This window comes from Procambarus clarkii, chromosome 51 (genome assembly GCF_040958095.1).
Source record: "Procambarus clarkii isolate CNS0578487 chromosome 51, FALCON_Pclarkii_2.0, whole genome shotgun sequence".
NCBI lineage: Eukaryota > Metazoa > Arthropoda > Malacostraca > Decapoda > Cambaridae > Procambarus > Procambarus clarkii.
In genome coordinates, this window is record NC_091200.1 from 22,614,784 (window position 1) to 22,686,872 (window position 72,089).

Below are 72,089 nucleotides of genomic sequence, written 5' to 3' on the forward strand. Positions count from 1 at the left end.
TTCAATACTTCATTTTCAATCAACTATTTGTTTCTCGTCAAAATACTGAGTAAGATATTTAAAAGGGGAGAAGTTCTGTTTTTATTGCATATATCGACGTTTCAGCCGGAATAGAGCGGATTTACGTGTACATCTTCCATCGGTAATATAAACGGAAAATCAGGAACATTTTAGTTAATTCTAATGAAAACACATTGATTTTTATCATTTGTAATGGAAACAACATTGTCATATGTCTTTTCTTGGATCTAAATAATACGAAACCTTGCTCTATGATTTGAAGGTAAAATCCTCAAATATGGTAAAATAGTGACTTTTTCACGTTAATCATGTAGTTTGATAGTAGGCAAATATATTCATTTTTACCAATATTCCGATACTATTTCATGTAGTATCACGATATGTGATTTGGCCTTCAAATCTCAAAATTTCGCATAATATTGCATTTTAAGCAAGTTTTCTTGCATTTTGTTTCGTACGAAAAATCATCGAATTTAGCAATATTTTGACGTTTATCATCTCCTTTTCCTTCATGTGATTTAAGCAAAATATCATCGAATTAGGCAATATTTTGCCGTTTTCCACGTTTTTGTGAATTTTCCGTCCATTGGTATTAATTCATATATATACGATAAAAATGATGCAAACACATAATTGATTAGATAATAACCTTAAATACTTCATTTTCAATCATCTATTTGTTTCTCGTTAAAATACTGACTAAGATATTGAAAAGGGGAGAAGTTCGGTTTTTATTGCATATATCGACGTTTCAGCCGGATTAGAGCGGTTTTACGTGTACATCTTCCCTCGTTAATATAAACGGAAAATCAAGAACATTATAGTTAATTCTAATGCAAACACATTGTTTTTTATCATTTGTATTGGAAACAACATTGTCATATGTCTTTTCCTGGAACTAAATAATACGAAACCTCGCTCTATGATTTGAAGGTAAAATCCTCAAATATGGTAAAATAGTGACATTTTCACGTTAATCATGTAGTTTGATATTACGCAAATATATTCATTTTTACCAATATTTCGATACTATTTCATGTAGTATCACGATATGTGATTTGGCCTTCAAATCACAGAATTTCGCATAATATTGCATTTTAAGCAAGTTTTCTTGCATTTTGTTTCGTACGAAAAATCATCGAATTTAGCAATATTTTGACGTTTATCATCCCCTTTTCCTTTATTTGAACAAAATATCATCGAATTAGGCAATAATTTGCCGTTTTTCCACGTTTTTGTGAATTTTCAGTCTATGGGTATCAATTCATTATATATACGATAAAAATTATACAAACACATAATTGATTAAATAATAACCTTCAATACTTCATTTTCAATCAACTATTTGTTTCTCGTTAAAATACTGAGTAAGATATTGAAAAGGGGAGAAGTTCTGTTTTTATTGCATATATCGACGTTTCAGCCGGAATAGAGCGGTTTTACGTGTACATCTTCCATCGGTAATATAAACGGAAAATCAGGAACATTTTAGTTAATTCTAATGAAAACACATTGATTTTTATCATTTGTAATGGAAACAACATTGTCATATGTCTTTTCTTGGATCTAAATAATACGAAACCTCGCTCTATGATTTGAAGTTAAAATCGTCAAATATGGTTAAATAGTGACTTTTTTCACGTTTTTCATGTAGTTTGATATTACGTAAATATATTCATTTTTACCAATATTTCGATACTATTTCATGTAGTATCACGATATGTGATTAGGCCTTCAAATCTCAGAATTTCGCATAATATTGCATTTTAAGCAAGTTTTCTTGCATTTTGTTTCGTACGAAAAATCATCGAATTTAGCAATATTTTGACGTTTATCATCTCTTTTTCCTTCATGTGATATAAACAAAATATCATCGAATTAGGCAATATTTTGCCGTTTTCCACGTTTTTGTGAATTTTCCGTCCATGGGTATTAATTCATATATATACGATAAAAATGATACAAACACATAATTGATTAGATAATAACCTTCAATACTTCATTTTCAATCAACTATTTGTTTCTCGTTAAAATACTGAGTAAGATATTGAAAAGGGGAGAAGTTCTGTTTTTATTGCATATATCGACGTTTCAGCCGGAATAGAGCGGTTTTACGTGTACATCTTCCATCGGTAATATAAACGGAAAATCAGGAACATTTTAGTTAATTCTAATGAAAACACATTGTTTTTTATCATTTGTATTGGAAACAACATTGTCATATGTCTTTTCTTGGATCTAAATAATACGAAACCTCGCTCTATGATTTGAAGTTAAAATCCTCAAATATGGTTAAATAGTGACTTTTTTCACGTTTTTCATGTAGTTTGATATTACGTAAATATATTCATTTATACCAATATTTCGATACTATTTCATGTAGTATCACGATATGTGATTTGGCCTTCAAATCTCAGAATTTCGCATAATATTGCATTTTAAGCAAGTTTTCTTGCATTTTGTTTCGTACGAAAAATCATCGAATTTAGCTATATTTTGACGTTTATCATCTCCTTTTCCTTCATGTGATTTAAACAAAATATCATCGAATTACGCAATATTTTGCCGTTTTCCACGTTTTTGTGAATTTTCCATCCATGGGTATTAATTCATATATATACGATAAAAATGATGCAAACACATAATTGATTAAATAATAACCTTAAATACTTCATTTTCAATCATCTATTTGTTTCTCGTTAAAATACTGAGTAAGATATTGAAAAGGGGAGAAGTTCGGTTTTTATTGCATATATCGACGTTTCAGCCGGAATAGAGCGGTTTTCGTGTACATCTTCCATCGGTAATATAAACGGAAAATCAGGAACATTTTAGATAATTCTAATGAAAACACATTGATTTTTATCATTTGTATTGGAAAAAACATTGTCATATGTGTTTTCTTGGATCTAAATAATATGAAACCTCGCTCTATGATTTGAAGGTAAAATCCTCAAATATGGTAAAATAGTGACTTTTTCACGTTAATCATGTAGTTTGATAGTAGGCAAATATATTCATTTTTACCAATATTCCGATACTATTTCATGTAGTATCACGATATGTGATTTGGCCTTCAAATCTCAGAATTTCGCATAATATTGCATTTTATGCAAGTTTTCTTGCATTTTGTTTCGTACGAAAAATCATCGAATTTAGCAATATTTTGACGTTTATCATCCACTTTTCCTTCATGTGATTTAAACAAAATATCATCGAATTAGGCAATATTTTACCGTTTTCCACGTTTTTGTGAATTTTCAGTCCATGGGTATTAATTCATATATATATACGATAAAAATGATGCAAACACATAATTGATTAGATAATAACCTTAAATACTTAATTTTCAATCATCTATTTGTTTCTCGTTAAAATACTGAGTAAGATATTGAAAAGGGGAGAAGTTCGGTTTTTATTGCATATATCGACGTTTCAGCCGGATTAGAGCGGTTTTACGTGTACATCTTCCCTCGTTAATATAAACGGAAAATCAAGAACATTATAGTTAATTCTAATGCAAACACGTTGTTTTTTATCATTTGTATTGGAAACAACATTGTCATATGTCTTTTCCTGGAACTAAATAATACGAAACCTCGCTCTATGATTTGAAGGTAAAATCCTCAAATATGGTAAAATAGTGACATTTTCACGTTAATCATGTAGTTTGATATTACGCAAATATATTCATTTTTACCAATATTTCGATACTATTTCATGTAGTATCACGATATGTGATTTGGCCTTCATATCACAGAATTTCGCATAATATTGCATTTTAAGCAAGTTTTCTTGCATTTTGTTTCGTACGAAAAATCATCGAATTTAGCAATATTTTGACGTTTATCATCCCCTTTTCCTTTATTTGATTTAAACAAAATATCATCGAATTAGGCAATAATTTGCCGTTTTTCCACGTTTTTGTGAATTTTCAGTCTATGGGTATCAATTCATTATATATACGATAAAAATGATACAAACACATAATTGATTAAATAATAACCTTCAATACTTCATTTTCAATCAACTATTTGTTTCTCGTTAAAATACTGAGTAAGATATTGAAAAGGGGAGAAGTTCTGTTTTTATTGCATATATCGACGTTTCAGCCGGAATAGAGCGGTTTTACGTGTACATCTTCCATCGGTAATATAAACGGAAAATCAGGAACATTTTAGTTAATTCTAATGAAAACACATTGATTTTTATCATTTGTAATGGAAACAACATTGTCATATGTCTTTTCTTGGATCTAAATAATACGAAACCTCGCTCTATGATTTGAAGTTAAAATCGTCAAATATGGTTAAATAGTGACTTTTTTCACGTTTTTCATGTAGTTTGATATTACGTAAATATATTCATTTTTACCAATATTTCGATACTATTTCATGTAGTATCACGATATGTGATTAGGCCTTCAAATCTCAGAATTTCGCATAATATTGCATTTTAAGCAAGTTTTCTTGCATTTTGTTTCGTACGAAAAATCATCGAATTTAGCAATATTATGACGTTTATCATCTCTTTTTCCTTCATGTGATATAAACAAAATATCATCGAATTAGGCAATATTTTGCCGTTTTCCACGTTTTTGTGAATTTTCCGTCCATGGGTATTAATTCATATATATACGATAAAAATGATACAAACACATAATTGATTAGATAATAACCTTCAATACTTCATTTTCAATCAACTATTTGTTTCTCGTTAAAATACTGAGTAAGATATTGAAAAGGGGAGAAGTTCTGTTTTTATTGCATATATCGACGTTTCAGCCGGAATAGAGCGGTTTTACGTGTACATCTTCCATCGGTAATATAAACGGAAAATCAGGAACATTTTAGTTAATTCTAATGAAAACACATTGTTTTTTATCATTTGTATTGGAAACAACATTGTCATATGTCTTTTCTTGGATCTAAATAATACGAAACCTCGCTCTATGATTTGAAGTTAAAATCCTCAAATATGGTTAAATAGTGACTTTTTTCACGTTTTTCATGTAGTTTGATATTACGTAAATATATTCATTTTTACCAATATTTCGATACTATTTCATGTAGTATCACGATATGTGATTTGGCCTTCAAATCTCAGAATTTCGCATAATATTGCATTTTAAGCAAGTTTTCTTGCATTTTGTTTCGTACGAAAAATCATCGAATTTAGCTATATTTTGACGTTTATCATCTCCTTTTCCTTCAAGTGATTTAAACAAAATATCATCGAATTAGGCAATATTTTGCCGTTTTCCACGTTTTTGTGAATTTTCCATCCATGGGTATTAATTCATATATATACGATAAAAATGATGCAAACACATAATTGATTAAATAATAACCTTAAATACTTCATTTTCAATCATCTATTTGTTTCTCGTTAAAATACTGAGTAAGATATTGAAAAGGGGAGAAGTTCGGTTTTTATTGCATATATCGACGTTTCAGCCGGAATAGAGCGGTTTTCGTGTACATCTTCCATCGGTAATATAAACGGAAAATCAGGAACATTTTAGATAATTCTAATGAAAACACATTGATTTTTATCATTTGTATTGGAAAAAAACATTGTCATATGTGTTTTCTTGGATCTAAATAATATGAAACCTCGCTCTATGATTTGAAGGTAAAATCCTCAAATATGGTAAAATAGTGACTTTTTCACGTTAATCATGTAGTTTGATAGTAGGCAAATATATTCATTTTTACCAATATTCCGATACTATTTCATGTAGTATCACGATATGTGATTTGGCCTTCAAATCTCAGAATTTCGCATAATATTGCATTTTATGCAAGTTTTCTTGCATTTTGTTTCGTACGAAAAATCATCGAATTTAGCAATATTTTGACGTTTATCATCCACTTTTCCTTCATGTGATTTAAACAAAATATCATCGAATTAGGCAATATTTTACCGTTTTCCACGTTTTTGTGAATTTTCAGTCCTTGGGTATTAATTCATATATATATATACGATAAAAATGATGCAAACACATAATTGATTAGATAATAACCTTAAATACTTAATTTTCAATCATCTATTTGTTTCTCGTTAAAATACAGAGTAAGATATTGAAAAGGGGAGAAGTTCGGTTTTTATTGCATATATCGACGTTTCAGCCGGATTAGTGCGGTTTTACGTGTACATCTTCCATCGGTAATATAAACGGAAAATCAGGAACATTTTAGTTAATTCTAATGAAAACACATTGTTTTTTATCATTTGTATTCGAAACAACATTGTCATATGTCTTTTCTTGGAACTAAATAATACGAAACCTCGCTCTTTGATTTGAAGGTAAAATATGGTATCCTCCTCAAATATGGTTAAATAGTGTTTTTTTCACGTTAATCATGTAGTTTGATATTACGCAAATATATTCATTTTTACCAATATTTCGATACTATTTCATGTAGTATCACGATATGTGGTTTGGCCTTCAAATCTCAGAATTTCGTATATTATTGCTTTTTAAGCAAGTTTTCTTGCATTTTGTTTCGTACGAAAAATCATCGAATTTAGCAATATTTTGACGTTTATCATCCCCTTTTCCTTTATTTGATTTAAACTAAATATCATCGAATTAGGCAATAATTTGTTGTTTTTCCACGTTTTTGTGAATTTTCAGTCTATGGGTATCAATTCATTATATATACGATAACAATGATTCAAACACATAATTGATTAGATAATAACATTCAATACTTCATTTTCAATGAACTATTTGTTTCTCGTTAAAATACTGAGTAAGATATTGAAAAGGGGAGAAGTTCTGTTTTTATTGCATATATCGACGTTTCAGCCGGAATAGAGCGGTTTTACGTGTACATCTTCCATCGGTAATATAAACGGAAAATCAGGAACATTTTAGGTAATTCTAATGAAAACACATTGATTTTTATCATTTGTATTGGAAACAACATTGTCATATGTCTTTTCTTGGATCTAAATAATACGAAACCTCGCTCTATGAGTTGAAGTTAAAATCCTCAAATATGGTTAAATAGTGACTTTAATCACTTTTTCATGTAGTTTGATATTACGTAAATATATTCATTTTTACCAATATTTCGATACTATTTCATGTAGTATCACGATATGTGATTTGGCCTTCAAATCTCAGAATTTCGCATAATAGTGCATTTTAAGCAAGTTTTCTTGCATTTTGTTTCGTACGAAAAATCATCGAATTTAGTAATATTTTGACGTTTATCATCTCTTTTTTCTTCATGGGATTTAAACAAAATATCATCGAATTAGGCAATATTTTGCCGCTTTCCACGTTTTTGTGAATTTTCCGTCCATGGGTATAAATTCATATATATACGATAAAAATGATGCAAACACATAAATGATTAGATAATAACCTTAAATACTTCGTTTTCAATCATCTATTTGTTTCTCGTTAAAATACTGAGTAAGATATTGAAAAGGGGAGAAGTTCGGTTTTTATTGCATATATCGACGTTTCAGCCGGAATAGAGCGGTTTTCGTGTACATCTTCCATCGGTAATATAAACGGAAAATCAGGAACATTTTAGTTAATTCTAATGAAAACACATTGATTTTTATCATTTGTATTGGAAACAACATTGTCATATGTCTTTTCTTGGATCTAAATAATACGAAACCTCGCTCTATGATTTGAAGGTAAAATCCTCAAATATGGTTAAATAGTGACTTTTTCACGTTAATCATGTAGTTTGATATTAGGCAAATATATTCATTTTTACCAATATTCCGATACTATTTCATGTAGTATCACGATATGTGATTTGGCCTTCAAATCTCAGAATTTCGCATAATATTGCATTTTAAGCAAGTTTTCTTGCATTTTGTTTCGTACGAAAAATCATCGAATTTAGCAATATTTTGACGTTTATCATCCACTTTTCCTTTATTTGATTTAAACAAAATATCATCGAATAAGGCAATATTTTGCCGTTTTTCCACGTTTTTGTGATTTTTCAGTCTATGGGTATTAATTCATTATATATACGATAAAAATGATGCAAACACATAATTGATTAGATAATAACCTTAAATACTTCATTTTTAATCAACTATTTGTTTCTCTTTAAAATACTGAGTAAGATATTGAAAAGGGGAGAAGTTCTGTTTTTATTGCATATATCGACGTTTCAGCCGGAATGGAGCGATTTTCGTGTACATCTTCCATCGGTAATATAAACGGAAAATTAGGAACATTTTACTTAATTCTAATGAAAACACATTGATTTTTATCACTTGTATTGGAAACAACATTGTCATATGTCTTTTCTTGGATCTAAATAATACGAATCCTCGCTCTATGATTTGAAATTAAAATCCTGAAATATTGTTAAATAGTGACTTTTTTCACGTTTTTTATGTAGTTTGATATTACGTAAATATATTCATTTTTACCAATATTTCGATACTATTTCATGTAGCATCACGATATGTGATTTGCCTTCAAATCTCAGAATTTCACATAATATTGCATTTTAAGCAAGTTTTCTTGCATTTGGTTCGTAGGAAAAATCATCGAATTTAGCAATTTTTTGACGTTTATCATCCCCTTTTTCTTCATGTGATTTAAACAAAATATCATCGAATTAGGCAATATTTTGCCGTTTTCCACGTTTTTGAGAATTTTTAGTCCATGGGTATTAATTCATATATATACGATAAAAATGATGCAAACACATAATTGATTAGATAATAACCTTAAATACTTCATTTTAAATCAACTATTTCCTTCTCGTTAAAATACTGAGTAAGATATTGAAAGGGGGAGAACTTCAGTTTTTATTGCATATATCGACGTTTCAGCCGGATTAGAGTAGTTTTACGTGTACATCTTCCCTCGTTAATATAAACGGAAAATCAAGAACATTTTAGTTATTTCTAATGAAAACACATTGTTTTTTATCATTTGTATTGGAAACAACATTGTCATGTCTTTTCTTGGAACTAAATAATACGAAACCTCGCTCTATGATTTGAAGGTAAAATTCTCAAATATGGTAAAATAGTGACTTTTTCACGTTAATCATGTAGTTTGATATTACGCAAATATATTCATCTTTACCAATATTTCGATACTATTTCATGTAGTATCACGATATGTGATTTGGCCTTCAAATCTCAGAATTTCGCATAATATTACATTTTAAGCAAGTTTTCTTGCATTTTGTTTCGTACGAAAAATCATCGAATTTAGCAATATTTTGACGTTTATCATCCCCTTTTCCTTTATTTGATTTAAACAAAATATCATCGAATTAGGCAATATTTTGCCGTTTTCCACGTTTTTGTGAATTTTCAGTCCATGGGTATTAATTCATTATATATACGATAAAAATGATGCAAACACATAATTGATTAGATAATAACCTTAAATACTTCATTGCAATCATCTATTTGTTTCTCGTTAAAATACTGAGTAAGATATTGAAAAGGGGAGAAGTTCAGTTTGTATTGCATATATCGACGTTTCAGCCGGATTAGAGCGGTTTTACGTGTACATCTTCCATCTGTAATATAAACGGAAAATCAGGAACATTTTAGTTAATTCTAATGTAAACACATTGATTTTTATCATTTGTATTGGAAACAACATTGTCATATGTCTTTTCTTGGATCTAAATAATACGAAACCTCGCTCTATGATTTGAAGGTAAAATCCTCAAATATGGTAAAATAGTGACTTTTTCACGTTAATCATGTAGTTTGGTATTACGCAAATATATTCATTTTTACCAATATTTCGATACTATTTCATGTAGTATCACGATATGTGATTTGGCCTTCAAATCTCAGAATTTCGCATAATATTGCATTTTAAGCAAGTTTTCTTGCATTTTGTTTCGTACGAAAAATCATCGAATTTAGCAATATTTTGACGTTTATCATCCCCTTTTCCTTTATTTGATTTAAACAAAATATCATCGAATTAGGCAATATTTTTCCGTTTTTCCACGTTTTTGTGAATTTTCAGTCTATGGGTATTAATTCATTATATATACGAAAAAATGATGCAAACACATAATTGATTAGATAATAACCTTAAATACTTCATTTTCAATCAACTATTTGTTTCTCGTTAAAATTCTGAGTAAGATATTGAAAAGGGGAGAAGTTCTGTTTTTATTGCATATATCGACGTTTCAGCCGGAATAGAGCGATTTTCCTGTACATCTTCCATCAGTAATATGTACGGAAAATCAGGAACATTTTAGTTAATTCTAATGGAAACACATTGATTTTTATCATTTGTATTGGAAACAACATTGTCATGTCTTTTCTTGGATCAAAATAATACGAAACCTCGCTCTATGATTTGAAGTTAAAATCCTCAAATATTGTTAAATAGTGACTTTTTTCACGTTTTTCATGTAGTTTGATATTACATATATATATTCATTTTTATCAATATTTCGATACTATTTCATGTATTATCACGATATGTGATTTGGCCTTGAAATCTCAGAATTTCGCATAATATTGCATTTTAAGCAAGTTTTCTTGCATTTTGCTTCGTACGAAAAATCATCGAATTTAGCAATATTTGGACGTTTATCATTCCCTTTTCCTTTATGTGATTTAAACAAAATATCATCGAATTAGGCAATATTTTGCCGTTTTCCACGTTTTTGTGAATTTTCAGTCCATGGGTATTAATTCATATATATGCGATAAAAATGATGCAAACACATAATTGATTAGATAATAACCTTAAATACTTCATTTTCAATCAACTATTTCTTTCTCATTAAAATACTGAGTAAGATATTAAACGGGGGAGAAGTTCTGATTTTATTGCATATATCGACGTTTCAGCCGGAATAGAGCGGTTTTCGTGTACATCTTCCATCGGTAATATAAACGGAAAATCAGGAACATTTTAGTTAATTCTAATACAACACATTGATTTTTATCATTTGCATTGGAAACAACATTGTCATATGTCTTTTCTTGGATCTAAATAATACGAAACCTCGCTCTATGATTTGAAGGTAAAATCCTCAAATATGGTAAAATACTGACTTTTTCACGTTAATCATATAGTTTGATATTACGCAAATATATTCATTTTTACCAATATTCCGATACTATTTCATGTAGTATCACGATATGTGATTTGGCCTTCAAATCTCAGAATTTCGCATAATATTGCATTTTAAGCAAGTTTTCTTGCATTTTGTTTCGTACGAAAAATCATCGAATTTACCAATATTTTGACGTTTATCATCCCCTTTTCCTTTATTTGATTTAAACAAAATATCATCGAATTAGGCAATCTTTTGCCGTTTTCCACGTTTTTGTGAATTTTCAGTCCATGGGTATTAATTCATATATATACGATAAAAATGATGCAAACACATAATTGATTAGATAATAACCTTAAATACTTCATTGCAATCATCTATTTGTTTCTCGTTAAAATACTGAGTAAGATATTGAAAAGGGGAGAAGTTCGGTTTGTATTGCATATATCGACGTTTCAGCCGGATTAGAGCGGTTTTACGTGTACATCTTTCATCGGTAATATAAACGGAAAATCAGGAACATTTTAGTTAATTCTAATGAAAACACATTGATTTTTATCATTTGTATTGGAAACAACATTGTCATATGTCTTTTCTTGGATCTAAATAATACGAAACCTCGCTGTATGATTTGAAGTTAAAATCCTCAAATATGGTTAAATAGTGATTTTTTTCACGTTTTTCATGTAGTTTGATATTACGTAAATATATTCATTTTTACCAATATTTCGATACTATTTCATGTAGTATCACGATATGTGATTTGGCTTTCAAATCTCAGAATTTCGCATAATATTGCATTTTAAACAAGTTTTCTTGCATTTTGTTTCGTACGAAAAATCATCGAAATTAGCAATATTTTGACGTTTATCATCTCCTTTTCCTTCATGTGATTTAAACAAAATATCATCGAATTAGGCAATATTTTGCCGTTTTCCACGTTTTTGTGAATTTTCCGTCCATGGGTATTAATTCATATATATACGATAAAAATGATGCAAACACATAATTGATTAGATAATAACCTTAAATACTTCATTTTCAATCATCTATTTGTTTCTCGTTAAAATACTAAGATATTGAAAGGGTAGAAGTTCGGTTTTTATTCCATATATCGACGTTTCAGCCGGATTAGAGCGGTTTTACGTGTACATCTTCCCACGTTAATATAAACGGAAAATCAAGAACATTATAGTTAATTCTAATGAAAACACATTGTTTTTTATCATTATTTATTGGAAACAACATTTTCATGTCTTTTCTTGGAACTAAATAATACGAAACCTCGCTCTATGATTTGAAGGTAAAATCCTCAAATATGGTAAAATAGTGACTTTTTCACGATAATCATGGAGTTTGATATTACGCAAATATATTCATTTTTACCAATATTTCGATACTATTTCATGTAGTATCACGATATGTGACTTGGCCTTCAAATCTCAGAATTTCGCATAATATTGCATTTTAAGCAAGTTTTCTTGCATTTTGTTTCGTACGAAAAATCATCGAATTTACCAATATTTTGACGTTTATCATCCTTTTTTCCTTTATTTGATTTAAAAAAAAATATCATCGAATTAGGCAATATTTTGCCGTTTTTCCACGTTTTTGTGAATTTTCAGTCTATGGGTATTAATTCATTATATATACGAAAAAATGATGCAAACACATAATTGATTAGATAATAACCTTAAATACTTCATTTTCAATCAACTATTTGTTTCTCGTTAAAATTCTGAGTAAGATATTGAAAAGGGGAGAAGTTCTGTTTTTATTGCATATATCGACGTTTCAGCCGGAATAGAGCGATTTTCCTGTACATCTTCCATCAGTAATATGTACGGAAAATCAGGAACATTTTAGTTAATTCTAATGGAAATACATTGATTTTTATCATTTGTATTGGAAACAACATTGTCATGTCTTTTCTTGGATCAAAATAATACGAAACCTCGCTCTATGATTTGAAGTTAAAATCCTCAAATATTGTTAAATAGTGACTTTTTTCACGTTTTTCATGTAGTTTGATATTACATATATATATTCATTTTTATCAATATTTCGATACTATTTCATGTATTATCACGATATGTGATTTGGCCTTGAAATCTCAGAATTTCGCATAATATTGCATTTTAAGCAAGTTTTCTTGCATTTTGCTTCGTACGAAAAATCATCGAATTTAGCAATATTTTGACGTTTATCATTCCCTTTTCCTTTATGTGATTTAAACAAAATATCATCGAATTAGGCAATATTTTGCCGTTTTCCACGTTTTTGTGAATTTTCAGTCCATGGGTATTAATTCATATATATGCGATAAAAATGATGCAAACACATAATTGATTAGATAATAACCTTAAATACTTCATTTTCAATCAACTATTTCTTTCTCATTAAAATACTGAGTAAGATATTAAACGGGGGAGAAGTTCTGATTTTATTGCATATATCGACGTTTCAGCCGGAATAGAGCGGTTTTCGTGTACATCTTCCATCGGTAATATAAACGGAAAATCAGGAACATTTTAGTTAATTCTAATACAACACATTGATTTTTATTATTTGCATTGGAAACAACATTGTCATATGTCTTTTCTTGGATCTAAATAATACGAAACCTCGCTCTATGATTTGAAGGTAAAATCCTCAAATATGGTAAAATACTGACTTTTTCACGTTAATCATATAGTTTGATATTACGCAAATATATTCATTTTTACCAATATTCCGATACTATTTCATGTAGTATCACGATATGTGATTTGGCCTTCAAATCTCAGAATTTCGCATAATATTGCATTTTAAGCAAGTTTTCTTGCATTTTGTTTCGTACGAAAAATCATCGAATTTACCAATATTTTGACGTTTATCATCCCCTTTTCCTTTATTTGATTTAAACAAAATATCATCGAATTAGGCAATCTTTTGCCGTTTTCCACGTTTTTGTGAATTTTCAGTCCATGGGTATTAATTCATATATATACGATAAAAATGATGCAAACACATAATTGATTAGATAATAACCTTAAATACTTCATTGCAATCATCTATTTGTTTCTCGTTAAAATACTGAGTAAGATATTGAAAAGGGGAGAAGTTCGGTTTGTATTGCATATATCGACGTTTCAGCCGGATTAGAGCGGTTTTACGTGTACATCTTCTCTCGTTAATATAAACGGAAAATCAAGAACATTATAGTTAATTCTAATGAAAATACATTGTTTTTTATCATTTGTATTGGAAACAACATTGTCATGTCTTTTCTTGGATCTAAATAATACGAAACCTCGCTCTATGATTTGAAGTTAAAATCCTCAAATATGGTAAAATAGTGACTTTTTCACGTTTAATCATGTATTTTGATATTACGCAAATATATTCATTTTTACCAATATTTCGATACTATTTCATGTAGTATCACGATATGTGATTTGGCCTTCAAATCTCAGAATTTCGCATAATATTGCATTTTAAGCAAGTTTTCTTGCATTTTGTTTCGTACGAAAAATCATCGAATAAAGCAATATTTTGACGTTTATCATCCCATTTTCCTTCATGTGATTTAAACAAAATATCATCGAATTAGGCAATATTTTGCTGTTTTCCACGTTTAAGTGAATTTTCAGTCCATAGGTATTAATTCATATATATACGATAAAAATGATGCAAACACATAATTGATTAGATAATAACCTTAAATACTTCATTTTCAATCAACTATTTGTTTCTTGTTAAAATACTGAGTAAGATATTGAAAAGGGCAGAAGTTCTGTTTTTATTGCATATTTCGACGTTTCAGCCGGAATAGAGCAGTTTTACGTGTACATCTTCCATCGGTAATATAAACGGAAAATCAGGAACATTTTAGTTAATTCTAATGAAAACACATTGATTTTTATCATTTGTATTGGAAACAACATTGTCATATGTCTTTTCTTGGATCTAAATAATACGAAACCTCGCTCTATGATTTGAAGTTAAAATCCTCAAATATGGTTAAATAGTGATTTTTTTCACGTTTTTCATGTAGTTCGATATTACGTAAATATATTCATTTTTACCAATATTTCGATACTATTTCATGTTGTATCACGATATGTGATTTGGCCTTCAAATCTCAGAATTTCGCATAATATTGCATTTTACGCAAGTTTTCTTGCATTTTGTTTCGTACGAAAAATCATCGAATTTAGCAATATTTTGACGTTTATCCTCCCCTTTTCCTTTATTTGATTTAAACAAAATATCATCGAATTAGGCAATATTTTGGCGTTTTTCAACGTTTTTGTAAATTTTCAGTCTATGGGTATTAATTCATTATGTATACGATAAAAATGATGCAAACACATAATTGATTAGATAATAACCTTAAATACTTCATTTTCAATCAACTATTTGTTTCTCGTTAAAATACTGAGTAAGATATTGAAAAGGGGAGAATTTCTGTTTTTATTGCATATATCGACGTTTCAGCCGGAATAGAGCGGTTTTACGTGTACATCTTCCATCTGTAATATAAACGGAAAATCAGGAACATTTTAGATAATTCTAATGAAAACACATTGTTTTTTATAATTTCTATTGGAAACAACATTGTCATATGTCTTTTCTTGGAACTAAATAATACGAAACCTCGCTCTATGATTTGAAGGTAAAATTCTCAAATATGGTAAAATAGTGACTTTTTCACGTTAATCATGTAATTTGATATTACGCAAATATATTCATTTTTACCAATATTTCGATACTATTTCATGTAGTATCACGATATGTGATTTGGCCTTCAAATCTCAGAATTTCGCATAATATTGCATTTTAAGCAAGTTTTCTTGCATTTTGTTTCGTACGAAAAATCATCGAATTTACCAATATTTTGACGTTTATCATCCCCTTTTCCTTTATTTGATTTAAACAAAATATCATCGAATTAGGCAATATTTTGCCGTTTTTCCACGTTTTTGTGAGTTTTCAGTCTATGGGTATTAATTCATTATATATACAATAAAAATGATGCAAACACATAATTCATTAATTAATAACCTTAAATACTTCATTTTCAATCAACTATTTGTTTCTCGTTAAAATTCTGAGTAAGATATTGAAAAGGGGAGAAGTTCTGTTTTTATTGCATATATCGACGTTTCAGCCGGAATAGAGCGGTTTTACGTGTACATCTTCCATCGGTAATATAAACGGAAAATCAGGAACATTTTAGGTAATTCTAATGAAAACACATTGATTTTTATCATTTGTATTGGAAACAACATTGTCATATGTCTTTTCTTGGATCAAAATAATACGAAACCTCGCTCTATGATTTGAAGTTAAAATCCTCAAATATGGTTATATAGTGACTTTTTTCACGTTTTTCATGTAGTTTGATATTACATAAATATATTCATTTTTACCAATATTTCGATAATATTTCATGTAGTATCACGATACGTGATTTGGCCTTGAAATCTCAGAATTTCGCATAATATTGCATTCTAAGCAAGTTTTCTTGCATTTTGTTTCGTACGAAAAATCATCGAATTTACCAATATTTTAACGTTTATCATCCCCTTTTCCTTCATGTGATTTAAATAAAATATCATCGAATTAGGCAATATTTTGCCGTTTTTCACGTTTTTGTGAATTTTCAGTCTATGGGTATTAATTCATATATATACGATAAAAATGATGCAAACACATAATTGATTAGATAATAACCTTAAATACTTCATTGCAATCATCTTTTTGTTTCTCGTTAAAATACTGAGTAAGATATTGAAAAGGGGAGAAGTTCGGTTTGTATTGCATATATCGACGTTTCAGCCGGATTAGAGCGGTTTTACGTGTACATCTTCCATCGGTAACATAAACGGAAAATCAGGAACATTTTAGTTAGTTCTAATGAAAACACATTTATTTTTATCATTTGTATTGGAAATAACATTGTCATATGTCTTTTCCTGGATCAAAATAATACGAAACATCGCTCTATGATTTAAAGTTAAAATCCTCAAATATGGTTATATAGTGACTTTTTTCACGTTTTTCATGTAGTTTGATATTACATAAATATATTCATTTTTACCAATATTTCGATACTATTTCATGTAGTATCACGATACGTGGTTTGGCCTTGAAATCTCAGAATTTCGCATAATATTGCATTTTAAGCAAGTTTTCTTGCATTTTGTTTCGTACGAAAAATCATCGAATTTAGCAATATTTTGACGTTTATCCTCCCCTTTTCGTTTATGTGATTTAAACAAAATATCATCGAATTAGGCAATATTTTGCCGTTTTCCACGTTTTTGTGAATTGGCAGTCTATGAGTTCATTATATATACGATAAAAATGATGCAAACACATAATTGATTAGATAATAACCTTAAATACTTCATTTTCAATCAACTATTTGTTTCTCGTTAAAATACTGAGTAAGATATTGAAAAGGGGAGAAGTTCTGTTTTTATTGCATATATCGACGTTTCAGCCGGAATAGAGCGGTTTTACGTGTACATCTTCCATCGGTAATATAAACGGAAAATCAGGAACATTTTAGTTAATTCTAATGAAAACACAATGATTTTTATCATTTGTATTGGAAACAACATTGTCATATGTCTTTTCTTGGAACTAAATAATACGAAACCTCGCTCTATGATTTGAAGGTAAAATTCTCAAATATGGTAAAATAGTGACTTTTTCACGTTAATCATGTAGTTTGATATTACGCAAATATATTCATTTTTACCAATATTTCGATACTATTTCATGTAGTATCACGATATGTGATTTGGCCTTCAAATCTCAGAATTTCGCATAATATTGCATTTTAAGCAAGTTTTCTTGCATTTTGTTTCGTACGAAAAATCATCGAATTTACCAATATTTTGACGTTTATCATCCCCTTTTCCTTTATTTGATTTAAACAAAATATCATCGAATTAGGCAATATTTTGCCGTTTTTCCACGTTTTTGTGAGTTTTCAGTCTATGGGTATTAATTCATTATATATACAATAAAAATGATGCAAACACATAATTCATTAATTAATAACCTTAAATACTTCATTTTCAATCAACTATTTGTTTCTCGTTAAAATTCTGAGTAAGATATTGAAAAGGGGAGAAGTTCTGTTTTTATTGCATATATCGACGTTTCAGCCGGAATAGAGCGGTTTTACGTGTACATCTTCCATCGGTAATATAAACGGAAAATCAGGAACATTTTAGTTAATTCTAATGAAAACACATTGATTTTTATCATTTGTATTGGAAACAACATTGTCATATGTCTTTTCTTGGATCAAAATAATACGAAACCTCGCTCTATGATTTGAAGTTAAAATCCTCAAATATGGTTATATAGTGACTTTTTTCACGTTTTTCATGTAGTTTGATATTACATAAATATATTCATTTTTACCAATATTTCGATAATATTTCATGTAGTATCACGATATGTGATTTGGCCTTCAAATCTCAGAATTTCGCATAATATTGCATTTTAAGCAAGTTTTCTTGCATTTTGTTTCGTACGAAAAATCATCGAATTTAGCAATATTTTGACGTTTATCATCCCCTTTTCCTTTATGTGATTTAAACAAAATATCATCGAATTAGGCAATATTTTGCCGTTTTCCACGTTTTTGTGAATTTTCAGCCTATGGGTATTAATTCATATATATGCGATAAAAATGATGCAAACACATAATTGATTAGATAATAACCTTAAATACTTCATTTTCAATCAACTATTTCTTTCTCGTTAAAATACCGAGTAAGATATTAAACGGGGGAGAAGTTCTGTTTTTATTGCATATATCGACGTTTCAGCCGGAATAGAGCGGTTTTACGTGTACATCTTCCATCGGTAATATAAACGGAAAATCAGGAACATTTTAGTTAATTCTAATGAAAACTTATTGATTTTTATCATTTGTATTGGAAACAACATTGTCATATGTCTTTTCTTGGATCTAAATAATACGAATCCTCGCTCTATGATTTGAAGTTAAAATCCTCAAATATGGTTAAATAGTGACTTTTTCACGTTAATCATGTAGTTTGATATTACGCACATATATTCATTTTTACCAATATTTCGATACTATTTCATGTAGTATCCGATATGTGATTTGGCTTTCAAATCTCAGAATTTCGCATAATATTGCATTTAAACAAGTTTTCTTGCATTTTGTTTCGTACGAAAAATCATCGAATTTACCAATATTTTGACGTTTATCATCCCATTTTCCTTCATGTGATTTAAATAAAACATCATCGAATTAGGCAATATTTTGCCGATTTTCACGTTTTTGTGAATTTTCCATCCATGGGTATTAATTCATATATATACGATAAAAATGATGCAAACACATAATTGATTAGATAATAACCTTAAATACTTCATTTTCAATCAACTATTTGTTTCTCGTTAAAATACTGAGTAAGATATTGAAAAGGGCAGAAGTTCTGTTTTTATTGCATATTTCGACGTTTCAGCCGGAATAGAGCAGTTTTACGTGTACATCTTCCATCGGTAATATAAACGGAAAATCAGGAACATTTTAGTTAATTCTAATGAAAACACATTGATTTTTATCATTTGTATTGGAAACAACATTGTCATATGTCTTTTCTTGGATCTAAATAATACGAAACCTCGCTCTATGATTTGAAGTTAAAATCCTCAAATATGGTTAAATAGTGATTTTTTTCACGTTTTTCATGTAGTTCGATATTACGTAAATATATTCATTTTTACCAATATTTCGATACTATTTCATGTTGTATCACGATATGTGATTTGGCCTTCAAATCTCAGAATTTCGCATAATATTGCATTTTACGCAAGTTTTCTTGCATTTTGTTTCGTACGAAAAATCATCGAATTTAGCAATATTTTGACGTTTATCCTCCCCTTTTCCTTTATTTGATTTAAACAAAATATCATCGAATTAGGCAATATTTTGGCGTTTTTCAACGTTTTTGTAAATTTTCAGTCTATGGGTATTAATTCATTATGTATACGATAAAAATGATGCAAACACATAATTGATTAGATAATAACCTTAAATACTTCATTTTCAATCAACTATTTGTTTCTCGTTAAAATACTGAGTAAGATATTGAAAAGGGGAGAATTTCTGTTTTTATTGCATATATCGACGTTTCAGCCGGAATAGAGCGGTTTTACGTGTACATCTTCCATCTGTAATATAAACGGAAAATCAGGAACATTTTAGATAATTCTAATGAAAACACATTGTTTTTTATAATTTCTATTGGAAACAACATTGTCATATGTCTTTTCTTGGAACTAAATAATACGAAACCTCGCTCTATGATTTGAAGGTAAAATTCTCAAATATGGTAAAATAGTGACTTTTTCACGTTAATCATGTAGTTTGATATTACGCAAATATATTCATTTTTACCAATATTTCGATACTATTTCATGTAGTATCACGATATGTGATTTGGCCTTCAAATCTCAGAATTTCGCATAATATTGCATTTTAAGCAAGTTTTCTTGCATTTTGTTTCGTACGAAAAATCATCGAATTTACCAATATTTTGACGTTTATCATCCCCTTTTCCTTTATTTGATTTAAACAAAATATCATCGAATTAGGCAATATTTTGCCGTTTTTCCACGTTTTTGTGAGTTTTCAGTCTATGGGTATTAATTCATTATATATACAATAAAAATGATGCAAACACATAATTCATTAATTAATAACCTTAAATACTTCATTTTCAATCAACTATTTGTTTCTCGTTAAAATTCTGAGTAAGATATTGAAAAGGGGAGAAGTTCTGTTTTTATTGCATATATCGACGTTTCAGCCGGAATAGAGCGGTTTTACGTGTACATCTTCCATCGGTAATATAAACGGAAAATCAGGAACATTTTAGTTAATTCTAATGAAAACACATTGATTTTTATCATTTGTATTGGAAACAACATTGTCATATGTCTTTTCTTGGATCAAAATAATACGAAACCTCGCTCTATGATTTGAAGTTAAAATCCTCAAATATGGTTATATAGTGACTTTTTTCACGTTTTTCATGTAGTTTGATATTACATAAATATATTCATTTTTACCAATATTTCGATAATATTTCATGTAGTATCACGATACGTGATTTGGCCTTGAAATCTCAGAATTTCGCATAATATTGCATTCTAAGCAAGTTTTCTTGCATTTTGTTTCGTACGAAAAATCATCGAATTTACCAATATTTTAACGTTTATCATCCCCTTTTCCTTCATGTGATTTAAATAAAATATCATCGAATTAGGCAATATTTTGCCGTTTTTCACGTTTTTGTGAATTTTCAGTCTATGGGTATTAATTCATATATATACGATAAAAATGATGCAAACACATAATTGATTAGATAATAACCTTAAATACTTCATTGCAATCATCTTTTTGTTTCTCGTTAAAATACTGAGTAAGATATTGAAAAGGGGAGAAGTTCGGTTTGTATTGCATATATCGACGTTTCAGCCGGATTAGAGCGGTTTTACGTGTACATCTTCCATCGGTAACATAAACGGAAAATCAGGAACATTTTAGTTAGTTCTAATGAAAACACATTTATTTTTATCATTTGTATTGGAAATAACATTGTCATATGTCTTTTCCTGGATCAAAATAATACGAAACATCGCTCTATGATTTAAAGTTAAAATCCTCAAATATGGTTATATAGTGACTTTTTTCACGTTTTTCATGTAGTTTGATATTACATAAATATATTCATTTTTACCAATATTTCGATACTATTTCATGTAGTATCACGATACGTGGTTTGGCCTTGAAATCTCAGAATTTCGCATAATATTGCATTTTAAGCAAGTTTTCTTGCATTTTGTTTCGTACGAAAAATCATCGAATTTAGCAATATTTTGACGTTTATCCTCCCCTTTTCGTTTATGTGATTTAAACAAAATATCATCGAATTAGGCAATATTTTGCCGTTTTCCACGTTTTTGTGAATTGGCAGTCTATGAGTTCATTATATATACGATAAAAATGATGCAAACACATAATTGATTAGATAATAACCTTAAATACTTCATTTTCAATCAACTATTTGTTTCTCGTTAAAATACTGAGTAAGATATTGAAAAGGGGAGAAGTTCTGTTTTTATTGCATATATCGACGTTTCAGCCGGAATAGAGCGGTTTTACGTGTACATCTTCCATCGGTAATATAAACGGAAAATCAGGAACATTTTAGTTAATTCTAATGAAAACACAATGATTTTTATCATTTGTATTGGAAACAACATTGTCATATGTCTTTTCTTGGAACTAAATAATACGAAACCTCGCTCTATGATTTGAAGGTAAAATTCTCAAATATGGTAAAATAGTGACTTTTTCACGTTAATCATGTAGTTTGATATTACGCAAATATATTCATTTTTACCAATATTTCGATACTATTTCATGTAGTATCACGATATGTGATTTGGCCTTCAAATCTCAGAATTTCGCATAATATTGCATTTTAAGCAAGTTTTCTTGCATTTTGTTTCGTACGAAAAATCATCGAATTTACCAATATTTTGACGTTTATCATCCCCTTTTCCTTTATTTGATTTAAACAAAATATCATCGAATTAGGCAATATTTTGCCGTTTTTCCACGTTTTTGTGAGTTTTCAGTCTATGGGTATTAATTCATTATATATACAATAAAAATGATGCAAACACATAATTCATTAATTAATAACCTTAAATACTTCATTTTCAATCAACTATTTGTTTCTCGTTAAAATTCTGAGTAAGATATTGAAAAGGGGAGAAGTTCTGTTTTTATTGCATATATCGACGTTTCAGCCGGAATAGAGCGGTTTTACGTGTACATCTTCCATCGGTAATATAAACGAAAAATCAGGAACATTTTAGTTAATTCTAATGAAAACACATTGATTTTTATCATTTGTATTGGAAACAACATTGTCATATGTCTTTTCTTGGATCAAAATAATACGAAACCTCGCTCTATGATTTGAAGTTAAAATCCTCAAATATGGTTATATAGTGACTTTTTTCACGTTTTTCATGTAGTTTGATATTACATAAATATATTCATTTTTACCAATATTTCGATAATATTTCATGTAGTATCACGATATGTGATTTGGCCTTCAAATCTCAGAATTTCGCATAATATTGCATTTTAAGCAAGTTTTCTTGCATTTTGTTTCGTACGAAAAATCATCGAATTTAGCAATATTTTGACGTTTATCATCCCCTTTTCCTTTATGTGATTTAAACAAAATATCATCGAATTAGGCAATATTTTGCCGTTTTCCACGTTTTTGTGAATTTTCAGCCTATGGGTATTAATTCATATATATGCGATAAAAATGATGCAAACACATAATTGATTAGATAATAACCTTAAATACTTCATTTTCAATCAACTATTTCTTTCTCGTTAAAATACCGAGTAAGATGTTAAACGGGGGAGAAGTTCTGTTTTTATTGCATATATCGACGTTTCAGCCGGAATAGAGCGGTTTTACGTGTACATCTTCCATCGGTAATATAAACGGAAAATCAGGAACATTTTAGTTAATTCTAATGAAAACTTATTGATTTTTATCATTTGTATTGGAAACAACATTGTCATATGTCTTTTCTTGGATCTAAATAATACGAATCCTCGCTCTATGATTTGAAGTTAAAATCCTCAAATATGGTTAAATAGTGACTTTTTCACGTTAATCATGTAGTTTGATATTACGCACATATATTCATTTTTACCAATATTTCGATACTATTTCATGTAGTATCCGATATGTGATTTGGCTTTCAAATCTCAGAATTTCGCATAATATTGCATTTTAAGCAAGTTTTCTTGCATTTTGTTTCGTACGAAAAATCATCGAATTTACCCATATTTTGACGTTTATCATCCCATTTTCCTTCATGTGATTTAAATAAAACATCATCGAATTAGGCAATATTTTGCCGATTTTCACGTTTTTGTGAATTTTCAGTCCATGGGTATTAATTCATATATATACGATAAAAATTATGCAAACACATAATTGATTAGATAATAACCTTAAATACTTCATTGCAATCATCTATTTGTTTCTCGTTAAAATACTGAGTAAGATATTGAAAAGGGGAGAAGTTCGGTTTGTATTGCATATATCGACGTTTCTGCCGGATTAGAGCGGTTTTACGTGTACATCTTCCATCGGTAATATTAACGGAAAATCAGGAACATTTTAGTTAATTCTAATGAAAACACATTGATTTTTATCATTTGTATTGGAAACAACATTGTCATATTCTTTTCTTGGATCTAAATAATACGAAACCTCGCTCTATGATTTGAAGTTAAAATCCTCAAATATGGTTAAATAGTGACTTTTTCACGTTTTTCATGTAGTTTGATATTACGTAAATATATTCATTTTTACCAATATTTCGATACTATTTCATGTATTATCACGATATGTGATTTGGCCTTGAAATATCAGAATTTCGCATAATATTGCATTTAAGCAAGTTTTCTTGCATTTTGTTTCGTACGAAAAATCATCGAATTTAGCAATATTTTGACGTTTATCATCCCCTTTTCCTTTATTTGATTTAAACAAAATATCATCGAATTAGGCAATATTTTGCCGTTTTTCCACGTTTTTGTGAATTTTTAGTCTACGGGTATTAATTCATTATATATACGATAAAAATGATGCAAACACATAATTGATTAGATAATAACCTTAAATACTTCATTTTCAATCAAATATTTGTTTCTCGTTAAAATACTGAGTAAGATATTGAAAAGGGGAGAAGTTCTGTTTTTATTGCATATATCGACGTTTCAGCCGGAATAGAGCGGTTTTACGTGTACATCTTCCATCGGTAATATAAACGGAAAATCAGGAACATTTTAGTTAATTCTAATGAAAACACATTGATTTTTATCATTTGTATTGGAAACAACATTGTCATATGTCTTTTCTTGGAACTAAATAATACGAAACCTCGCTCTATGATTTGAAGGTAAAATTCTCAAATATGGTAAAATAGTGACTTTTTCACGTTAATCATGTAGTTTGATATTACGCAAATATATTCATTTTTACCAATATTTCGATACTATTTCATGTAGTATCACGATATGTGATTTGGCCTTCAAATCTCAGAATTTCGCATAATATTGCATTTTAAGCAAGTTTTCTTGCATTTTGTTTCGTACGAAAAATCATCGAATTTACCAATATTTTGACGTTTATCATCCCGTTTTCCTTTATTTGATTTAAACAAAATATCATCGAATTAGGCAATATTTTGCCGTTTTTCCACGTTTTTGTGAGTTTTCAGTCTATGGGTATTAATTCATTATATATACAATAAAAATGATGCAAACACATAATTCATTAATTAATAACCTTAAATACTTCATTTTCAATCAACTATTTGTTTCTCGTTAAAATTCTGAGTAAGATATTGAAAAGGGGAGAAGTTCTGTTTTTATTGCATATATCGACGTTTCAGCCGGAATAGAGCGGTTTTACGTGTACATCTTCCATCGGTAATATAAACGGAAAATCAGGAACATTTTAGTTAATTCTAATGAAAACACATTGATTTTTATCATTTGTATTGGAAACAACATTGTCATATGTCTTTTCTTGGATCAAAATAATACGAAACCTCGCTCTATGATTTGAAGTTAAAATCCTCAAATATGGTTATATAGTGACTTTTTTCACGTTTTTCATGTAGTTTGATATTACATAAATATATTCATTTTTACCAATATTTCGATACTATTTCATGTAGTATCACGATACGTGATTTGGCCTTGAAATCTCAGAATTTCGCATAATATTGCATTTTAAGCAAGTTTTCTTGCATTTTGTTTCGTACGAAAAATCATCGAATTTAGCAATATTTTGACGTTTATCATCCCCTTTTCCTTTATGTGATTTAAACAAAATATCATCGAATTAGGCAATATTTTGCCGTTTTCCACGCTTTTGTGAATTTTCAGCCTATGGGTATTAATTCATATATATGCGATAAAAATGATGCAAACACATAATTGATTAGATAATAACCTTAAATACTTCATTTTCAATCAACTATTTCTTTCTCGTTAAAATACCGAGTAAGATATTAAACGGGGGAGAAGTTCTGTTTTTATTGCATATATCGACGTTTCAGCTGGTATAGAGCGGTTTTACGTGTACATCTTCCATCGGTAATATAAACGGAAATTCAGGAACATTTTAGTTAATTCTAATGAAAACTTATTGATTTTTATCATTTGTATTGGAAACAACATTGTCATATGTCTTTTCTTGGATCTAAATAATACGAATCCTCGCTCTATGATTTGAAGTTAAAATCCTCAAATATGGTTAAATATGACTTTTTCACGTTAATCATGTAGTTTGATATTACGCACATATATTCATTTTTACCAATATTTCGATACTATTTCATGTAGTATCCGATATGTGATTTGGCTTTCAAATCTCAGAATTTCGCATAATATTGCATTTTAAGCAAGTTTTCATGCATTTTGTTTCGTACGAAAAATCATCGAATTTACCCATATTTTGACGTTTATCATCCCATTTTCCTTCATGTGATTTAAATAAAACATCATCGAATTAGGCAATATTTTGCCGTTTTTCACGTTTTTGTGAATTTTCAGTCCATGTGTATTATTTCATATATATACGATAAAAATTATGCAAACACATAATTGATTAGATAATAACCTTAAATACTTCATTGCAATCATCTATTTGTTTCTCGTTAAAATACTGAGTAAGATATTGAAAAGGGGAGAAGTTCGGTTTGTATTGCATATATCGACGTTTCTGCCGGATTAGAGCGGTTTTACGTGTACATCTTCCATCGGTAATATTAACGGAACATCAGGAACATTTTAGTTAATTCTAATGAAAACACATTGATTTTTATCATTTGTATTGGAAACAACATTGTCATATGTCTTTTCTTGGAACTAAATAATACGAAACCTCGCTCTATGATTTGAAGGTAAAATTCTCAAATATGGTAAAATAGTGACTTTTTCACGTTAATCATGTAGTTTGATATTACGCAAATATATTCATTTTTACCAATATTTCGATACTATTTCATGTAGTATCACGATATGTGATTTGGCCTTCAAATCTCAGAATTTCGCATAATATTGCATTTTAAGCAAGTTTTCTTGCATTTTGTTTCGTACGAAAAATCATCGAATTTACCAATATTTTGACGTTTATCATCCCGTTTTCCTTTATTTGATTTAAACAAAATATCATCGAATTAGGCAATATTTTGCCGTTTTTCCACGTTTTTGTGAGTTTTCAGTCTATGGGTATTAATTCATTATATATACAATAAAAATGATGCAAACACATAATTCATTAATTAATAACCTTAAATACTTCATTTTCAATCAACTATTTGTTTCTCGTTAAAATTCTGAGTAAGATATTGAAAAGGGGAGAAGTTCTGTTTTTATTGCATATATCGACGTTTCAGCCGGAATAGAGCGGTTTTACGTGTACATCTTCCATCGGTAATATAAACGGAAAATCAGGAACATTTTAGTTAATTCTAATGAAAACACATTGATTTTTATCATTTGTATTGGAAACAACATTGTCATATGTCTTTTCTTGGATCAAAATAATACGAAACCTCGCTCTATGATTTGAAGTTAAAATCCTCAAATATGGTTATATAGTGACTTTTTTCACGTTTTTCATGTAGTTTGATATTACATAAATATATTCATTTTTACCAATATTTCGATACTATTTCATGTAGTATCACGATACGTGATTTGGCCTTGAAATCTCAGAATTTCGCATAATATTGCATTTTAAGCAAGTTTTCTTGCATTTTGTTTCGTACGAAAAATCATCGAATTTAGCAATATTTTGACGTTTATCATCCCCTTTTCCTTTATGTGATTTAAACAAAATATCATCGAATTAGGCAATATTTTGCCGTTTTCCACGTTTTTGTGAATTTTCAGCCTATGGGTATTAATTCATATATATGCGATAAAAATGATGCAAACACATAATTGATTAGATAATAACCTTAAATACTTCATTTTCAATCAACTATTTCTTTCTCGTTAAAATACCGAGTAAGATATTAAACGGGGGAGAAGTTCTGTTTTTATTGCATATATCGACGTTTCAGCCGGTATAGAGCGGTTTTACGTGTACATCTTCCATCGGTAATATAAACGGAAAATCAGGAACATTTTAGTTAATTCTAATGAAAACTTATTGATTTTTATCATTTGTATTGGAAACAACATTGTCATATGTCTTTTCTTGGATCTAAATAATACGAAACCTCGCTCTATGATTTGAAGTTAAACTCCTCACATATGGTTAAATAGTGACTTTTTTCACGTTTTTCATGTAGTTTGATATTACATAAATATATTCATTCTTACCAATATTTCGATACTATTTCATGTAGTATCACGATACGTGATTTGGCCTTGAAATCTCAGAATTTCGCATAATATTGCATTTTAAGCAAGTTTTCTTGCATTTTGTTTCGTACGAAAAATCATCGAATTTAGCAATATTTTGACGTTTATCATCCCCTTTTCGTTTATGTGATTTAAACAAAATATCATCGAATTAGGCAATATTTTGCCGTTTTCCACGTTTTTGTGAATTGTCAGTCTATGAGTTCATTATATATACGATAAAAATGATGCAAACACATAATTGATTAGATAATAACCTTAAATACTTCATTTTCAATCAACTATTTGTTTCTCGTTAAAATACTGAGTAAGATATTGAAAAGGGGAGAAGTTCTGTTTTTATTGCATATATCGACGTTTCAGCCGGAATAGAGCGGTTTTACGTGTACATCTTCCATCGGTAATATAAACGGAAAATCAGGAACATTTTAGTTAATTCTAATGAAAACACATTGATTTTTATCATTTGTATTGGAAACAACATTGTCATATGTCTTTTCTTCGAACTAAATAATACGAAACCTCGCTCTATGATTTGAAGGTAAAATTCTCAAATATGGTAAAATAGTGACTTTTTCACGTTAATCATGTAGTTTGATATTACGCAAATATATTCATTTTTACCAATATTTCGATACTATTTCATGTAGTATCACGATATGTGATTTGGCCTTCAAATCTCAGAATTTCGCATAATATTGCATTTTAAGCAAGTTTTCTTGCATTTTGTTTCGTTCGAAAAATCATCGAATTTACCAATATTTTGACGTTTATCATCCCGTTTTCCTTTATTTGATTTAAACAAAATATCATCGAATTAGGCAATATTTTGCCGTTTTTCCACGTTTTTGTGAGTTTTCAGTCTATCGGTATTAATTCATTATATATACAATAAAAATGATGCAAACACATAATTCATTAATTAATAACCTTAAATACTTCATTTTCAATCAACTATTTGTTTCTCGTTAAAATTCTGAGTAAGTTATTGAAAAGGGGAGAAGTTCTGTTTTTATTGCATATATTGACGTTTCAGCCGGAATAGAGCGGTTTTACGTGTACATCTTCCATCGGTAATATAAACGGAAAATCAGGAACATTTTAGTTAATTCTAATGAAAACACATTGATTTTTATCATTTGTATTGGAAACAACATTGTCATATGTCTTTTCTTGGATCAAAATAATACGAAACCTCGCTCTATGATTTGAAGTTAAAATCCTCAAATATGGTTATATAGTGACTTTTTTCACGTTTTTCATGTAGTTTGATATTACATAAATATATTCATTATTACCAATATTTCGATACTATTTCATGTAGTATCACGATACGTGATTTGGCCTTGAAATCTCAGAATTTCGCATAATATTGCATTTTAAGCAAGTTTTCTTGCATTTTGTTTCGTACGAAAAATCATCGAATTTAGCAATATTTTGACGTTTATCATCCCCTTTTCCTTTATGTGATTTAAACAAAATATCATCGAATTAGGCAATATTTTGCCGTTTTCCACGTTTTTGTGAATTTTCAGCCTATGGGTATTAATTCATATATATGCGATAAAAATGATGCAAACACATAATTGATTAGATAATAACCTTAAATACTTCATTTTCAATCAACTATTTCTTTCTCGTTAAAATACCGAGTAAGATATTAAACGGGGGAGAAGTTCTGTTTTTATTGCATATATCGACGTTTCAGCCGGTATAGAGCGGTTTTACGTGTACATCTTCCATCGGTAATATAAACGGAAAATCAGGAACATTTTAGTTAATTCTAATGAAAACTTATTGATTTTTATCATTTGTATTGGAAACAACATTGTCATATGTCTTTTCTTGGATCTAAAAAAACGAATCCTCGCTCTATGATTTGAAGTTAAAATCCTCAAATATGGTTAAATAGTGACTTTTTCACGTTAATCATGTAGTTTGATATTACGCACATATATTCATTTTTACCAATATTTCGATACTATTTCATGTAGTATCCGATATATGATTTGGCCTTTCAAATCTCAGAATTTCGCATAATATTGCATTTTAAGCAAGTTTTCTTGCATTTTGTTTCGTACGAAAAATCATCGAATTTACCCATATTTTGACGTTTATCATCCCATTTTCCTTCATGTGATTTAAATAAAACATCATCGAATTAGGCAATATTTTGCCGTTTTTCACGTTTTTGTGAATTTTCAGTCCATGGGTATTATTTCATATATATACGATAAAAATGATGCAAACACATAATTGATTAGATAATAACCTTAAATACTTCATTTCAATCAATCTATTTGTTTCTCGTTAAAATACTGAGTAAGATATTGAAAAGGGGAGAAGTTCGGTTTGTATTGCATATATCGACGTTTCATGCCGGATTAGAGCGGTTTTACGTGTACATCTTCCATCGGTAATATTAACGGAAAATCAGGAACATTTTAGTTAATTCTAATGAAAACACATTGATTTTTATCATTTGTATTGGAAACAACATTGTCATATGTATTTTCTTGGAATCTAAATAATACGAAACCTCGCTCTATGATTTGAAGGTAAAATCCTCAAATATGGTAAATAGTGACTTTTTCACGTTTATCATGTAGTTTGATATTACGTAAATATATTCATTTTTACCAATATTTCGATACTATTTCATGTAGTATCACGATATGTGATTTGGCCTTCAAATCTCAGAATTTCGCATAATATTGCATTTAAGCAAGTTTTCTTGCATTTTGTTTCGTACGAAAAATCATCGAATTTAGCAATATTTTGACGTTTATCATCCCCTTTTCCTTTATTTGATTTAAACAAAATATCATCGAATTAGGCAATATTTTGCCGTTTTTCCACGTTTTTGTGAGTTTTCAGTCTATGGGTATTAATTCATTATATATACGATAAAAATGATGCAAACACATAATTGATTAGATAATAACCTTAAATACTTCATTTTCAATCAACTATTTGTTTCTCGTTAAAATACTGAGTAAGATATTGAAAAGGGGAGAAGTTCTGTTTTTATTGCATATATCGACGTTTCAGCCGGAATAGAGCGGTTTTACGTGTACATCTTCCATCGGTAATATAAACGGAAAATCAGGAACATTTTAGTTAATTCTAATGAAAACACATTGATTTTTATCATTTGTATTGGAAACAACATTGTCATATGTCTTTTCTTGGATCTAAATAATACGAAACCTCGCTCTATGATTTGAAGTTAAAATCCTCAAATATGGTTATATAGTGACTTTTTTCACGTTTTTCATGTAGTTTGATATTACATAAATATATTAATTTTTACCAATATTTCGATACTATTTCATGAAGTATCACGATACGTGATTTGGCCTTGAAATCTCAGAATTTCGCATAATATTGCATTTTAAGCAAGTTTTCTTGCATTTTGTTTCGTACGAAAAATCATCGAATTTAGCAATATTTTGACGTTTATCATCCCCTTTTCCTTTATGTGATTTAAACAAAATATCATCGAATTAGGCAATATTTTGCCGTTTTTCCACGTTTTTGTGAATTTTCAGCCTATGGGTATTAATTCATATATATGCGATAAAAATGATGCAAACACATAATTGATTAGATAATAACCTTAAATACTTCATTTTCAATCAACTATTTCTTTCTCGTTAAAATACCTGAGTAAGATATTAAACGGGGGAGAAGTTCTGTTTTTATTGCATATATCAACGTTTCAGCCGGAATAGAGCGATTGTACGTGTACATCTTCCATCAGTAATATGTAACGGAAAATCAGGAACATTTTAGTTAATTCTAATGAAAACACATTGATTTTTATCATTTCTATTGGAAACAACATTGTCATGTCTTTTCTTGGAACTAAATAATACGAAACCTCGCTCTTACCAATAGATTTGAAGGTAAAATCCTCAAATATGGTAAAATAGTGACTTTTTCACGTTAATCATGTAGTTTGAATATTACGCAAATATATTCATTTTTACCAATATTTCGATACTATTTCATGTAGTATCACGATATGTGATTTGGTCTTCAAATCTCAGAATTTCGCATAATATTGCATTTTAAGCAAGTTTTCTTGCATTTTGTTTCCGTACGAAAAATCATCGAATTTACCAATATTTTAACGTTTATCATCCCCTTTTCCTTCATGTGATTTAAATAAAATATCATCGAATTAGGCAATATTTTGCCGTTTTTCCACGTTTTTGTGAATTTTCAGTCCATGGGTATTAATTCATATATATACGATAAAAATGATGCAAACACATAATTGATTAGATAATAACCTTAAATACTTCATTGCAATCATCTATTTGTTTCTCGTTAAAATACTGAGTAAGATATTGAAAAGGGGAGAAGTTCGGTTTGTATTGCATATATCGACGTTTCAGCCGGATTAGAGCGGTTTTACGTGTACATCTTCCATCGGTAACATAAACGGAAAATCAGGAACATTTTAGTTAGTTCTAATGAAAACACATTGATTTTTATCATTTGTATTGGAAATAACATTGTCATATGTCTTTTCCTGGATCAAAATAATACGAAACCTCGCTCTATGATTTGAAGTTAAAATCCTCAAATATGGTTATATAGTGACTTTTTTCACGTTTTTTATGTAGTTTGATATTACATAAATATATTCATTTTTACCAATATTTCGATACTATTTCATGTAGTATCACGATACGTGATTTGGCCTTGAAATCTCAGAATTTCGCATAATATTGCATTTTAAGCAAGTTTTCTTGCATTTTGTTTCGTACGAAAAATCATCGAATTTAGCAATATTTTGACGTTTATCATCCCCTTTTCGTTTATGTGATTTAAACAAAATATCATCGAATTAAGCAATATTTTGCCGTTTTCCACGTTTTTGTGAATTGTCAGTCTATGGGTTCATTATATATACGATAAAAATGATGCAAACACATAATTGATTAGATAATAACCTTAAATACTTCATTTTCAATCAACTATTTGTTTCTCGTTAAAATACTGAGTAAAATATTGAAAAGGGGAGAAGTTCTGTTTTTATTGCATATATCGACGTTTCAGCCGGATTAGAGCGGTTTTACGTGTACATCTTCCATCGGTAATATAAACGGAAAATCAGGAACATTTTAGTTAATTCTAATGAAAACACATTGATTTTTATCATTTGTATTGGAAACAACATTGTCATATGTATTTTCTTGGAACTAAATAATACGAAACCTCGCTCTATGATTTGAAGGTAAAATTCTCAAATATGGTAAAATAGTGACTTTTTCACGTTAATCATGTAGTTTGATATTACGCAAATATATTCATTTTTACCAATATTTCGATACTATTTCATGTAGTACCACGATATGTGATTTGGCCTTCAAATCTCAGAATTTCGCATAATATTGCATTTTAAGCAAGTTTTCTTGCATTTTGTTTCGTACGAAAAATCATCGAATTTACCAATATTTTGACGTTTATCATCCCCTTTTCCTTTATTTGATTTAAACAAAATATCATCGAATTAGGCAATATTTTGCCGTTTTCCCACGTTTTTGTGAGTTTTCAGTCTATGGGTATTAATTCATTATATATACAATAAAAATGATGCAAACACATAATTCATTAATTAATAACCTTAAATACTTCATTTTCAATCAACTATTTGTTTCTCGTTAAAATTCTGAGTAAGATATTGAAAAGGGGAGAAGTTCTGTTTTTATTGCATATATCGACGTTTCAGCCGGAATAGAGCGGTTTTACGTGTACATCTTCCATCGGTAATATAAACGGAAAATCAGGAACATTTTAGTTAATTTTAATGAAAACACATTGATTTTTATCATTTGTATTGGAAACAACATTGTCATATGTCTTTTCTTGGATCAAAATAATACGAAACCTCGCTCTATGATTTGAAGTTAAAATCCTCAAATATGGTTATATAGTGACTTTTTTCACGTTTTTCATGTAGTTTGATATTACATAAATATATTAATTTTTACCAATATTTCGATACTATTTCATGAAGTATCACGATACGTGATTTGGCCTTGAAATCTCAGAATTTCGCATAATATTGCATTTTAAGCAAGTTTTCTTGCATTTTGTTTCGTACGAAAAATCATCGAATTTAGCAATATTTTGACGTTTATCATCCCCTTTTCCTTTATGTGATTTAAACAAAATATCATCGAATTAGGCAATATTTTGCCGTTTTTCACGTTTTTGTGAATTTTCAGCCTATGGGTATTAATTCATATATATGCGATAAAAATGATGCAAACACATAATTGATTAGATAATAACCTTAAATACTTCATTTTCAATCAACTATTTCTTTCTCGTTAAAATACCGAGTAAGATATTAAACGGGGGAGAAGTTCTGTTTTTATTGCATATATCAACGTTTCAGCCGGAATAGAGCGATTGTCGTGTACATCTTCCATCAGTAATATGTACGGAAAATCAGGAACATTTTAGTTAATTCTAATGAAAACACATTGTTTTTTATCATTTCTATTGGAAACAACATTGTCATGTCTTTTCTTGGAACTAAATAATACGAAACCTCGCTCTTACCAATAGATTTGAAGGTAAAATCCTCAAATATGGTAAAATAGTGACTTTTTCACGTTAATCATGTAGTTTAATATTACGCAAATATATTCATTTTTACCAATATTTCGATACTATTTCATGTAGTATCACGATATGTGATTTGGTCTTCAAATCTCAGAATTTCGCATAATATTGCATTTTAAGCAAGTTTTCTTGCATTTTGTTCCGTACGAAAAATCATCGAATTTACCAATATTTTAACGTTTATCATCCCCTTTTCTTTCATGTGATTTAAATAAAATATCATCGAATTAGGCAATATTTTGCCGTTTTTCCACGTTTTTGTGAATTTTCAGTCCATGGGTATTAATTCATATATATACGATAAAAATGATGCAAACACATAATTGATTAGATAATAACCTTAAATACTTCATTGCAATCATCTATTTGTTTCTCGTTAAAATACTGAGTAAGATATTGAAAAGGGGAGAAGTTCGGTTTGTATTGCATATATCGACGTTTCAGCCGGATTAGAGCGGTTTTACGTGTACATCTTCCATCGGTAACATAAACGGAAAATCAGGAACATTTTAGTTAGTTCTAATGAAAACACATTGATTTTTATCATTTGTATTGGAAATAACATTGTCATATGTCTTTTCCTGGATCAAAATAATACGAAACCTCGCTCTATGATTTGAAGTTAAAATCCTCAAATATGGTTATATTGTGACTTTTTTCACGTTTTTTATGTAGTTTGATATTACATAAATATATTAATTTTTACCAATATTTCGATACTATTTCATGTAGTATCACGATACGTGATTTGGCCTTGAAATCTCAGAATTTCGCATAATATTGCATTTTAAGCAAGTTTTCTTGCATTTTGTTTCGTACGAAAAATCATCGAATTTAGCAATATTTTGACGTTTATCATCCCCTTTTCGTTTATGTGATTTAAACAAAATATCATCGAATTAAGCAATATTTTGCCGTTTTCCACGTTTTTGTGAATTGTCAGTCTATGGGTTCATTATATATACGATAAAAATGATGCAAACACATAATTGATTAGATAATAACCTTAAATACTTCATTTTCAATCAACTATTTGTTTCTCGTTAAAATACTGAGTAAAATATTGAAAAGGGGAGAAGTTCTGTTTTTATTGCATATATCGACGTTTCAGCCGGATTAGAGCGGTTTTACGTGTACATCTTCCATCGGTAATATAAACGGAAAATCAGGAACATTTTAGTTAATTCTAATGAAAACACATTGATTTTTATCATTTGTATTGGAAACAACATTGTCATATGTATTTTCTTGGAACTAAATAATACGAAACCTCGCTCTATGATTTGAAGGTAAAATTCTCAAATATGGTAAAATAGTGACTTTTTCACGTTAATCATGTAGTTTGATATTACGCAAATATATTCATTTTTACCAATATTTCGATACTATTTCATGTAGTACCACGATATGTGATTTGGCCTTCAAATCTCAGAATTTCGCATAATATTGCATTTTAAGCAAGTTTTCTTGCATTTTGTTTCGTACGAAAAATCATCGAATTTACCAATATTTTAACGTTTATCATCCCCTTTTCCTTCATGTGATTTAAATAAAATATCATCGAATTAGGCAATATTTTGCCGTTTTTCACGTTTTTGTGAATTTTCAGTCCATGGGTATTAATTCATATATATACGATAAAAATGATGCAAACACATAATTGATTAGATAATAACCTTAAATACTTCATTGCAATCATCTATTTGTTTCTCGTTAAAATACTGAGTAAGATATTGAAAAGGGGAGAAGTTCGGTTTGTATTGCATATATCGACGTTTCAGCCGGATTAGAGCGGTTTTACGTGTACATCTTCCATCGGTAACATAAACGGAAAATCAGGAACATTTTAGTTAGTTCTAATGAAAACACATTGATTTTTATCATTTGTATTGGAAATAACATTGTCATATGTCTTTTCCTGGATCAAAATAATACGAAACCTCGCTCTATGATTTGAAGTTAAAATCCTCAAATATGGTTATATAGTGACTTTTTTCACGTTTTTCATGTAGTTTGATATTACATAAATATATTCATTTTTACCAATATTTCGATACTATTTCATGTAGTATCACGATACGTGATTTGGCCTTGAAATCTCAGAATTTCGCATAATATTGCATTTTAAGCAAGTTTTCTTGCATTTTGTTTCGTACGAAAAATCATCGAATTTAGCAATATTTTGACGTTTATCATCCCCTTTTCGTTTATGTGATTTAAACAAAATATCATCGAATTAGGCAATATTTTGCCGTTTTCCACGTTTTTGTGAATTGTCAGTCTATGGGTTCATTATATATACGATAAAAATGATGCAAACACATAATTGATTAGATAATAACCTTAAATACTTCATTTTCAATCAACTATTTGTTTCTCGTTAAAATACTGAGTAAGATATTGAAAAGGGGAGAAGTTCTGTTTTTATTGCATTTATCGACGTTTCAGCCGGAATTGAGCGGTTTTACGTGTACATCTTCCATCGGTAATATAAACGGAAAATCAGGAACATTTTAGTTAATTCTAATGAAAACACATTGATTTTTATCATTTGTATTGGAAACAACATTGTCATATGTCTTTTCTTGGAACTAAATAATACGAAACCTCGCTCTATGATTTGAAGGTAAAATTCTCAAATATGGTAAAATAGTGACTTTTTCACGTTAATCATGTAGTTTGATATTACGCAAATATATTCATTTTTACCAATATTTCGATACTATTTCATGTAGTATCACGATATGTGATTTGGCCTTCAAATCTCAGAATTTCGCATAATATTGCATTTTAAGCAAGTTTTCTTGCATTTTGTTTCGTACGAAAAATCATCGAATTTACCAATATTTTGACGTTTATCATCCCCTTTTCCTTTATTTGATTTAAACAAAATATCATCGAATTAGGCAATATTTTGCCGTTTTTCCACGTTTTTGTGAGTTTTCAGTCTATGGGTATTAATTCATTATATATACAATAAAAATGATGCAAACACATAATTCATTAATTAATAACCTTAAATACTTCATTTTCAATCAACTATTTGTTTCTCGTTAAAATTCTGAGTAAGATATTGAAAAGGGGAGAAGTTCTGTTTTTATTGCATATATCGACGTTTCAGCCGGAATAGAGCGGTTTTACGTGTACATCTTCCATCGGTAATATAAACGGAAAATCAGGAACATTTTAGTTAATTTTAATGAAAACACATTGATTTTTATCATTTGTATTGGAAACAACATTGTCATATGTCTTTTCTTGGATCAAAATAATACGAAACCTCGCTCTATGATTTGAAGTTAAAATCCTCAAATATGGTTATATAGTGACTTTTTTCACGTTTTTCATGTAGTTTGATATTACATAAATATATTCATTTTTACCAATATTTCGATACTATTTCATGAAGTATCACGATACGTGATTTGGCCTTGAAATCTCAGAATTTCGCATAATATTGCATTTTAAGCAAGTTTTCTTGCATTTTGTTTCGTACGAAAAATCATCGAATTTAGCAATATTTTGACGTTTATCATCCCCTTTTCCTTTATGTGATTTAAACAAAATATCATCGAATTAGGCAATATTTTGCCGTTTTTCACGTTTTTGTGAATTTTCAGCCTATGGGTATTAATTCATATATATGCGATAAAAATGATGCAAACACATAATTGATTAGATAATAACCTTAAATACTTCATTTTCAATCAACTATTTCTTTCTCGTTAAAATACCGAGTAAGATATTAAACGGGGGAGAAGTTCTGTTTTTATTGCATATATCAACGTTTCAGCCGGAATAGAGCGATTGTCGTGTACATCTTCCATCAGTAATATGTACGGAAAATCAGGAACATTTTAGTTAATTCTAATGAAAACACATTGTTTTTTTATCATTTCTATTGGAAACAACATTGTCATGTCTTTTCTTGGAACTAAATAATACGAAACCTCGCTCTTACCAATAGATTTGAAGGTAAAATCCTCAAATATGGTAAAATAGTGACTTTTTCACGTTAATCATGTAGTTTAATATTACGCAAATATATTCATTTTTACCAATATTTCGATACTATTTCATGTAGTATCACGATATGTGATTTGGTCTTCAAATCTCAGAATTTCGCATAATATTGCATTTTAAGCAAGTTTTCTTGCATTTTGTTTCGTACGAAAAATCATCGAATTTACCAATATTTTAACGTTTATCATCCCCTTTTCCTTCATGTGATTTAAATAAAATATCATCGAATTAGGCAATATTTTGCCGTTTTTCCACGTTTTTGTGAATTTTCAGTCCATGGGTATTAATTCATATATATACGATAAAAATGATGCAAACACATAATTGATTAGATAATAACCTTAAATACTTCATTGCAATCATCTATTTGTTTCTCGTTAAAATACTGAGTAAGATATTGAAAAGGGGAGAAGTTCGGTTTGTATTGCATATATCGACGTTTCAGCCGGATTAGAGCGGTTTTACGTGTACATCTTCCATCGGTAACATAAACGGAAAATCAGGAACATTTTAGTTAGTTCTAATGAAAACACATTGATTTTTATCATTTGTATTGGAAATAACATTGTCATATGTCTTTTCCTGGATCAAAATAATACGAAACCTCGCTCTATGATTTGAAGTTAAAATCCTCAAATATGGTTATATAGTGACTTTTTTCACGTTTTTCATGTAGTTTGATATTACATAAATATATTCATTTTTACCAATATTTCGATACTATTTCATGTAGTATCCGATATGTGATTTGGCTTTCAAATCTCAGAATTTCGCATAATATTGCATTTTAAACAAGTTTTCTTGCATTTTGTTTCGTACGAAAAATCATCGAATTTACCCATATTTTGACGTTTATCATCCCATTTTCCTTCATGTGATTTAAATAAAACATCTTCGAATTAGGCAATATTTTGCCGTTTTTCACGTTTTTGTGAATTTTCAGTCCATGGGTATTATTTCATATATATACGATAAAAATTATGCAAACACATAATTGATTAGATAATAACCTTAAATACTTCATTGCAATCATCTATTTGTTTCTCGTTAAAATACTGAGTAAGATATTGAAAAGGGGAGAAGTTCGGTTTGTATTGCATATATCGACGTTTCTGCCGGATTAGAGCGGTTTTACGTGTACATCTTCCATCGGTAATATTAACGGAAAATCAGGAACATTTTAGTTAATTCTTATGAAAACACATTGATTTTTATCATTTGTATTGGAAACAACATTGTCATATGTCTTTTCTTGGATCTAAATAATACGAAACCTCGCTCTATGATTTGAAGTTAAAATCCTCAAATATGGTTAAATAGTGACTTTTTCACGTTTTTCATGTAGTTTGATATTACGTAAATATATTCATTTTTACCAATATTTCGATACTATTTCATGTAGTATCACGATATGTGATTTGGCCTTGAAATATCAGAATTTCGCATAATATTGCATTTAAGCAAGTTTTCTTGCATTTTGTTTCGTACGAAAAATCATCGAATTTAGCAATATTTTGACGTTTATCATCCCCTTTTCCTTTATCTGATTTAAACAAAATATCATCGAATTAGGCAATATTTTTCCGTTTTTCCACGTTTTTGTGAATTGTCAGTCTATGGGTTCATTATATATACGATAAAAATGATGCAAACACATAATTGATTAGATAATAACCTTAAATACTTCATTTTCAATCAACTATTTGTTTCTTGTTAAAATACTGAGTAAGATATTGAAACGGGGAGAAGTTCTGTTTTTATTGCATATATCGACGTTTCAGCCAGAATAGAGCGGTTTTACGTGTACATCTTCCATCGGTAATATAAATGGAAAATCAGGAACATTTTAGTTAATTCTAATGAAAACACATTGATTTTTATCATTTGTATTGGAAACAACATTGTCATATGTCTTTTCTTGGAACTAAATAATACGAAACCTCGCTCTATGATATGAAGGTAAAATCCTCAAATATGGTAAAATAGTAACTTTTTCACGTTAATCATGTAGTGTGATATTACGCAAATATATTCATTTTTACCAATATTTCGATACTATTTCATGTTGTATCACGATATGTGATTTGGCCATTAAATCTCAGAATTTCGCATAATATTGCATTTAAGAAAGTTTTCTTGCATTTTGTTTCGTACGAATAATCATCGAATTTACCAATATTTTGACGTTTATCATCCCCTTTTCCTTTATCTGATTTAAACAAAATATCATCGAATTAGGCAATATTTTGCCGTTTTCCCACGTTTTTGTGAATTTTCTGTCTACGGGTATTAATTCATTATATATACGATAAAAAATGATGCAAACACATAATTGATTAGATAATAACCTTAAATACTTTATTTTCAATCAACTATTTGTTTCTCGTTAAAATACTGAGTAAGATATTGAAAAGGGGAGAAGTTCTGTTTTTATTGCATATATCGACGTTTCAGCCGGAATAGAGCGGTTTTACGTGTACATCTTCCATCGGTAATATAAACGGAAAATCAGGAACATTTTAGTTAATTCTAATGAAAACACATTGTTTTTTATCATTTGTATTGGAAACAACATTGTCATATGTCTTTTCTTGGAACTAAATAATACGAAACCTCGCTCTTACCAATAGATTTGAAGGTAAAATCCTCAAATATGGTAAAATAGTGACTTTTTCACGTTAATCATGTAGTTTGATATTACGCACATATATTCATTTTTACCAATATTTCGATACTATTTCATGTAGTATATTCACATATATTCATTTTTACCAATATTTCGATACTATTTCATGTAGTATCCGATATGTGATTTGGCCTTCAAATCTCAGAATTTCGCATAATATTGCATTTAAGCAAGTTTTCTTGCATTTTGTTTCGTACGAAAAATCATCGAATTTAGCAATATTTTGACGTTTATCATCCCCGTTTCCTTTATTTGATTTAAACAAAATATCGAATTAGGCAATATTTTGCCGTTTTTCCACGTTTTTGTGAATTGTCAGTCTATGGGTTCATTATATATACGATAAAAATGATGCAAACACATAATTGATTAGATAATAACCTTAAATACTTCATTTTCAATCAACTATTTGTTTCTCGTTAAAATACTGAGTAAGATATTGAAAAGGGGAGAAGTTCTGTTTTTATTGCATATATCGACGTTTCAGCCGGAATAGAGCGGTTTTACGTGTACATCTTCCATCGGTAATATAAACGGAAAATCAGGAACATTTTAGTTAATTCTAATGAAAACACATTGATTTTTATCATTTGTATTGGAAACAACATTGTCATATGTCTTTTCTTGGAACTAAATAATACGAAACCTCGCTCTATGATTTGAAGGTAAAATTCTCAAATATGGTAAAATAGTGACTTTTTCACGTTAATCATGTAGTTTGATATTACGCAAATATATTCATTTTTACCAATATTTCGATACTATTTCATGTAGTATCACGATATGTGATTTGGCCTTCAAATCTCAGAATTTCGCATAATATTGCATTTTAAGCAAGTTTTCTTGCATTTTGTTTCGTACGAAAAATCATCGAATTTACCAATATTTTGACGTTTATCATCCCCTTTTCCTTTATTTGATTTAAACAAAATATCATCGAATTAGGCAATATTTTGCCGTTTTTCCACGTTTTTGTGAGTTTTCAGTCTATGGGTATTAATTCATTATATATACAATAAAAATGATGCAAACACATAATTCATTAGATAATAACCTTAAATACTTAATTTTCAATCAACTATTTGTTTCTCGTTAAAATTCTGAGTAAGATATTGAAAAGGGGAGAAGTTCTGTTTTTATTGCATATATCGACGTTTCAGCCGGAATAGAGCGGTTTTACGTGTACATCTTCCATCGGTAATATAAACGGAAAATCAGGAACATTTTAGTTAATTCTAATGAAAACACATTGATTTTTATCATTTGTATTGGAAACAACATTGCCATATGTCTTTTCCTGGATCAAAATAATACGAAACCTCGCTCTATGATTTGAAGTTAAAATCCTCAAATATGGTTATATAGTGACTTTTTTCACGTTTTTCATGTAGTTTGATATTACATAAATATATTCATTTTTACCAATATTTCGATACTATTTCATGTAGTATCACGATACGTGATTTGGCCTTGAAATCTCAGAATTTCGCATAATATTGCATTTTAAGCAAGTTTTCTTGCATTTTGTTTCGTACGAAAAATCATCGAATTTAGCAATATTTTGACGTTTATCATCCCCTTTTCCTTTATGTGATTTAAACAAAATATCATCGAATTAGGCAATATTTTGCCGTTTTCCACGTTTTTGTGAATTTTCAGCCTATGGGTATTAATTCATATATATGCGATAAAAATGATGCAAACACATAATTGATTAGATAATAACCTTAAATACTTCATTTTCAATCAACTATTTCTTTCTCGTTAAAATACCGAGTAAGATATTAAACGGGGGAGAAGTTCTGTTTTTATTGCATATATCGACGTTTCAGCCGGTATAGAGCGGTTTTACGTGTACATCTTCCATCGGTAATATAAACGGAAAATCAGGAACATTTTAGTTAATTCTAATGAAAACTTATTGATTTTTATCATTTGTATTGGAAACAACATTGTCATATGTCTTTTCTTGGATCTAAATAATACGAATCCTCGCTCTATGATTTGAAGTTAAAATCCTCAAATATGGTTAAATAGTGACTTTTTCACATTAATCATGTAGTTTGATATTACGCACATATATTCATTTTTACCAATATTTCGATACTATTTCATGTAGTATCACGATATGTGATTTGGCCTTGAAATCTCAGAATTTCGCATAATATTGCATTTTAAGCAAGTTTTCTTGCATTTTGTTTCGTACGAAAAATCATCGAATATAGCAATATTTTGACGTTTATCATCCCATTTTACTTCATGTGATTTAAACAAAATATAATCGAATTAGGCAATATTTTGCCGTTTTCCACGTTTTTGTGAATTTTCAGTCCATGGGTATTAACTCATATATATACGATAAAAATGATGCAAACACATAATTGATTAGATAATAACCTTAAATACTTCATTTTCAATCAACTATTTGTTTCTCGTTAAAATACTGAGTAAGATATTGAAACAGGGAGAAGTTCGGTTTGTATTGCATATATCGACGTTTCTGCCGGATTAGAGCGGTTTTACGTGTACATCTTCCATCGGTAATATTAACGGAAAATCAGGAACATTTTAGTTAATTCTAATGAAAACACATTGATTTTTATCATTTGTATTGGAAACAACATTGTCATATGTCTTTTCTTGGATCTAAATAATACGAAACCTCGCTCTATGATTTGAAGTTAAAATCCTCAAATATGGTTAAATAGTGACTTTTTCACGTTTTTCATGTAGTTTGATATTACGTAAATATATTCATTTTTACCAATATTTCGATACTATTTCATGTAGTATCACGATATGTGATTTGGCCTTGAAATATCAGAATTTCGCATAATATTGCATTTAAGCAAGTTTTCTTGCATTTTGTTTCGTACGAAAAATCATCGAATTTAGCAATATTTTGACGTTTATCATCCCCTTTTCCTTTATTTGATTTAAACAAAATATCATCGAATTAGGCAATATTTTGCCGTTTTTCCACGTTTTTGTGAATTGTCAGTCTATGGGTTCATTATAAATACGATAAAAATGATGCAAACACATAATTGATTAGATAATAACCTTAAATACTTCATTTTCAATCAACTATTTGTTTCTCGTTAAAATACTGAGTAAGATATTGAAAAGGGGAGAAGTTCTGTTTTTTTTGCATATATCGACGTTTCAGCCGGAATAGAGCGGTTTTACGTGTACATCTTCCATCGGTAATATAAACGGTAAATCAGGAACATTTTAGTTAATTCTAATGAAAACACATTGATTTTTATCATTTGTATTGGAAACAACATTGTCATATGTCTTTTCTTGGAACTAAATAATACGAAACCTCGCTCTATGATTTGAAGGTAAAATTCTCAAATATGGTAAAATAGTGACTTTTTCACGTTAATCATGTAGTTTGATATTACGCAAATATATTCATTTTTACCAATATTTCGATACTATTTCATGTAGTATCACGATATGTGATTTGGCCTTCAAATCTCAGAATTTCGCATAATATTGCATTTTAAGCAAGTTTTCTTGCATTTTGTTTCGTACGAAAAATCATCGAATTTACCAATATTTTGACGTTTATCATCCCCTTTTCCTTTATTTGATTTAAACAAAATATCATCGAATTAGGCAATATTTTGCCGTTTTTCCACGTTTTTGTGAGTTTTCAGTCTATGGGTATTAATTCATTATATATACAATAAAAATGATGCAAACACATAATTGATTAGATAATAACCTTAAATACTTCATTTTCAATCAACTATTTCTTTCTCGTTAAAATACCGAGTAAGATATTAAACGGGGGAGAAGTTCTGTTTTTATTGCATATATCGACGTTTCAGCCGGAATAGAGCGGTTTTACGTGTACATCTTCCATCGGTAATATAAACGGAAAATCAGGAACATTTTAGTTAATTCTAATAACAACTTATTGATTTTTATCATTTGTATTGGAAACAACATTGTCATATGTCTTTTCTTGGATCTAAATAATACAAATCCTCGCTCTATGATTTGAAGTTAAAATCCTCAAATATGGTTAAATAGTGACTTTTTCACGTTAATCATGTAGTTTGATATTACGCACATATATTCATTTCTACCAATTTTTCGATACTATTTCATGTAGTATCCGATATGTGATTTGGCTTTCAAATCTCAGAATTTCGCATAATATTGCATTTTAAGCAAGTTTTCTTGCATTTTGTTTCGTACGAAAAATCATCGAATTTACCCATATTTTGACGTTTATCATCCCATTTTCCTTCATGTAATTTAAATAAAACATCATCGAATTAGGCAATATTTTGCCGTTTTTCACGTTTTTGTGAATTTTCAGTCCATGGGTATTATTTCAAATATATACGATAAAAATTATGCAAACACATAATTTATTAGATAATAACCTTAAATACTTCATTGCAATCATCTATTTGTTTCTCGTTAAAATACTGAGTAAGATATTGAAAAGGGGAGAAGTTCGGTTTGTATTGCATATATCGACGTTTCTGCCGGATTAGAGCGGTTTTACGTGTACATCTTCCATCGGTAATATTAACGGAAAATCAGGAACATTTTAGTTAATTCTAATGAAAACACATTGATTTTTATCATTTGTATTGGAAACAACATTGTCATATGTCTTTTCTTGGATCTAAATAATACGAAACCTCGCTCTATGATTTGAAGTTAAAATCCTCAAATATGGTTAAATAGTGACTTTTTCACGTTTTTCATGTAGTTTGATATTACGTAAATATATTCATTTTTACCAATATTTCGATACTATTTCATGTAGTATCACGATATGTGATTTGGCCTTGAAATATCAGAATTTCGCATAATATTGCATTTAAGCAAGTTTTCTTGCATTTTGTTTCGTACGAAAAATCATCGAATTTAGCAATATTTTGACGTTTATCATCCCCTTTTCCTTTATTTGATTTAAACAAAATATCATCGAATTAGGCAATATTTTGCGATTTTTCCACGTTTTTGTGAATTGTCAGTCTATGGGTTCATTATATATACGATAAAAATGATGCAAACACATAATTGATTTGATAATAACCTTAAATACTTCATTTTCAATCAACTATTTGTTTCTCGTTAAAATACTGAGTAAGATATTGAAAAGGGGAGAAGTTCTGTTTTTATTGCATATATCGACGTTTCAGCCGGAATAGAGCGGTTTTACGAGTACATCTTCCATCGGTAATATAAACGGAAAATCAGGAACATTTTAGTTAATTCTAATGAAAACACATTGATTTTTATCATTTGTATTGGAAACAACATTGTCATATGTCTTTTCTTGGAACTAAATAATACGAAACCTCGCTCTATGATATGAAGGTAAAATCCTCAAATATGGTAAAATAGTAACTTTTTCACGTTAATCATGTAGTTTGATATTACGCAAATATATTCATTTTTACCAATATTTCGATACTATTTCATGTCGTATCACGATATGTGATTTGGCCTTTAAATCTCAGAATTTCGCATAATATTGCATTTAAGAAAGTTTTCTTGCATTTTGTTTCGTACGAAAAATCATCGAATTTACCAATATTTTGACGTTTATCATCCCCTTTTCCTTTATCTGATTTAAACAAAATATCATCGAATTAGGCAATATTTTTCCGTTTTTCCACGTTTTTGTGAATTTTCTGTCTATGGGTATTAATTCATTATATATACGATAAAAAATGATGCAAACACATAATTGATTAGATAATAACCTTAAATACTTCATTTTCAATCAACTATTTGTTTCTCGTTAAAATACTGAGTAAGATATTGAAAAGGGGAGAAGTTCTGTTTTTATTGCATATATCGACGTTTCAGCCGGAATAGAGCGGTTTTACGAGTACATCTTCCATCGGTAATATAAACGGAAAATCAGGAACATTTTAGTTAATTCTAATGAAAACACATTGATTTTTATCATTTGTATTGGAAACAACATTGTCATATGTATTTTCTTGGAACTAAATAATACGAAACCTCGCTCTATGATTTGAAGGTAAAATTCTCAAATATGGTAAAATAGTGACTTTTTCACGTTAATCATGTAGTTTGATATTACGCAAATATATTCATTTTTACCAATATTTCGATACTATTTCATGTAGTACCACGATATGTGATTTGGCCTTCAAATCTCAGAATTTCGCATAATATTGCATTTTAAGCAAGTTTTCTTGCATTTTGTTTCGTACGAAAAATCATCGAATTTACCAATATTTTAACGTTTATCATCCCCTTTTCCTTCATGTGATTTAAATAAAATATCATCGAATTAGGCAATATTTTGCCGTTTTTCACGTTTTTGTGAATTTTCAGTCCATGGGTATTAATTCATATATATACGATAAAAATGATGCAAACACATAATTGATTAGATAATAACCTTAAATACTTCATTGCAATCATCTATTTGTTTCTCGTTAAAATACTGAGTAAGATATTGAAAAGGGGAGAAGTTCGGTTTGTATTGCATATATCGACGTTTCAGCCGGAATAGAGCGGTTTTACGTGTACATCTTCCATCGGTAATATAAACGAAAAATCAGGAACATTTTAGTTAATTCTAATGAAAACACATTGATTTTTATCATTTGTATTGGAAACAACATTGTCATATGTCTTTTCCTGGATCAAAATAATACGAAACCTCGCTCTATGATTTGAAGTTAAAATCCTCAAATATGGTTATATAGTGACTTTTTTCACGTTTTTCATGTAGTTTGATATTACATAAATATATTCATTTTTACCAATATTTCGATACTATTTCATGTAGTATCACGATACGTGATTTGGCCTTGAAATCTCAGAATTTCGCATAATATTGCATTTTAAGCAAGTTTTCTTGCATTTTGTTTCGTACGAAAAATCATCGAATTTAGCAATATTTTGACGTTTATCATCCCCTTTTCCTTTATGTGATTTAAACAAAATATCATCGAATTAGGCAATACTTTGCCGTTTTCCACGTTTTTGTGAATTTTTAGCCTATGGGTATTAATTCATATATATGCGATAAAAATGATGCAAACACATAATTGATTAGATAATAACCTTAAATACTTCTTTTTCAATCAACTATTTCTTTCTCGTTAAAATACCGAGTAAGATATTAAACGGGGGAGAAGTTCTGTTTTTATTGCATATATCGACGTTTCAGCCGGTATAGAGCGGTTTTACGTGTACATCTTCCATCGGTAATATAAACGGAAAATCAGGAACATTTTAGTTAATTCTAATGAAAACTTATTGATTTTTATCATTTGTATTGGAAACAACATTGTCATATGTCTTTTCTTGGATCTAAATAATACGAATCCTCGCTCTATGATTTGAAGTTAAAATCCTCAAATATGGTTAAATAGTGACTTTTTCACGTTAATCATGTAGTTTGATATTACGCACATATATTCATTTTTACCAATATTTCGATACTATTTCATGTAGTATCCGATATGTGATTTGGCTTTCAAATCTCAGAATTTCGCATAATATTGCATTTTAAACAAGTTTTCTTGCATTTTGTTTCGTACGAAAAATCATCGAATTTACCCATATTTTGACGTTTATCATCCCATTTTCCTTCATGTGATTTAAATAAAACATCATCGAATTAGGCAATATTTTGCCGTTTTTCACGTTTTTGTGAATTTTCAGTCCATGGGTATTATTTCATATATATACGATAAAAATTATGCAAACACATAATTGATTAGATAATAACCTGAAATACTTCATTTTCAATCAACTATTTGTTTCTCGTTAAAATACTGAGTAAGATATTGAAACGGGGAGAAGTTCTGTTTTTATTGCATATATCGACGTTTCAGCCAGAATAGAGCGGTTTTACGTGTACATCTTCCATCGGTAATATAAACGGAAAATCAGGAACATTTTAGTTAATTCTAATGAAAACACATTGATTTTTATCATTTGTATTGGAAACAACATTGTCATATGTCTTTTCTTGGAACTAAATAATACGAAACCTCGCTCTATGATATGAAGGTAAAATCCTCAAATATGGTAAAATAGTAACTTTTTCACGTTAATCATGTAGTGTGATATTACGCAAATATATTCATTTTTACCAATATTTCGATACTATTTCATGTTGTATCACGAAATGTGATTTCGCCTTTAAATCTCAGAATTTCGCATAATATTGCATTAAAGAAAGTTTTCTTGCATTTTGTTTCGTACGAATAATCATCGAATTTACCAATATTTTGACGTTTATCATCCCCTTTTCCTTTATCTGATTTAAACAAAATATCATCGAATTAGGCAATATTTTGCCGTTTTCCCACGTTTTTGTGAATTTTCTGTCTACGGGTATTAATTCATTATATATACGATAAAAAATGATGCAAACACATAATTGATTAGATAATAACCTTAAATACTTTATTTTCAATCAACTATTTGTTTCTCGTTAAAATACTGAGTAAGATATTGAAAAGGGGAGAAGTTCTGTTTTTATTGCATATATCGACGTTTCAGCCGGAATAGAGCGGTTTTACGTGTACATCTTCCATCGGTAATATAAACGGAAAATCAGGAACATTTTAGTTAATTCTAATGAAAACACATTGTTTTTTATCATTTGTATTGGAAACAACATTGTCATATGTCTTTTCTTGGAACTAAATAATACGAAACCTCGCTCTTACCAATAGATTTGAAGGTAAAATCCTCAAATATGGTAAAATAGTGACTTTTTCACGTTAATCATGTAGTTTGATATTACGCACATATATTCATTTTTACCAATATTTCGATACTATTTCATGTAGTATCCGATATGTGATTTGGCCTTCAAATCTCAGAATTTCGCATAATATTGCATTTAAGCAAGTTTTCTTGCATTTTGTTTCGTACGAAAAATCATCGAATTTAGCAATATTTTGACGTTTATCATCCCCGTTTCCTTTATTTGATTTAAACAAAATATCGAATTAGGCAATATTTTGCCGTTTTTCCACGTTTTTGTGAATTGTCAGTCTATGGGTTCATTATATATACGATAAAAATGATGCAAACACATAATTGATTAGATAATAACCTGAAATACTTCATTTTCAATCAACTATTTGTTTCTCGTTAAAATACTGAGTAAGATATTGAAACGGGGAGAAGTTCTGTTTTTATTGCATATATCGACGTTTCAGCCAGAATAGAGCGGTTTTACGTGTACATCTTCCATCGGTAATATAAACGGAAAATCAGGAACATTTTAGTTAATTCTAATGAAAACACATTGATTTTTATCATTTGTATTGGAAACAACATTGTCATATGTCTTTTCTTGGAACTAAATAATACGAAACCTCGCTCTTACCAATAGATTTGAAGGTAAAATCCTCAAATATGGTAAAATAGTGACTTTTTCACGTTAATCATGTAGTTTGATATTACGCACATATATTCATTTTTACCAATATTTCGATACTATTTCATATAGTATCCGATATGTGATTTGGCCTTCAAATCTCAGAATTTCGCATAATATTGCATTTAAGCAAGTTTTCTTGCATTTTGTTTCGTACGAAAAATCATCGAATTTACCAATATTTTAACGTTTATCATCCCCTTTTCCTTCATGTGATTTAAATAAAATATCATCGAATTAGGCAATATTTTGCCGTTTTTCACGTTTTTGTGAATTTTCAGTCCATGGGTATTAATTCATATATATACGATAAAAATGATGCAAACACATAATTGATTAGATAATAACCTTAAATACTTCATTGCAATCATCTATTTGTTTCTCGTTAAAATACTGAGTAAGATATTGAAAAGGGGAGAAGTTCTGTTTTTATTGCATATATCGACGTTTCAGCCGGAATAGAGCGGTTTTACGTGTACATCTTCCATCGGTAATATAAACGGAAAATCAGGAACATTTTAGTTAATTCTAATGAAAACACATTGTTTTTTATCATTTGTATTGGAAACAACATTGTCATATGTCTTTTCTTGGAACTAAATAATACGAAACCTCGCTCTTACCAATAGATTTGAAGGTAAAATCCTCAAATATGGTAAAATAGTGACTTTTTCACGTTAATCATGTAGTTTGATATTACGCACATATATTCATTTTTACCAATATTTCGATACTATTTCATGTAGTATCCGATATGTGATTTGGCCTTCAAATCTCAGAATTTCGCATAATATTGCATTTAAGCAAGTTTTCTTGCATTTTGTTTCGTACGAAAAATCATCGAATTTAGCAATATTTTGACGTTTATCATCCCCGTTTCCTTTATTTGATTTAAACAAAATATCGAATTAGGCAATATTTTGCCGTTTTTCCACGTTTTTGTGAATTGTCAGTCTATGGGTTCATTATATATACGATAAAAATGATGCAAACACATAATTGATTAGATAATAACCTGAAATACTTCATTTTCAATCAACTATTTGTTTCTCGTTAAAATACTGAGTAAGATATTGAAACGGGGAGAAGTCCTGTTTTTATTGCATATATCGACGTTTCAGCCAGAATAGAGCGGTTTTACGTGTACATCTTCCATCGGTAATATAAACGGAAAATCAGGAACATTTTAGTTAATTCTAATGAAAACACATTGATTTTTATCATTTGTATTGGAAACAACATTGTCATATGTCTTTTCTTGGAACTAAATAATACGAAACCTCGCTCTTACCAATAGATTTGAAGGTAAAATCCTCAAATATGGTAAAATAGTGACTTTTTCACGTTAATCATGTAGTTTGATATTACGCACATATATTCATTTTTACCAATATTTCGATACTATTTCATATAGTATCCGATATGTGATTTGGCCTTCAAATCTCAGAATTTCGCATAATATTGCATTTAAGCAAGTTTTCTTGCATTTTGTTTCGTACGAAAAATCATCGAATTTACCAATATTTTAACGTTTATCATCCCCTTTTCCTTCATGTGATTTAAATAAAATATCATCGAATTAGGCAATATTTTGCCGTTTTTCACGTTTTTGTGAATTTTCAGTCCATGGGTATTAATTCATATATATACGATAAAAATGATGCAAACACATAATTGATTAGATAATAACCTTAAATACTTCATTGCAATCATCTATTTGTTTCTCGTTAAAATACTGAGTAAGATATTGAAAAGGGGAGAAGTTCGGTTTGTATTGCATATATCGACGTTTCAGCCGGATTAGAGCGGTTTTACGTGTACATCTTCCATCGGTAACATAAACAGAAAATCAGGAACATTTTAGTTAGTTCTAATGAAAACACATTGATTTTTATCATTTGTATTGGAAATAACATTGTCATATGTCTTTTCCTGGATCAAAATAATACGAAACCTCGCTCTATGATTTGAAGTTAAAATCCTCAAATATGGTTATATAGTGACTTTTTTCACGTTTTTCATGTAGTTTGATATTACATAAATATATTCATTTTTACCAATATTTCGATACTATTTCATGTAGTATCACGATACGTGATTTGGCCTTGAAATCTCAGTATTTCGCATAATATTGCATTTTAAGCAAGTTTTCTTGCATTTTGTTTCGTACGAAAAATCATCGAATTTAGCAATATTTTGACGTTTATCATCCCCTTTTCGTTTATGTGATTTAAACAAAATATCATCGAATTAGGCAATATTTTGCCGTTTTCCACGTTTTTGTGAATTGTCAGTCTATGGGGTTCATTATATATACGATAAAAATGATGCAAACACATAATTGATTAGATAATAACCATAAATACCTCATTTTCAATCAACTATTTGTTTCTCGTTAAAATACTGAGTAAGATATTGAAAAGGGGAGAAGTTCTGTTTTTATTGCATATATCGACGTTTCAGCCGGAATAGAGCGGTTTTACGTGTACATCTTCCATCGGTAATATAAACGGAAAATCAGGAATATTTTAGTTAATTCTAATGAAAACACATTGATTTTTATCATTTGTATTGGAAACAACATTGTCATATGTCTTTTCTTGGAACTAAATAATACGAAACCTCGCTCTATGATTTGAAGGTAAAATTCTCAAATATGGTAAAATAGTGACTTTTTCACGTTAATCATGTAGTTTGATATTACGCAAATATATTCATTTTTACCAATATTTCGATACTATTTCATGTTGTATCACGATATGTGATTTGGCCTTCAAATCTCAGAATTTCGCATAATATTGCATTTTAAGCAAGTTTTCTTGCATTTTGTTTCGTACGAAAAATCATCGAATTTACCAATATTTTGACGTTTATCATCCCCTTTTCCTTTATTTGATTTAAACAAAATATCATCGAATTAGGCAATATTTTGCCGTTTTTCCACGTTTTTGTGAGTTTTCAGTCTATTAGTATTAATTCATTATATATACAATAAAAATGATGCAAACACATAATTCATTAATTAATAACCTTAAATACTTCATTTTCAATCAACTATTTGTTTCTCGTTAAAATTCTGAGTAAGATATTGAAAAGGGGAGAAGTTCTGTTTTTATTGCATATATCGACGTTTCAGCCGGAATAGAGCGGTTTTACGTGTACATCTTCCATCGGTAATATAAACGGAAAATCAGGAACATTTTAGTTAATTCTAATGAAAACACATTGATTTTTATCATTTGTATTGGAAACAACATTGTCATATGTCTTCTCCTGGATCAAAATAATACGAAACCTCGCTCTATGATTTGAAGTTAAAATCCTCAAATATGGTTATATAGTGACTTTTTTCACGTTTTTCATGTAGTTTGATATTACATAAATATATTCATTTTTACCAATATTTCGATACTATTTCATGTAGTATCACGATACGTGATTTGGCCTTGAAATCTCAGAATTTCGCATAATATTGCATTTTAAGCAAGTTTTCTTGCATTTTGTTTCGTACGAAAAATCATCGAATTTAGCAATATTTTGACGTTTATCATCCCCTTTTCCTTTATGTGATTTAAACAAAATATCATCGAATTAGGCAATACTTTGCCGTTTTCCACGTTTTTGTGAATTTTCAGCCTATGGGTATTAATTCATATATATGCGATAAAAATGATGCAAACACATAATTGATTAGATAATAACCTTAAATACTTCATTTTCAATCAACTATTTCTTTCTCGTTAAAATACCGAGTAAGATATTAAACGGGGGAGAAGTTCTGTTTTTATTGCATATATCGACGTTTCAGCCGGTATAGAGCGGTTTTACGTGTACATCTTCCATCGGTAATATAAACGGAAAATCAGGAACATTTTAGTTAATTCTAATGAAAACTTATTGATTTTTATCATTTGTATTGGAAACAACATTGTCATATGTCTTTTCTTGGATCTAAATAATACGAATCCTCGCTCTATGATTTGAAGTTAAAATCCTCAAATATGGTTAAATAGTGACTTTTTCACGTTAATCATGTAGTTTGATATTACGCACATATATTCATTTTTACCAATATTTCGATACTATTTCATGTAGTATCCGATATGTGATTTGGCTTTCAAATCTCAGAATTTCGCATAATATTGCATTTTAAGCAAGTTTTCTTGCATTTTGTTTCGTACGAAAAATCATCGAATTTACCCATATTTTGACGTTTATCATCCCATTTCCCTTCATGTGATTTAAATAAAACATCATCGAATTAGGCAATATTTTGCCGTTTTTCACGTTTTTGTGAATTTTCAGTCCATGGGTATTATTTCATATATATACGATAAAAATTATGCAAACACATAATTGATTAGATAATAACCTTAAATACTTCATTGCAATCATCTATTTGTTTCTCGTTAAAATACTGAGTAAGATATTGAAAAGGGGAGAAGTTCGGTTTGTATTGCATATATCGACGTTTCTGCCGGATTAGAGCGGTTTTACGTGTACATCTTCCATCGGTAATATTAACGGAAAATCAGGAACATTTTAGTTAATTCTTATGAAAACACATTGATTTTTATCATTTGTATTGGAAACAACATTGTCATATGTCTTTTCTTGGATCTAAATAATACGAAACCTCGCTCTATGATTTGAAGTTAAAATCCTCAAATATGGTTATATATTGACTTTTTCACGTTTTTCATGTAGTTTGATATTACGTAAATATATTCATTTTTACCAATATTTCGATACTATTTCATGTAGTATCACGATATGTGATTTGGCCTTGAAATATCAGAATTTCGCATAATATTGCATTTAAGCAAGTTTTCTTGCATTTTGTTTCGTACGAAAAATCATCGAATTTAGCAATATTTTGACGTTTATCATCCCCTTTTCCTTTATCTGATTTAAACAAAATATTATCGAAATAGGCAATATTTTGCCGTTTTTCCACGTTTTTGTGAATTGTCAGTCTATGGGTTCATTATATATACGATAAAAATGATGCAAACACATAATTGATTAGATAATAACCTTAAATACTTCATTTTCAATCAACTATTTGTTTCTCGTTAAAATACTGAGTAAGATATTGAAACGGGGAGAAGTTCTGTTTTTATTGCATATATCGACGTTTCAGCCAGAATAGAGCGGTTTTACGTGTACATCTTCCATCGGTAATATAAACGGAAAATCAGGAACATTTTAGTTAATTCTAATGAAAACACATTGATTTTTATCATTTGTATTGGAAACAACATTGTCATATGTCTTTTCTTGGAACTAAATAATACGAAACCTCGCTCTATGATATGAAGGTAAAATCCTCAAATATGGTAAAATAGTAACTTTTTCACGTTAATCATGTAGTGTGATATTACGCAAATATATTCATTTTTACCAATATTTCGATACTATTTCATGTAGTATCACGATATGTGATTTGGCCTTCAAATCTCAGAATTTCGCATAATATTGCATTTTAAGCAAGTTTTCTTGCATTTTGTTTCGTACGAAAAATCATCGAATTTACCAATATTTTGACGTTTATCATCCCCTTTTCCTTTATTTGATTTAAACAAAATATCATCGAATTAGGCAATATTTTGCCGTTTTTCCACGTTTTTGTGAGTTTTCAGTCTATGGGTATTAATTCATTATATATACAATAAAAATGATGCAAACACATAATTCATTAGATAATAACCTTAAATACTTCATTTTCAATCAACTATTTGTTTCTCGTTAAAATTCTGAGTAAGATATTGAAAAGGGGAGAAGTTCTGTTTTTATTGCATATATCGACGTTTCAGCCGGAATAGAGCGGTCTTACGTGTACATCTTCCATCGGTAATATAAACGGAAAATCAGGAACATTTTAGTTAATTCTAATGAAAACACATTGATTTTTATCATTTGTATTGGAAACAACATTGTCATATGTCTTTTCCTGGATCAAAATAATACGAAACCTCGCTCTATGATTTGAAGTTAAAATCCTCAAATATGGTTATATAGTGACCTTTTTCACGTTTTTCATGTAGTTTGATATTACATAAATATATTCATTTTTACCAATATTTCGATACTATTTCATGTAGTATCACGATACGTGATTTGGCCTTGAAATCTCAGAATTTCGCATAATATTGCATTTTAAGCAAGTTTTCTTGCATTTTGTTTCGTACGAAAAATCATCGAATTTAGCAATATTTTGACGTTTATCATCCCCTTTTCCTTTATGTGATTTAAACAAAATATCATCGAATTAGGCAATATTTTGCCGTTTTCCACGTTTTTGTGAATTTTCTGCCTATGGGTATTAATTCATATATATGCGATAAAAATGATGCAAACACATAATTGATTAGATAATAACCTTAAATACTTAATTTTCAATCAACTATTTCTTTCTCGTTAAAATACCGAGTAAGATATTAAACGGGGGAGAAGTTCTGTTTTTATTGCATATATCGACGTTTCAGCCGGTATAGAGCGGTTTTACGTGTACATCTTCCATCGGTAATATAAACGGAAAATCAGGAACATTTTAGTTAATTCTAATGAAAACTTATTGATTTTTATCATTTGTATTGGAAACAACATTGTCATATGTCTTTTCTTGGATCTAAATAATACGAATCCTCGCTCTTTGATTTGAAGTTAAAATCCTCAAATATGGTTAAATAGTGACTTTTTCACGTTAATCATGTAGTTTGATATTACGCACATATATTCATTTCTACCAATATTTCGATGCTATTTCATGTAGTATCCGATATGTGATTTGGCTTTCAAATCTCAGAATTTCGCATAATATTGCATTTTAAGCAAGTTTTCTTGCATTTTGTTTCGTACGAAAAATCATCGAATTTACCCATATTTTGACGTTTATCATCCCATTTTCCTTCATGTGATTTAAATAAAACATCATCGAATTAGGCAATATTTTGCCGTTTTTCACGTTTTTGTGAATTTTCAGTCCATGGGTATTATTTCATATATATACGATAAAAATTATGCAAACACATAATTGATTAGATAATAACCTTAAATACTTCATTGCAATCATCTATTTGTTTCTCGTTAAAATACTGAGTAAGATATTGAAAAGGGGAGAAGTTCGGTTTGTATTGCATATATCGACGTTTCTGCAGGATTAGAGCGGTTTTACGTGTACATCTTCCATCGGTAATATTAACGGAAAATCAGGAACATTTTAGTTAATTCTAATGAAAACACATTGATTTTTATCATTTGTATTGGAAACAACATTGTCATATGTCTTTTCTTGGATCTAAATAATACGAAACCTCGCTCTATGATTTGAAGTTAAAGTCCTCAAATATGGTTAAATAGTGACTTTTTCACGTTTTTCATGTAGTTTGATATTACGTAAATATATTCATTTTTACCAATATTTCGATACTATTTCATGTAGTATCACGATATGTGATTTGGCCTTGAAATATCAGAATTTCTCATAATATTGCATTTAAAGCAAGTTTTCTTGCATTTTGTTTCGTACGAAAAATCATCGAATTTACCAATATTTTGACGTTTATCATCCCCTTTTCCTTTATCTGATTTAAACAAAATATCATCGAATTAGGCAATATTTTGCCGTTTTTCCACGTTTTTGTGAATTTTCTGTCTATGGGTATTAATTCATTATATATACGATAAAAAATTATGCAAACACATAATTGATTAGATAATAACCTTAAATACTTCATTTTCAATCAACTATTTGTTTCTCGTTAAAATACTGAGTAAGATATTGAAAAGGGGAGAAGTTCTGTTTTTATTGCATATATCGACGTTTCAGCCGGAATAGAGCGGTTTTACGTGTACATCTTCCATCGGTAATATAAACGGAAAATCAGGAACATTTTAGTTAATTCTAATGAAAACACATTGTTTTTTATCATTTGTATTGGAAACAACTTTGTCATATGTCTTTTCTTGAAACTAAATAATACGAAACCTCGCTCTTACCAATAGATTTGTAGGTAAAATCCTCAAATATGGTAAAATAGTGACTTTTTCACGTTAATCATGTAGTTTGATATTACGCACATATATTCATTTTTACCAATATTTCGATACTATTTCATGTAGTATCCGATATGTGATTTGGCCTTCAAATCTCAGAATTTCGCATAATATTGCATTTAAGCAAGTTTTCTTGCATTTTGTTTCGTACGAAAAATCATCGAATTTAGCAATATTTTGACGTTTATCATCCCCGTTTCCTTTATTTGATTTAAACAAAATATCGAATTAGGCAATATTTTGCCGTTTTTCCACGTTTTTGTGAATTGTCAGTCTATGGGTTCATTATATATACGATAAAAATGATGCAAACACATAATTGATTAGATAATAACCTTAAATACTTCATTTTCAATCAACTATTTGTTTCTCGTTAAAATACTGAGTAAGATATTGAAAAGGGGAGAAGTTCTGTTTTTATTGCATATATCGACGTTTCAGCCGGAATAGAGCGGTTTTACGTGTACATCTTCCATCGGTAATATAAACGGAAAATCAGGAACATTTTAGTTAATTCTAATGAAAACACATTGATTTTTATCATTTGTATTGGAAACAACATTGTCATATGTCTTTTCTTGGAACTAAATAATACGAAACCTCGCTCTATGATTTGAAGGTAAAATTCTCAAATATGGTAAAATAGTGACTTTTTCACGGTAATCATGTAGTTTGATATTACGCAAATATATTCATTTTTACCAATATTTCGATACTATTTCATGTAGTATCACGATATGTGATTTGGCCTTCATATCTCAGAATTTCGCATAATATTGCATTTTAAGCAAGTTTTCTTGCATTTTGTTTCGTACGAAAAATCATCGAATTTACCAATATTTTGACGTTTATCATCCCCTTTTCCTTTATTTGATTTAAACAAAATATCATCGAATTAGGCAATATTTTGCCGTTTTTCCACGTTTTTGTGAGTTTTCAGTCTATGGGTATTAATTCATTATATATACAATAAAAATGATGCAAACACATAATTCATTAGATAATAACCTTAAATACTTCATTTTCAATCAACTATTTGTTTCTCGTTAAAATTCTGAGTAAGATATTGAAAAGGGGAGAAGTTCTGTTTTTATTGCATATATCGACGTTTCAGCCGGAATAGAGCGGTCTTACGTGTACATCTTCCATCGGTAATATAAACGGAAAATCAGGAACATTTTAGTTAATTCTAATGAAAACACATTGATTTTTATCATTTGTATTGGAAACAACATTGTCATATGTCTTTTCCTGGATCAAAATAATAGAAACCTCGCTCTATGATTTGAAGTTAAAATCCTCAAAAATGGTTATATAGTGACTTTTTTCACGTTTTTCATGTTGTTTGATATTACATAAATATATTCATTTTTACCAATATTTCGATACTATTTCATGTAGTCTCACGATACGTGATTTGGCCTTGAAATCTCAGAATTTCGCATAATATTGCATTTTAAGCAAGTTTTCTTGCATTTTGTTTCGTACGAAAAATCATCGAATTTAGCAATATTTTGACGTTTATCATCCCCTTTTCCTTTATGTGATTTAAACAAAATATCATCGAATTAGGCAATATTTTGCCGTTTTCCACGTTTTTGTGAATTTTCAGCCTATGGGTATTAATTCATATATATGCGATAAAAATGATGCAAACACATAATTGATTAGATAATAACCTTAAATACTTCATTGCAATCATCTATTTGTTTCTCGTTAAAATACTGAGTAAGATATTGAAAAGGGGAGAAGTTCGGTTTGTATTGCATATATCGACGTTTCAGCCGGATTAGAGCGGTTTTACGTGTACATCTTCCATCGGTAACATAAACGGAAAATCAGGAACATTTCTGTTAGTTCTAATGAAAACACATTAATTTTTATCATTTGTATTGGAAATAACATTGTCATATGTCTTTTCCTGGATCAAAATAATACGAAACCTCGCTCTATGATTTGAAGTTAAAATCCTCAAATATGGTTATATAGTGACTTTTTTCACGTTTTTCATGTAGTTTGATATTACGTAAATATATTCATTTTTACCAATATTTCGATACTATTTCATGTAGTATCACGATATGTGATTTGGCCTTGAAATATCAGAATTTCGCATAATATTGCATTTAAGCAAGTTTTCTTGCATTTTGTTTCGTACGAAAAATCATCGAATTTAGCAATATTTTGACGTTTATCATCCCTTTTCCTTTATCTGATTTAAACAAAATATCATCGAATTAGGCAATATTTTGCCGTTTTTCCACGTTTTTGTGAATTGTCAGTCTATGGGTTCATTATATATACGATAAAAATGATGCAAACACATAATTGATTAGATAATAACCTTAAATACTTCATTTTCAATCAACTATTTGTTTCTCGTTAAAATACTGAGTAAGATATTGAAAAGGGGAGAAGTTCTGTTTTTATTGCATATATCGACGTTTCAGCCGGAATAGAGCGGTTTTACGTGTACATCTTCCATCGGTAATATAAACGGAAAATCAGGAACATTTTAGTTAATTCTAATGAAAACACATTAATTTTTATCATTTGTATTGGAAACAACATTGTCATATGTCTTTTCTTGGAACTAAATAATACGAAACCTCGCTCTATGATTTGAAGGTAAAATTCTCAAATATGGTAAAATAGTGACTTTTTCACGTTAATCATGTAGTTTGATATTACGCAAATATATTCATTTTTACCAATATTTCGATACTATTTCATGTAGTATCACGATATGTGATTTGGCCTTCAAATCTCAGAATTTCGCATAATATTGCATTTTAAGCAAGTTTTCTTGCATTTTGTTTCGTACGAAAAATCATCGAATTTACCAATATTTTGACGTTTATCATCCCCTTTTCTTTATTTGATTTAAACAAAATATCATCGAATTAGGCAATATTTTGCCATTTTTCCACGTTTTTGTGAGTTTTCAGTCTATGGGTATTAATTCATTATATATACAATAAAAATGATGCAAACACATAATTCATTAGATAATAACCTTAAATACTTCATTTTCAATCAACTATTTGTTTCTCGTTAAAATTCTGAGTAAGATATTGAAAAGGGGAGAAGTTCTGTTTTTATTGCATATATCGACGTTTCAGCCGGAATAGAGCGGTTTTACGTGTACATCTTCCATCGGTAATATAAACGGAAAATCAGGAACGTTTTAGTTAATTCTAATGAAAACACATTGATTTTTATCATTTGTATTGGAAACAACATTGTCATATGTCTTTTCTTGGATCAAAATAATACGAAACCTCGCTCTATGATTTGAAGTTAAAATCCTCAAATATGGTTATATAGTGACTTTTTTCACGTTTTTCATGTAGTTTGATATTACATAAATATATTCATTTTTACCAATATTTCGATACTATTTCATGTAGTATCACGATACGTGATTTGGCCTTGAAATCTCAGAATTTCGCATAATATTGCATTTTAAGCAAGTTTTCTTGCATTTTGTTTCGTACGAAAAATCATCGAATTTAGCAATATTTTGACGTTTATCATCCCCTTTTCCTTTATGTGATTTAAACAAAATATCATCGAATTAGGCAATATTTTGCCGTTTTCCACGTTTTTGTGAATTTTCAGCCTATGGGTATTAATTCATATATATGCGATAAAAATGATGCAAACACATAATTGATTAGATAATAACCTTAAATACTTCATTTTCAATCAACTATTTCTTTCTCGTTAAAATACCGAGTAAGATATTAAACGGGGGAGAAGTTCTGTTTTTTTTGCATATATCGACGTTTCAGCCGGAATAGAGCGGTTTTACGTGTACATCTTCCATCGGTAATATAAACGGAAAATCAGGAACATTTTAGTTAATTCTAATGAAAACTTATTGATTTTTATCATTTGTATTGGAAACAACATTGTCATATGTCTTTTCTTGGGTCTAAATAATACGAATCCTCGCTCTATGATTTGAAGTTAAAATCCTCAAATATGGTTAAATAGTGACTTTTTCACGTTAATCATGTAGTTTGATATTACGCACATATATTCATTTTTACCAATATTTCGATACTATTTCATGTAGTATCCGATATGTGATTTGGCCTTCAAATCTCAGAATTTCGCATAATATTGCATTTTAAGCAAGTTTTCTTGCATTTTGTTTCGTACGAAAAATCATCGAATTTACCAATATTTTAACGTTTATCATCCCCTTTTCCTTCATGTGATTTAAATAAAATATCATCGAATTAGGCAATATTTTGCCGTTTTTAACGTTTTTGTGAATTTTCAGTCCATGGGTATTAATTCATATATATACGATAAAAATGATGCAAACACATAATTGATTAGATAATAACCTTAAATACTTCATTGCAATCATCTATTTGTTTCTCGTTAAAATACTGAGTAAGATATTGAAAAGGGGAGAAGTTCGGTTTGTATTGCATATATCGACGTTTCAGCCGGATTAGAGCGGTTTTACGTGTACATCTTCCATCGGTAACATAAACGGAAAATCAGGAACATTTTAGTTAGTTCTAATGAAAACACATTGATTTTTATCATTTGTATTGGAAATAACATTGTCATATGTCTTTTCCTGGATCAAAATAATACGAAACCTCGCTCTATGATTTGAAGTTAAAATCCTCAAATATGGTTATATAGTGACTTTTTTCACGTTTTTCATGTAGTTTGATATTACGTAAATATATTCATTTTTACCAATATTTCGATACTATTTCATGTAGTATCACGATATGTGATTTGGCCTTGAAATATCAGAATTTCGCATAATATTGCATTTAAGCAAGTTTTCTTGCATTTTGTTTCGTACGAAAAATCATCGAATTTAGCAATATTTTGACGTTTATCATCCCCTTTTCCTTTATCTGATTTAAACAAAATATCATCGAATTAGGCAATATTTTGCCGTTTTTCCACGTTTTTGTGAATTGTCAGTCTATGGGTTTATTATATATACGATAAAAATGATGCAAACACATAATTGATTAGATAATAACCTTAAATACTTCATTTTCAATCAACAATTTGTTTCTCATTAAAATACTTAGTAAGATATTGAAACGGGGAGTAGTTCTGTTTTCATTGCATATATCGACGTTTCAGCCAGAATAGAGCGGTTTTACGTGTACATCTTCCATCGGTAATATAAACGGAAAATCAGGAACATTTTAGTTAATTCTAATGAAAACACATTGATTTTTATCATTTGTATTGGAAACAACATTGTCATATGTCTTTTCGTGGAACTAAATAATACGAAACCTCGCTGTATGATATGAAGGTAAAATCCTCAAATATGGTAAAATAGTAACTTTTTCACGTTAATCATGTAGTTTGATATTACGGAAATATATTCATTTTTACCAATATTTCGATACTATTTCATGTCGTATCACGATATGTGATTTGGCCTTTAAATCTCAGAATTTCGCATAATATTGCATGTAAGAAAGTTTTCTTGCATTTTGTTTCGTACGAAAAATCATCGAATTTACCAATATTTTGACGTTTATCATCCCCTTTTCCTTTATCTGATTTAAACAAAATATCATCGAATTAGGCAATATTTTGCCGTTTTTCCACGTTTTTGTGAATTTTCTGTCTATGGGTATTAATTCATTATATATACGATAAAAAATGATGCAAACACATAATTGATTAGATAATAACCTTAAATACTTCATTTTCAATCAACTATTTGTTTCTCGTTAAAATACTGAGTAAGATATTGAAAAGGGGAGAAGTTCTGTTTTTATTGCATATATCGACGTTTCAGCCGGAATAGAGCGGTTTTACGTGTACATCTTCCATCGGTAATATAAACGGAAAATCAGGAACATTTTAGTTAATTCTAATGAAAACACATTGTTTTTTATCATTTGTATTGGAAACAACATTGTCATATGTCTTTTCTTGGAACTAAATAATACGAAACCTCGCTCTTACCAATAGATTTGAAGGTAAAATCCTCAAATATGGTAAAATAGTGACTTTTTCACGTTAATCATGTAGTTTGATATTACGCACATATATTCATTTTTACCAATATTTCGATACTATTTCATGTAGTATCCGATATGTGATTTGGCCTTCAAATCTCAGAATTTCGCATAATATTGCATTTTAAGCAAGTTTTCTTGCATTTTGTTTCGTACGAAAAATCATCGAATTTACCAATATTTTAACGTTTATCATCCCCTTTTCCTTCATGTGATTTAAATAAAATATCATCGAATTAGGCAATATTTTGCCGTTTTTCACGTTTTTGTGAATTTTCAGTCCATGGGTATTAATTCATATATATACGATAAAAATGATGCAAACACATAATTGATTAGATAATAACCTTAAATACTTCATTGCAATCATCTATTTGTTTCTCGTTAAAATACTGAGTAAGATATTGAAAAGGGGAGAAGTTCGGTTTGTATTGCATATATCGACGTTTCAGCCGCATTAGAGCGGTTTTACGTGTACATCTTCCATCGGTAACATAAACGGAAAATCAGGAACATTTTAGTTAGTTCTAATGAAAACACATTGATTTTTATCATTTGTATTGGAAATAACATTGTCATATGTCTTTTCCTGGATCAAAATAATACGAAACCTCGCTCTATGATTTGAAGTTAAAATCCTCAAATATGGTTATATAGTGACTTTTTTCACGTTTTTCATGTAGTTTGATATTACGTAAATATATTCATTTTTACCAATATTTCGATACTATTTCATGTAGTATCACGATATGTGATTTGGCCTTGAAATATCAGAATTTCGCATAATATTGCATTTAAGCAAGTTTTCTTGCATTTTGTTTCGTACGAAAAATCATCGAATTTAGCAATATTTTGACGTTTATCATCCCCTTTTCCTTTATCTGATTTAAACAAAATATCATCGAATTAGGCAATATTTTGCCGTTTTTCCACGTTTTTGTGAATTGTCAGTCTATGGGTTCATTATATATACGATAAAAATGATGCAAACACATAATTGATTAGATAATAACCTTAAATACTTCATTTTCAATCAACTATTTGTTTCTCGTTAAAATACTGAGTAAGATATTGAAACGGGGAGTAGTTCTGTTTTTATTGCATATATCGACGTTTCAGCCAGAATAGAGCGGTTTTACGTGTACATCTTCCATCGGTAATATAAACGGAAAATCAGGAACATTTTAGTTAATTCTAATGAAAACACATTGATTTTTATCATTTGTATTGGAAACAACATTGTCATATGTCTTTTCTTGGAACTAAATAATACGAAACCTAGCTCTATGATATGAAGGTAAAATCCTCAAATATGGTAAAATAGTAACTTTTTCACGTTAATCATGTAGTTTGATATTACGCAAATATATTCATTTTTACCAATATTTCGATACTATTTCGTGTCGTATCACGATATGTGATTTGGCCTTTAAATCTCAGAATTTCGCATAATATTGCATGTAAGAAAGTTTTCTTGCATTTTGTTTCGTACGAAAAATCATCGAATTTAGCAATATTTTGACGTTTATCATCCCCTTTTCCTTTATCTGATTTAAACAAAATATCATCGAATTAGGCAATATTTTGCCGTTTTTCCACGTTTTTGTGAATTGTCAGTCTATGGGTTCATTATATATACGATAAAAATGATGCAAACACATAATTGATTAGATAATAACCTTAAATACTTCATTTTCAATCAACTATTTGTTTCTCGTTAAAATACTGAGTAAGATATTGAAACGGGGAGTAGTTCTGTTTTTATTGCATATATCGACGTTTCAGCCAGAATAGAGCGGTTTTACGTGTACATCTTCCATCGGTAATATAAACGGAAAATCAGGAACATTTTAGTTAATTCTAATGAAAACACATTGATTTTTATCATTTGTATTGGAAACAACATTGTCATATGTCTTTTCTTGGAACTAAATAATACGAAACCTAGCTCTATGATATGAAGGTAAAATCCTCAAATATGGTAAAATAGTAACTTTTTCACGTTAATCATGTAGTTTGATATTACGCAAATATATTCATTTTTACCAATATTTCGATACTATTTCGTGTCGTATCACGATATGTGATTTGGCCTTTAAATCTCAGAATTTCGCATAATATTGCATGTAAGAATGTTTTCTTGCATTTTGTTTCGTACGAAAAATCATCGAATTTACCAATATTTTGACGTTTATCATCCCCTTTTCCTTTATCTGATTTAAACAAAATATCATCGAATTAGGCAATATTTTGCCGTTTTTCCACGTTTTTGTGAATTTTCTGTCTATGGGTATTAATTAATTATATATACGATAAAAAATGATGCAAACACATAATTGATTAGATAATAACCTTAAATACTTCATTTTCAATCAACTATTTCTTTCTCTTTAAAATACCGAGTAAGATATTAAACGGGGAAGAAGTTCTGTTTTTTTTGCATATATCGACGTTTCAGCCGGAATAGAGCGGTTTTACGTGTACATCTTCCATCGTTAATATAAACGGAAAATCAGGAACATTTTAGTTAATTTTAATGAAAACTTATTGATTTTTATCATTTGTATTGGAAACAACATTGTCATATGTCTTTTCTTGGGTCTAAATAATACGAATCCTCGCTCTATGATTTGAAGTTAAAATCCTCAAATATGGTTAAATAGTGACTTTTTCACGTTAATCATGTAGTTTGATATTACGCACATATATTCATTTTTACCAATATTTCGATACTATTTCATGTAGTATCCGATATGTGATTTGGCTTTCAAATCTCAGAATTTCGCATAATATTGCATTTTAAGCAAGTTTTCTTGCATTTTGTTTCGTACGAAAAATCATCGAATTTACCCATATTTTGACGTTTATCATCCCATTTTCCTTCATGTGATTTAAATAAAACATCATCGAATTAGGCAATATTTTGCCGTTTTTCACGTTTTTGTGAATTTTCAGTCCATGGGTATTATTTCATATATATACGATAAAAATTATGCAAACACATAATTGATTAGATAATAACCTTAAATACTTCATTGCAATCATCTATTTGTTTCTCGTTAAAATACTGAGTAAGATATTGAAAAGGGGAGAAGTTCGGTTTGTATTGCATATATCGACGTTTCTGCCGGATTAGAGCGGTTTTACGTGTACATCTTCCATCGGTAATATTAACGGAAAATCAGGAACATTTTAGTTAATTCTAATGAAAACACATTGATTTTTATCATTTGTATTGGAAACAACATTGTCATATGTCTTTTCTTGGATCTAAATAATACGAAACCTCGCTCTATGATTTGAAGTTAAAATCCTCAAATATGGTTAAATAGTGACTTTTTCACGTTTTTCATGTAGTTTGATATTACGTAAATATATTCATTTTTACCAATATTTCGATACTATTTCATGTAGTATCACGATATGTGATTTGGCCTTGAAATATCAGAATTTCGCATAATATTGCATTTAAGCAAGTTTTCTTGCATTTTGTTTCGTACGAAAAATCATCGAATTTAGCAATATTTTGACGTTTATCATCCCCTGTTCCTTTATCTGATTTAAACAAAATATCATCGAATTAGGCAATATTTTGCCGTTTTTCCACGTTTTTGTGAATTGTCAGTCTATGGGTTCATTATATATACGATAAAAATGATGCAAACACATAATTGATTAGATAATAACCTTAAATACTTCATTTTCAATCAACTGTTTGTTTCTCGTTAAAATACTGAGTAAGATATTGAAAAGGGGAGAATTTCTGTTTTTATTGCATATATCGACGTTTCAGCCGGAATAGAGCGGTTTTACGTGTACATCTTCCATCTGTAATATCAACGGAAAATCAGGAACATTTTAGTTAATTCTAATGAAAACACATTGATTTTTATCATTTGTATTGGAAACAACATTGTCATATGTCTATTCTTGGATCTAAATAATACGAAACCTCGCTCTATGATTTGAAGTTAAACTCCTCAAATATGGTTAAATAGTGACTTTTTTCACGTTTTTCATGTAGTTTGATATTACGTAAATATATTCATTTTTACCAATATTTCGATACTATTTCATGTAGTATCACGATTTGGCCTTTAAATCTCAGAATTTCGCATAATATTGCATTTTAAGCAAGTTTTCTTGCATTTTGTTTCGTAAAAAAAATCATCGAATTTAGCAATATTTTGACGTTTATCATCCCCTTTTCCTTTATTTGATTTAAACAAAATATCATCGAATTAGGCAATATTTTGCCGTTTTTCCACGTTTTTGTGAATTTTCAGTCTACGGGTATTAATTCATTATATATACGATAAAAATGATGCAAACACATAATTGATTAGATAATAACCTTAAATACTTCATTTTCAATCAACTTTTTGTTTATCGTTAAAATACTGAGTAAGATATTGAAAAGGGGAGAAGTTCTGTTTTTATTGCATATATCGACGTTTCAGCCGGAATAGAGCGGTTTTACGTGTACATCTTTCATCGGTAATATAAACGGAAAATCAGGAACATTTTAGTTAATTATAATGAAAACACATTGATTTTTATCATTTGTATTGGAAACAACATTGTCATATGTCTTTTCTTGGAACTAAATAATACGAAACCTCGCTCTATGATTTGAAGGTAAAATGCTCAAATATGGTAAAATAGTGACTTTTTCACGTTAATCATGTAGTTTGATATTACGCAAATATATTCATTTTTACCAATATTTCGATACTATTTCATGTAGTATCACGATATGTGATTTGGCCTTCAAATCTCAGAATTTCGCCTAATATTGCATTTTAAGCAAGTTTTCTTGCATTTTGTTTCGTAAAAAAAATCATCGAATTTAGCAATATTTTGACGTTTATCATCCCCTCTTCCTTTATTTGATTTAAACAAAATATCATCGAATTAGGCAATATGTTGCCGTTTTCCACGTTTAAGTAATTTTCAGTCCATAGGTATTAATTCATATATATATACGATAAAAATGATGCAAACACATAATTGATTAGATAATAACCTTAAATACTTCATTTTCAATCAACTATTTGTTTCTCGTTAAAATACTGAGTAAGATATTGAAAAGGGGAGAAGTTCTGTTTTTATTGCATATATCGACGTTTCAGCCGGAATAGAGCAGTTTTACGTGTACATCTTCCATCGGTAATATAAACGGAAAATCAGGAACATTTTAGTTAATTCTAATGAAAACACATTGATTTTTATCATTTGTATTGGAAACAACATTGTCATATGTCTTTTCTTGGATCTAAATTATACGAAACCTCGCTCTATGATTTGAAGTTAAAATCCTCAAATATGGTTATATAGTGACTTTTTTCACGTTTTTCATATAGTTTGATATTACGTAAATATATTCATTTTTACCAATATTTCGATACTATTTCATGTAGTATCACGATTTGGCCTTTAAATCTCAGAATTTCGCATAATATTGCATTTTAAGCAAGTTTTCTTGCATTTTGTTTCGTAAAAAAAATCATCGAATTTAGCAATATTTTGACGTTTATCATCCCCTTTTCCTTTATTTGATTTAAACAAAATATCATCGAATTAGGCAATATTTTGCCGTTTTTCCACGTTGTTGTGAATTTTCAGTCTACGGGTATTAATTCATTATATATACGTTAAAAATGATGCAAACACATAATTGATTAGATAATAACCTTAAATACTTCATTTTCAATCAACTTTTTGTTTCTCGTTAAAATACTGAGTAAGATATTGAAAAGGGGAGAAGTTCTGTTTTTATTGCATATATCGACGTTTCAGCCGGAATAGAGCAGTTTTACGTGTACAACTTTCATCGGTAATATAAACGGAAAATCAGGAACATTTTAGTTAATTCTAATGAAAACACATTGATTTTTATCATTTGTATTGGAAACAACATTGTCATATGTCTTTTCTTGGAACTAAATAATACGAAACCTCGCTCTATGATTTGAAGGTAAAATGCTCAAATATGGTAAAATAGTGACTTTTTCACGTTAATCATGTAGTTTGATATTACGCAAATATATTCATTTTTACCAATATTTCGATACTATTTCATGTAGTATCACGATATGTGATTTGGCCTTCAAATCTCAGAATTTCGCCTAATATTGCATTTTAAGCAAGTTTTCTTGCATTTTGTTTCGTAAAAAAAATCATCGAATTTAGCAATATTTTGACGTTTATCATCCCCTTTTCCTTTATTTGATTTAAACAAAATATCATCGAATTAGGCAATATGTTGCCGTTTTCCACGTTTAAGTAATTTTCAGTCCATAGGTATTAATTCATATATATATACGATAAAAATGATGCAAACACATAATTGATTAGATAATAACCTTAAATACTTCATTTTCAATCAACTATTTGTTTCTCGTTAAAATACTGAGTAAGATATTGAAAAGGGGAGAAGTTCTGTTTTTATTGCATATATCGACGTTTCAGCCGGAATAGAGCAGTTTTACGTGTACATCTTCCATCGGTAATATAAACGGAAAATCAGGAACATTTTAGTTAATTCTAATGAAAACACATTGATTTTTATCATTTGTATTGGAAACAACATTTTATATGTCTTTTCTGGGATCTAAATAATACG